General features: G+C 44.3%; 1 protein-coding gene across 1 annotated transcript; it reads right to left on the bottom strand.

Moving 5' to 3' along the window:
• Positions 1-53,904: 53,904 nt before the first annotated feature.
• On the bottom strand, positions 53,905-71,633 carry LOC126219119 (glucose dehydrogenase [FAD, quinone]-like). Its single transcript, XM_049942143.1, has 2 exons — positions 71,155-71,633; positions 53,905-54,133 (listed from the first exon to the last, which is right to left on the bottom strand). The coding sequence occupies exons 1-2, from the start codon at positions 71,631-71,633 to the stop codon at positions 53,905-53,907; spliced, it is 708 nt and encodes a 235-aa protein (XP_049798100.1).
• Positions 71,634-72,089: the final 456 nt, after the last annotated feature.

Genomic DNA, 72,089 nt, shown 5'->3' with positions numbered 1-72,089 from the left:
CTGCAATTTGGAGACGAAGTCTTATTTTTAAAGCTTAAATTTATTCGATATATCAGAGTAAACCAATATTTATTTAAAACCTTTCCACACGAAGTTCAATTACCAATAATCGTACTAGATATCTTGCGTTGGAAATGCGTGATGCTTTATAATAGCTACGTGCTTCCATCCGGGATGATAACTAATTTATGGAATTTAGACTTAGAAAGTTGTCACGGCACTTGATTGGATACTGCGATTTGATGCCGTAGATCATATAGTTCAGCGATTATTTCCAAATCAGTGTTACATAACCTGGCGGATATTTACATGATAACTGCAATGAACGAGTGTTTTGTTTATAAATAAAGTAAACTAGCAATAATAATTTCATTTTAAAAGATATGAGTCAGTAAGTAAAGGACATTTGTTACACTAACTACATTGTTGTCCACACGCTACGGCGTTCATGCTGTCTTCCATTGTCTTGGCCTGTGACAATGATATATGCTGGCATTTAGCAGATCCGTGATGCGACTGTCTGAAGAAGCCGACAATCTTAATAGTTTCACAGATCCTTCCTCTGGCTTAAACGCCGAGAAAGTTCTCCCCCAGCGATTATTTCTTAGATCCCCGTCACTGAGACATTAATCTCGCACAAGGACCTAACTTCACAGTACTCCCTCCTCGCCTTCAGAAAGCGGAGCCCAGCACCTGTTGCCTGCTAACCAACAAAGAGATGTACTCAGAAGAAGTAGCAGCAACAAAGTTCTCACGATATTAAAGTAATCTACAACTTGTATTCTATTACACTATCACGTCTCTATGTAATTAGCGCCTACTGAGAAGAACTCTCATTAATTTCAACTATATTCTTCCTCCACTCCCACAGCTGGTTCACAGATCTTCCTAATCGTTTATGCCAGTACAATGCTAACAGCGAGCATGAAGGGTTATTTGAAGTATATGAGCGCGATTTTATAAATTTGACAAAATTAACGATCTCCGACTATGAGGTACAGTCGTGGAGAAAACGAGCGAGACCCCTCGCCTTTTCATTATGCTGATCGTCGCCTTGCCTGTTATGCTGTGTAGCAGACTTTAAAGCTGTGCGGATCAGCATAACGAAAAGGCGAGGGGTCTCGCTCGTTTTGTCCACGACTGTACAGTGTGTAATACGGTTTCTGAAAGCCATTCTATCGAAATTTACAGACGGATAATCGAAATTTATGGAAATGTGATGAGCGGAGATTCAATTAAAAAATGGTGTATCATTTTTAATGGTGGATAACCGAATATTCACGACGAGGAACGATCCGGCCGACCTTCAGTTTGACAGATGAACGCATATCAAGAACTGAACAGGACAGAAGTTTCGCTCTTGATAAACTGAGCCTGCGCTTTCCTGGAATTTCAGAATCAGTTCTTTTTCGAACTGTTGGCCATTATTTGGACTATTGAAAAATGTGTGCCCGGCCAGTTTCTCGACTTTTGACAGACGAACACAATAAACTAAGAATGAGAACTACACTTGCTCTTTTCGCTCGGTACGAGGATGGCGAGGAACCTTTTCATCACATTGCTACTAATGACGACACTTGGGTTTTACTTCCCATGGGACATGTCTGTAAATTAACGCCAGAGAAGGGAAGATTATCGACTGTAATTACCACAGCTGAGGATGAATCGCAGAACAACTAAAATTCTGTAGCTAGACGTTTTATTCTGTGATTACTACAATTTTAAAAATATTGATAGACACATAGAAATTCATCATGGCCAAGTTAATCTCTTTTAACATGATTTCAGTGTATGTCCATATATAAAAGAGTTTTCATGTATTGGCATACAGCATTTGTGCTTCGGATGAGAAAAGACTGTGGAAGAACAAAGCATATTATTTGTTGTTGTGTTAAGTAGAATTAATAACGGTGGGATATATGTCACAATGCGGGATACATTTAAAAACATACATTTAAAAACATGTTGAAGATGAATATACAGGGTGAAGAAAAATTCGTGCAGCCGGACTTCGCAGGACGATTCCCCAAATACTAGAAACACAAAAATGTCTGTCTCAAAATTTCGTCCTGCGCGTACTTCCGGCATTAAGTGGACGTTAAAGAAACACAATCTCACAACACTGTAATCACATGTACAGTAACTACATCAGTCAGCATACAGGCGTATCGTTGCGCAGTTGACACAGTCGATAGCGTTTTGGGTTAGCACGCAGGAGGTCGAAGGTTCGATTGTGGGTCGGAGTGTACTTATATTTATTTGCTAATTGCAGTCTGCGTGACAGGGTATCTGGCGTCTTAACCGTCATTCATCGATTACAATGAGTCTTCTGCGAAACATCTGCACTTATGCACTACGAACACAGAAGTGGAAGTATAGTCGTTTTCATTGGTCAGCTTTTAAAGAAGCCTTTTGCACGTACGGACGCGTATTGTTACACACCACTGCATGTACTACATTCCAAACCTGTTTTCTGTGTACCCTCCCCGAATTGACCCACCGATTAGTACCAACTATTATTCTTGTCACGTTCAGGTCCATTACACTTCGTTAGGGCCATACGTCACCAATAGGGCTAGCAACTGCATTCCGAATAATTTCCAAACTCGGTTATCATTTGTATGTATTATCACCATGGAACCACAAATTTTACGTTTCAACATTAGGTCTGAAAAGCGCACGCTGTTTGATAGGTACCTTCATGTGTTACTATTATTCTTATTATTATTGTTATTATCATTACTATTATCGATGGAAATGTGGAAACTGCACGTCCATTACCATTTGGCAAACACTATAATTCGAAGACGAACATTTCGCAATTAGCAGTGACGGGATGAGTCATGCAGAACAAAAGCTGTAAGAGACTGATTTGCGTTAGTTGGAACAGCCCTGTGTGACTAATGTCATATTTATTCAATTATGCGCTGTTCGCCAGACAGGGACTAGTTACCAACGGAGTAACGCGCTCGTCACAGACTCCATGTACTCTCGTAGACACGTCGTATTCTTTTCTGGTGTTATTCTAAAACGGCGTGCAAGACGTGTGGCATACTCAAATGATAACATTTGGATATGTTTCTGGTCCTTGGTGCATCAGATAATCGGCGTGGTGTTGCCGCTCGTGAATATGCTGCTAGATATCCTGGTCGACGTCATACAGATAAAAGTTTTAGAGTGTAGTTTTTATGGACCAAAAATGTGGAAATTAGACAGTACAGAAAGGAAAAGAGGATAGATTGCCAGAAGCTATCCTGAGCCATAAAGGCCTACTTTAATATGGTAATGGTGGAAAAGACCTGGGAGGGATTTCAGAGGGAGATCAAAACTTGACTACAGAAAGCAAATTCAAATGAATGTGTTTGTGGTAGTTATGCAGAGATGAAGGGACTTGTTCAGTATAGACTGTATCTGCATGTACATCCACACACTGCAGGCTGTCACATGGTCCATGGCGGAGGGTACATTCGACCACTACTAGTCACTCCCTTTCCTGTTTCACTCGCAAATGGAGCGAGGGAGAAACGACTGGCTATAAGCTTCTGTACGAGCCCTAATTCTTTTATCTTACCTTCGCGATCCTTTCGCGAAATCTACGTTGGCACCAGAAGATTCTTCCTGCAGTCAGCCGCAAATGCCAGTTCTCTATATTTTTTCAATAGTGTTTCACGAAATGAACGCCGTCTTCTCTCTAGGGACTCCCATGTAAGTTCTCGGAACGTTTCGGTAACACTCGCGTGTTGAGTGAACCTAGCGATAACAAATCTAGCAGCACGCCTCTCATTTGCTTCGGTGTCTTCCTTTAATTCGACCTGCTGGGGATCCCAAACACTCGAGCAGTAGCCCTTCTCGAAAATTAGTGACATTATTGCGCTATAGGTGACCTTCTCTACAGATGAGCCTCACTCCCACTAAACTTCCTGGCAGATTAAAACTGTGTGCCCGACCGAGACTCGAACTCGGGACCTTTGCCTTTCGCGGGCAAGTGCTCTACCATATGAGCTACCGAAGCACGACTCACGCCCGGTACTCAGCTTTACTTCTGCCAGTATCTCGTCTCCTACCTTACAAACTTTACAGAAGCTCTCCTGCGAACCTTGCAGAACTGACAACACTGCAATAGCAAATATTCCAACAATGCAAATCAGTCACAGATTACACAAAGCACAGTCAGTGACTTTCATACAGATCGCTACGTGGTGTTCCCAACATAAAAACCTAAACAGTGTACTTACATAGCCCCCATGTTCCTTAACAGCCTACTTAGTTGTTACCACGGTTCCTCTTAGTCTGCAGAGGAACGTATTCTAGCATCCATGGAAGATGGTCTGTTAGAAACCTGCGATACTTGTGCGCGTTCAGTGTTCCGTAAATGAAGAAGGCCCTCTGAGCGGATGGTTCACTATCCCACATCACACGTTTACACTCTTTAGACGCTGACGTTCCACTTGACGAACCAACGGGGATTGTTAACAGACCAAAAGTGCATGTTTCGGCAGTTTACCTGGCCATTAGTCGTGAATGTGGCTTCATCACTAAACAAGATACTCGTACATGATACATCTGGCGTATCTTATATTAACGCCCATGTACAGAAGTTAATACGATTCTCATATCCGTCTCCTTGCATCTCTTGCTGCAGAGAGACGCGATACGGGTGGAATCTATGTCGATGGAGAATTCACAGGACATTTGACTGACTCATGCCACTTTATAGCGCAATGGTGCAGAAGCTAACGTGCGGATCAGCTGCAACGGTAGCAAGAACATTAATTTTCCCCTATTCTGTCGTCAGGTGTTTCACTCTGTTACGTAACTGACTGAAGAGGTTCATCAGTAACTGCCGAGACGGTTGGCATATATTGGGATATTTTGCCGCATACGCCGTACAAGAACTGCATTCTTCCTACACTCTCCGTACATGCGAGCATCTCGGATTTTTCTGCATTAGTGAATCCCATTGTTCACTCATGCCCTACTGCTTGTACTGTCAAACACTAAATGACTAGCAAGTCGCAGTGCCCTCAAGGAACACACAAGCACACTGTAAGCAAGTGTAACAACATTGTACCTCGCAACTACGCAGGTTGATTGGCAGAAACAAGTCTCAGTTTGGATACTTTTCAAAATATCTCGTAAACAACTTGCACTAGAGCACATCAACAAACACTACTATCATTCTGATTTACACTACTTTAGTTCTGAATGTCAATAGGTATTTTTCCATTAAAATAAAATGTATAAAAATAAATGTAACATATTGCGCATACAAAGGAAAAGAAATCCACTACTGTACAGCTACACTATTGATGACAAAGAGCTGGTGACAGCGTATTTCGTAAAATATCTAGGTGTAACTATCCAGAGCGACCTTAAGTCGCAGATAGTGGGAAAAGCAGACACCACAATCGGAAGAATCTTAAGGAAATGTAACTCATCCACGACAGAAGTGGCATATAAGGCGCTTCTTCACCTGAGTCTCGAGTATTGTTCATCGATCTGAGATCCCTATGTTAGAACTGAAAGAGGAGATAGAAAACTCCAACGAAGAGCGGTGCGTTTCGTCATGTGGTCGTTTAGCTGGCGAGAGAGCGTTACGGAGATGTTAAACAACGTCCACTGGCAGACATTGCAAGAGAGGCGTTGTACATCACGGAGAGATTTACTATTAAAATTTAGGGAGAGCAGTTTTCAGGAGGAGTCGGACAATATATTGCTTCCCCCCACATACATCTTGCGTATTGTCCACGAGGAGAATATTCGAGCCTGCCGGTGTGGCCGTGCGGTTCTAGGCGCTACAGTCTGGAACCACGTGACCGCTACGGTCGCAGGTTCGAATCCTGCCTCGGGCACGGATGTGTGTGATGTCCTTAGGTTAGTTAGGTTTAAGTAGTTCTAAGTTCTAGGGGGCTGATGACCACAGATGTTAAGTCCCATAGTGCTCAGAGCCATTTGAACCTTTTTTTTTAGAATATTCGAGAAATTAGAGCCAATACAGAAGCTTACCGGCAATCGTTCTTCCTACGCACTATTCGCGAGTGGAACAGGGTTGCAGGAATCAGGTAGTGGTACCGAAAGTACCCTCCGCCACACACCATTAGATGGCTTGCGGAGTATGATGTAGATGTAGATTTAAAAAAGCGTTTTTTGCACAAAAAATGCACTTGCTAAGTATTATCACAATCTGTCTGTTGGCTAACAGTACGAGGCCGTAACTATCAATCCATTCTATGAATACACAGATCAACAGCATTTTCCACTTCCGCAATATTTGCGGTGCAGGTTTTAAGTGATACACCCTCTAGGTCCCAACCTGTCGGAGCATAAAATATGACAAAATGATCCTAGCCGTCTGGAACCGCGCGACCGCTACAGTCGCAGGTTCGAATCCTGCGCCGGCCGAAGTGGCCGTGCGGTTAAAGGCGCTGCAGTCTGGAACCGCGAGACCGCTACGGTCGCAGGTTCGAATCCTGCCTCGGGCATGGATGTTTGTGATGTCCTTAGGTTAGTTAGGTTTAACTAGTTCTAAGTTCTAGGGGACTAATGACCTCAGCAGTTGAGTCCCATAGTGCTCAGAGCCATTTGAACCATTTTGAATTCGACTCCTGCCTCGGGCATGGATGTGTGTGATGTCCATAGGTTAGTTAGGTTTAAGTAGTTCTAAGTTCTAGAGGACAGATGACCTCAGAAGTTAAGTCCCATAGTGCTCAGAGCCATTTGAACCATTTTTTGACCCCAGCCTTTCCAAGGCAGACACAAAAAGCTAAACGTCTGAGAGTAGTGTAACTAAGGCGGGACATGGATACACCCAACACTCAGCAGTTGGGTGTGGGAAACCCCTAAGAACCAGACCGAGGCTGGCCGGGGGGATTTGATCCGGTGACGGCACATCGGGTTGGTATGTTTAGTACGTGTGAACGATATTAATTTAGGTGACTCATGTCCTATGTTTTCATCAGCGGCACTATTTATACACTGTCAATTTTTGGAGACCTCGTTGCAGCATTTTCTTTTAAGAGTTATTTCACGCATGGCCGAGTAGCAACAGCGTCCTTTTGTGTGAAACTGTGTCTGTTACGGGCAGTGGGCCGCCAAAAGGAAGCGATGTCTGGCCTAGTTGACTGACAGTGAGTGGTGGGCAGCGCCGCCTTGTACGGGCCCCCCAGGCGCCCGACACAGCAATTAAAACTTGCCGCTTTCTTGTTCGCGGAAACTCGCCAACTCGTTCTCCAAATGCTGTACCGAGCCGAAAATTAGAGGTACACACCCACAGTCACGCTCGTGCCTACGACCACACTCTATGCGCTAGATCCAACGTCACAAATTCCAATTTTTTTTTCAGCTGAATTACAAACTGTATACTGCATAGACTATAATTTAACATTTCAGAACAAAAGTATTTCAAGGTTTTTCCTTACTAACGCATCACATTTATTCTCAGATGATTTATTTCGAGACGATAGAGAAAATTAATTTGGTTAGCAGTATACTTATTAAATCAACACAACACATCCTGTATTCATCATATCTCTTAGTACCAATCCTTTTGAATAAAAGCTGATTGTAGTTCGGATCGAATAATTACCTTTCGGCAACTCGTCCCTATGGACACAAGAAAGATACGCTACATCCCGTCAGATCTGTGTAGAGTCCCAAATGCAAATCTATTTCGACATCGCGACGCTATATTTCGATGTAAGAATATCTCTTTGTTGCATTCTGACAAGGGAACCTCCCCATCGCACCCCCCTCAGATTTAGTTATAAGTTGCCACAGTGGATATGCCTTGAAAAACTGAACACAGATCAATCGAGAAAACAGGAAGAAGTTGTGTGGAACTATGAAAAAAATTAGCAAAATATACAAACTGAGTAGTTCATGCACAATATAGGCAGCATCAAGGACAATGTGGGCTCAGGAGCGCCGTGGTCCCGTGGTTAGCGTGAGCAGCTGCGGATCGAAAGGTCCTTGGTTCAATTCTTCCCTCGAGTGAAAAGTTTACTTTCTTTATTTTCGCTATGATCTGTCCGTTCGTTCATTGACGTCTCTGTTCACTGTAATAAGTTTAGTGTATGTGTTTTGCGACCGCACCGCAAAAACGTGCGATTAGTAGACGAAAGGACGTGCCTCTCCAATGGGAACCGAAAACATTTGATCGCAAGGTCATAGGTCAACCAATTCCTCCACAGGAAAACACGTCTGATATATTCTATACGGCATGTGCGTCACATGACAGGAATATGTTGTCGACCCACCTAACTTGTACACTTGGCGAATGGGTAAAAAGATTCTTCTACCTTGCCCGATTTAGGTTTTCTTGTGGATGTGATAATCACTCCCAAAAAAGTGATGAAAACACAAGACTTTGTCACATAATCTGCAACAAATGAATTGTCTGAAAATAAAAAAATTAAACTTTTCATCCGAAGGAAGACTTGAACCTAGGACCTTCCGATCCGCAGTTGCTCACGCTAACCACGGGGCCACAGCGCTCCTGAGCCCCCATTGTCCAAGATGCTGCCTATATAGCGCATGGACTACTCAGTTTGTATATTTTGCTTGTTTTTTTCATAGTTCCACACAACTTCTTCCTGTTTTCTCGATTGATCTGTGTTCAGTTTTTCAAGGCCTGTCCACTGTGCCAACTTATAACTAAATCTGAGGGGGGTGCGACGGGGAGGTTCCCTTGTGAGTAGCATCATTCTGCGGCCAGTACCTTTCCCATCGCCGTACTGTAACTAAAGGTTTCACTCTGATTGACATAGTATTATGTACTTTAACAACTGTCGATCAAATGTGTAACCCTTTTTTAGTGTATTTCATTTTCTGTTTTTATTGGCCCTCAGAACAGGTTTGACAGAGCCCACTTTCTGTTTTGTTTTTAAATAATTCATGAAAAGGTTTCTCAAATATTTATTCATTTCCTGTACAATACATCTTCAATCAATCAGTGGTTATTGTAGTCTATCAAAATAAAAATGTCTGTTGTCCAAACGACTTCTTAAGTCATTGAGGAAATTGTCTATCGCAGCTAGAATTCCTCATGACAAACGACATATGGACAGTTTAAAGGGTGCAATTGTTTTATGTTTATATTGTACACCTACTGTACACAGTATTTCTTCTCGCAGACAGTCAAAAGAGACAGAGCTAAGCAACTACTACTTGTCCATTGCAGAAGGGTATGACGTGCAGTAGAGGAAGGAAATGGCTCTATGCTAAAACAAGGGCAAAGAGACTACAGGGAAACCGGTAAGATCGTCAGCTTGTCTTCGGATCAGAAGTCGAGTCTGGAAGGCAGAGTGGATCTCTGGTACCTAATCTGTTGCGGGGGTGATAAAGTAAGAAATTCTCCTGCACGCTGTCGACGTGTTTCCATATCCACGACATTCCTTGCAGCTATTGCGCAAAAGACAATGGACGTAGAGTATTCTAGCCACTAACTGCTCTACTCATAAAATCCTCCACATATTTCTGCAATAACGACGAATTTCTGTGTTATCTTTTCTTCTCCTATTCTTTTTTTCCCATTTCCTCTTTCTTGCTTTTATGAATAAAGACTCTTATTATTATTTTCGTATTTTTTAAATATTAATTGGACGGCAGTCTTAATGGTTAAATTAGTAACAGTTTACTTATGACCACACAATTATTTGAGGAAACAAGTGCAGATGGACGCATACAGATGTATAATACAGTATATTGTATAATATACCTGTACCTACACTCATGTCTTGCTGCCGTTCAAAGACTCGATCATATCATAGATTTGCTGTGTGTCCTGTGGGAGATAATGTTCCGTCTTATTTCTCCCTGCTGCTGAAATTTATCAAGTGTAAATTCAGACAGGATAGACGCTTTCCTACCGTCTCTAATGATCTCGATGTCGGTGGGACGTTAGACGCTAATATTCCTTGCTACCATATACGTTCAGTATATCGAAAAAGGCTGGTGATCGTGCAAGCCAGAAAAGCTGACAAGCATTTGTGGAAGCATATTAGATAGTGCGAAAACACGCTATTGTCCTGAAGAAGGCAGAGCCGGTGGAACCAGGACGTGGGCTGCTTAAAAGGTGGTACCTTACGGTACTTACTGATTAAAGTAGTGATCCAGGAAGTTTGTAATAAATTTCTTTTTATTTCAGTCTAGGACCACATAACGTTTAGTTCTTAGGCTGTCGACTTTGTCCGCAGCTCGTGGTCGTGCGGTAGCGTTCTCGCTTCCCACGCCCGGGGTCCCGGGTTCGATTCCCAGCGGGGTCAGGGATTTTCTCTGCCTCGTGATGACTGGGTGTTGTGTGCTGTCCTTAGGTTAGTTAGGTTTAAGTAGTTCTAAGTTCTAGGGGACTGATGACCATAGATGTTAAGTCCCATAGTGCTCAGAGCCATTTGAACCATTTTTTTTGCTGTCGACTTCGATAAGCAATGTCCGCCTTCAGATCTGTTTTACAACATACGATAATATAATAAAGGCATTGTCGCATCGTAACAAAGTATGTACAGAATCAGTTAAGCTTGAAATAGATACTTAAAATATGGTGTAAACTAGGGCTCAATGCAGGCGGAGTCAATAGTACTAGTGTTCATAACGAACTATAAACAGTAGCGCTATTGACAGTATGACCCCACCGTCACTGTTAGCGAGTTTACACCAAATTTTAAATATGAGCCCGTCTGAAGATGGCCATTGCTGACCGGTAGTCTAAGGAATAAACGTTTTTTGATCATGGAGCCGGCCGTTGTGGCCGAGCGGTTCTAGGCGCTTCAGTCCGGAACCGCGCTGCTGCTACGGTCGCAGATTCGAATCCTGCCTCGGGCATGGATGTATGTGATGTCCTTAGGTTAGTTAGGTTTAAATAGTTTAGGGGACTGATGACCTCAGATGTAAAGTTCCATAGTGCTTAGAGCCATTTCAACCATTTGTGATCATTGACGGAAATAAAAGGAATTTATTCTACGTGGAGTGTTATCAACAGTTTTGAGTTTCGTAGACGAACTTCACCATTTTGGCGCAGGCGGCAGCTTTGCTGTGGCAATACTTATTTGGTGTGTTGTAACTTTCAGAGTCGAGTATACGGTGATTTAGAACAAGATGGTGTTATTACTCGGCGGCAGTTTTGTGTCAGCTCTAGGAGTTACTAGCAGGAGTGTTCGTATCATAAACGGGCTCCCTGAAGTAAATTAAAACGGGAATAAAACCTATTATACCCATAAAAAACTGGAGCGGTTGGCTTTCGTCCGACTTTAGGCCCTTCGTATTTTTAAATTTGCGTCCCTACACTTCTGTTCCCTGGAACTGCAGAGGGCACTGTGAGGAGTCCGTTATTACGTAACGGAGACAGCGTATCTAAGTCTGTAGTCATTGGTGGAACTTATCTGATATAAATGACATTCCTAGAAGACATAATCAGATACGTTGTTGTTATATTTTAACTTTGTTGCACGGATTAAAGAAAGGCTGGTCATCATTATCACAAACCGGTATCAGTTGCCATGAGGCTGGCAAAGGCAACAAAAGTGAACGGTTGTGTTGTAACACGAGGATTTTTTATTCGACTTATTTCATGGTACGACAGTTTCCATGATAGTTTAAGAAGTTGTGGAGGGATAATTTGAACACTGTGGGCCCGATGTTGACAGCCTTGAACCACGAAACGAGCTGATGCTGTTGCTATAAAACATGTTGAACTAAGTCTATGCTTTATCAAATGGTTCAAAAGGCTCTGAGCACTATGGGACTTAACTTCTGAGGTCATCAGTCCCCAGAACTTAGAACTACTTAAGCCTAACTAACCTAAGGACATCACACACATCCAAGCCCGAGGCAGGATTCGAACCTGCGACCGTAGCGGTCGCGCGGTTCCAGACTGTAGCGCCTAGAACGGCTATGCCACTGGCCGGTCTATGCTTTATCCATCGGGAGCTCTCCGTGTTCGCCATAAGCACAATTTTTTTTTACCTGTCATGAGAGAATGATCTAAAACCGTTCAAAAACGTTTGACACGATCCTCGTAAACTGCGGAGCCTTTTTAATGAGAAACTTCTTTGTCAATACTCTGTACAGTTTAGTCTGTCACTATACCTCTAAGAGAAATAGCAAGCTTTAGCCGTGTGCGCTTGTAAATTTACGAGAAAAAATGTTGCCCGCCGGACTGATGTACACTGAAGCGCCAAAGAAACTGGCTTAGGCACGCATATTCAATACAGAGATATATAAACAGGCAGAACAGGACGCTGCGGTCGGCAACACCTTTATAAGATTACAAGTGTCTGACGCAGCTGTTAGACCGATTATTGCTGCTACAATGGCAGGTTATCAAGATTAAAGTGAGCTGGAATTGGTGATAGTCGGCGCACGAGCGATGCGACACAGCATCTCCGATGTAGCGCTGAAGTGGGGATTTTCCCGTATGACCATTTCACGAATGTACCGTGAATATCAGGAAATTGGTAATACATCAAATCTCCGGCATCGCTGCCAGAAATGGATCAACGACGACTGAAGAGAATCGTTCAGCGTGAGAGAACTGCAACCCTTCCGCAGATTGCTGCAGATTTCAATTCTGGGCGTGTCTGCGTGCGAACCATTCAACGAAACATCATCGATGCAGGTTTTCGGAGGCCCACTCGTGTAGTCTTGATAACTGCACGACACAAAGCTTTACGCCTCGCATGCGCCCGCCAACACCGACATTGGTCTGTTGATGACTGGTAACATGTTGACTGGTCGGACGAGTGTCGTATCAAATTGTATCGAGCGGCTGGACGTGTACGAGTATGGAGACAACCTCATGTTTTCATGGATCCTGCATGTCAGCAGGGGAATGTTCAAGCTGGTGAAGGCTCTGTAATGGTGTGGGTCGTGTGCAGTTGGAGTGATGTGGGACCCCTGATATATCTAGATACGACTCAGACAGATGACACGTACGTGAGCATCCTGTCTTATCAGCTGCCTCCATTCGTGTCCACTGTGCATTCCGACGGACTTTGTCAATTCCAGCAGGACAATGCGATATCCCACTCGTTCAGAACTACTACAGGGTGGCTCCAGGAACACTCTTCTGAGTTTAAACAGTTCCGCTGACCATCAGTCTCCCCAGACATGAACATTACTGAGCATATCCGGGACGCCTTGCAACGTGCTGTTTAGAAGAGGTCGCCAACCCCTCGTACTCTTACGGATTTATTTTCTGACCTGCAGGATTGACAGTGTCAGTTTCCTCCAGCACTACTTCAGACATTAGCCGGCTCCATGCCACGTCGTGTTGCAGCACTTCCACGTGTTCGCGGGGGCTCTACACGATGTTAGGCAGGTGTACCAGTTTTTATGGCTCTTCAGGGTATAAGCTCAGCAACGTACGTCGCTCGACCATTCAGCCCCTATCTTGAGCCACAGAGGATTGAAGATTTAGCTCGCAGTGCTCGCCAGCCGCCTACATCGCCGGCTGATCACCTAAGACTACATTTTGTCGTTCGTACATACGCAACAGACGGTCAGTTTTGGCACTAGGTGTCCACAGCCCCAGCACCGTGGGCCACAAAGGTACTCAAGGGAAAACCTGGAATGGACCGTCGATCAATGGTTCAAATGGCTCTGAGCACTATGTGACTTAACATCTGAGGTCATCAGTCCCCTAGAACTTAGAACTACTTAAACCTAACTAACCTAAGGACATCACACACATCCATGCCAGAGGCAGGATTCGAACCTGCGACCGTGGCAGTCACGCGGCTCCGGACTGAAGCGCATAGAACCGCCTGGATCAATGGCTTCAGCTTCTTGTCACCGACTATTGCGGGAATTTTTCTGACGCCTAGTGATAGTTGTAAAAGGGCGTGAAGGTGGCCAGATGTAAGTGTACATGCATACAAAGCAACGGCTTCAGTAGAGAGCTGGGACAGTCAAGTTTTGGGTCAGTAAGAGGTATCGACGTCGCACGGCTCTCATGACTATCGAGGGTAGTACATAAGGGCTTTTCAGTACAGGGACAGGTTCTTAAAAGTATTATCCAGCTATACGGTCAACATTTCCCTGGCGGGTTCCTCTTTCAAGACTATAATGCAAGAACGCATGACCCCTACCGATTGTAAACGATAAAAGCATATACTCCATTGATCTAGGAGAAGTCCAGACGAAAAACTTTATGTGGGACACTTGCGGTCTATCAATCCGGGAGGCAACCTCAAATTAGCCTAAAAAGCCACCCAAGCTACACGCCACTCGTGATATTTTCTGGCCTCTTATGCTACCAGAATTTTCACTTTAGGAAGGTAACCTTTCCTATGAGGGTAACGGAAGGAAAGACTTTTTAACACGATGCAAAAACTTATTACGTTTACAATTCTGTCTAAACTTATCCGTACAAGCACACTAGTAGTAAGAAGGTAGAGAAACAAAAGGATTAAGTTGTTTTTGTAAACATCGTTCGAAGAACAGTGATATGAGTGCAAAGCTTAAAAGTTACGTATTAAAACAGTCTAAATCGCATAAAATTATTTATTACAATGCAATGCATGGCGTTGTGATAATTGTATTTTACAAACAGTAAAACCGATGTTTCTGTGAATTTAACGTCGGAGCTTTGTGAATTATTTCAGCGTGAAGTTAACAAGTGAATTTCGCTAATTAAAACGGTATTATCGCATCAAAACGTTAATTAGCATATAATAATTTTAATTTATTGTACGTGCACACCCAAGCCGGTGGCGTAAGAGGGCGAGAGGTTATTCCAATATTTCATATGTTTAAATAGTTTTATATGAGACACTTGCGGTCTAGCGAGCAGGGAATCTAACAAAAGATAAATAATAAGCTACAGCGAATACGCTCCGCGTGAGAATTTGGAGTATCCTCTAGCCCACATATGTCACCGGCTTGGTCGTGCACTTACAAATTGTAAAAAATTATGTCTAAACCATTGTGTACGTTGTAAACAGTTATCATTTGCACCCTGTGAAGCACTTTCCTGCAAAAAGACAGGAATCAACCGAAAGGAATGGCCTGCGGCATGTTCCCATGCGAGTGCCAATAAGCAGGCTTAGCACCAATTGGTAGTGCGTCGTCGGACAAAGTCTCATCACAGTCTAAGTGATCAGAGGAAGGCCGCTTTTTCAGGGAGGGACAGGCCAGAATTGCCACGTTTCGAAAGCCTTGTAAATAGCATTCTGAAGAAACTCAAAGCACAGGAGGAAGGAAGGAAGGAAGGAAGGAAGAGATATACGTCCCGTCGACAGCGCGGTTAGTAGAGATGTAGCAGAAATACGGATTACGGTAGGATGTGGAAGGAAATCACAGTGCCCGTTTCTCGGAATTTGCCTGGAGCGATTTAATAAAATCTTGATGGCCGGACGGGGATTTAAAACCCCCGAATGCGAACCCATTGTGCTAACCGCTGCACCACCCTGCTCGGCTACAACGTGGGGCTGGGGCAAAGTGGTATTGAATGTTAGCCACAGATGTGCAAATAAATTATGTATATACACTCCTGGAAATGGAAAAAAGAACACATTGACACCGGTGTGTCAGACCCACCATACTTGCTCCGGACACTGTGAGAGGGCTGTACAAGCAATGATCACACGCACGGCACAGCGGACACACCAGGAACCGCGGTGTTGGCCGTCGAATGGCGCTAGCTGCGCAGCATTTGTGCACCGCCGCCGTCAGTGTCAGCCAGTTTGCCGTAGCGTACGGAGCTCCATCGCAGTCTTTAACACTGGTAGCATGCCGCGACAGCGTGGACGTGAACCATATGTGCAGTTGACGGACTTTGAGCGAGGGCGTATAGTGGGCATGCGGGAGGCCGGGTGGACGTACCGCCGAATTGCTCAACACGTGGGGCGTGAGGTCTCCACAGTACATCGATGTTGTCGCCAGTGGTCGGCGGAAGGTGCACGTGCCCGTCGACCTGGGACCGGACCGCAGCGACGCACGGATGCACGCCAAGACCGTAGGATCCTACGCAGTGCCGTAGGGGACCGCACCGCCACTTCCCAGCAAATTAGGGACACTGTTGCTCCTGGGGTATCGGCGAGGACCATTCGCAAGCGTCTCCATGAAGCTGGGCTACGGTCCCGCACACCGTTAGGCCGTCTTCCGCTCACGCCCCAACATCGTGCAGCCCGCCTCCAGTGGTGTCGCGACAGGCGTGAATGGAGGGACGAATGGAGACGTGTCGTCTTCAGCGATGAGAGTCGCTTCTGCCTTGGTGCCAATGTTGGTCGTATGCGTGTTTGGCGCCGTGCAGGTGAGCGCCACAATCAGGACTGCATACGACCGAGGCACACAGGGCCAACACCCGGCATCATGGTGTGGGGAGCGATCTCCTACACTGGCCGTACACCACTGGTGATCGTCGAGGGGACACTGAATAGTGCACGGTACATCCAAACCGTCATCGAACCCATCGTTCTACCATTCCTAGACCGGCAAGGGAACTTGCTGTTCCAACAGGACAATGCACGTCTGCATGTATCCCGTGCCACCCAACGTGCTCTAGAAGGTGTAAGTCAACTACCCTGGCCAGCAAGATCTCCGGATCTGTCCCCCATTGAGCATGTTTGGGACTGGATGAAGCGTCGTCTCACGCGGTCTGCACGTCCAGCACGAACGTTGGTCCAACTGAGGCGCCAGGTGGAAATGGCATGGCAAGCCGTTCCACAGGACTACATCCAGCATCTCTACGATCGTCTCCATGGGAGAATAGCAGCCTGCATTGCTGCGAAAGGTGGATATACACTGTACTAGTGCCGACATTGTGCATGCTCTGTTGCCTGTGTCTATGTGCCTGTGGTTCTGTCAGTGTGATCATGTGATGTATCTGACCCCAGGAATGTGTCAATAAAGTTTCCCCTTCCTGGGACAATGAATTCACGGTGTTCTTATTTCAATTTCCAGGAGTGTATTAGGTGCATTATGCTCGTGATGAGGTGCACCTTGCGTCATACGTTTGTACGCGAGATTTCCACCCTCCTAAACATCCATAGGTCCCCTTTTTCCAGTGTGATAGTGAAATGGAAACGTGGAGGGACACATTCATCACAAAAGCGTACAGGCCGACCTCGTCTGTTGACTGATAGAGACCGCCGACAGTTGAAGAGGATCGTAATGTGTAATAGGCAGACATCCATCCAGACCATCACACAGGAATTCCAAACTGCCTCAGGATCCACTGCAAATACTATGACAGTTAGGCGGGAGGTGAGAAAACTTAGATTTCATGGTCTAGCGGCTGCTCATAAGCAACTCATCACGCCGGTAAATGCCAAACGACGCCTCGCTTGGTGTAAGGGGCGTAAACATTGAACCACTCAACAGTGGGAAAACGTTGTGTGGAGTGATGAATCACGGTACCCAATGTAACGATCCGATAGCAGGGTGTGGGTATGGCGAACGCCCGGTGAACGTCATCTGCCAGCGTGTGTAGTATCAACAGTACAATTCGGAGGCGGTGATATTAGGGTGTGGTCGTGTTTATCATGGAGGGGGCTCACCCCCCTTGTTGTTTTGCGTGGCACTATCACAGCACGGGCCGACAATGTTTTAAGCACCTTCATGCTTTCCACTGTTGAAGAGCAATTCGGCGATGGCGATTGCATCTTTCGACGTTATGGAGCACCTGTTCATAATGCACGGCCTGTGGCGGAGTGTTTACGCACCAGTAACGTCCCTGTAATGGACTGTCCTGCACAAAGTCCTGACCTGAATCCTGTAGAATATCTTTAGTATGTTTTGGAACGCCAACTTCGTGCCAGGCCTCGCCGAACGACATCGATAGCTTTCCTCAGTGCAGCACGCCGTGAAGAATGGGCTGTCATTCCCCGAGCAACCTTCCAGCACCTGACTGAAATTATGCCTGCGAGAGTTGAAGCTATCATCAAGGCTAAGGGTGGCGAACACCATACTGAACTCCAGCATTACCGATGGAGGGCCCCACGAATTTGTCGTGTTCAGCCAGGTCTCCGGATACTTTTGATCACATTGTGTATCACTCCTTTAGAACAGACTGCTGCAATCTTGGTTACATTTTGTGTTATGTTTCAGAGTAAAGTAGTTATTTTCTGTAGTTTCATATCACGCTTTCTTCATTTCATATTCGCCTTGAATATGGGATTACACATGTACGCAGATACGACTGAAAGGAGTATGTAAAAAAATGAAAAATGGACTACTCTTATAATCATTGGTAGCAATGCAAGACAAAAAGAAAGGTGTTTTAAAAGACTCTCAGCTCACAAAAAATATTTATCATTATTCGTTCTACTATCTGCCTCGCTCTGAACATGACACCTTCAATAACTACTAAGCTTGCATTCGTCATACATTATTAGCATATATGTAAGACTACAATAGACTTGCGGTACGTTTTGGAAGACGACAGGCGACTATGAGATTATGCCCTGGCGTCGGCCACGCAGCACATTTTGGGCCGTCCAGATAATGATCTCCATGATAAATGTGATGTTCGCTTTAGAACTATATGGACGTTCAAAAGACGTTGCCTAATGTGGCGGAGGGAAAAAGTAAGTCGGGAGCACAACGGCTCCTCCTCCCTGCGTGGGAAATTGCTAGTTAGGTAACGGCTGCTTTTCCTGAAAAGAGAAGATTATTGTTAACCTTGATTAGGATTGGCGGAGCAGTAGAGCGGATGTGTTAGAGGGGAGACATGGAGCTTCTGGAGTCTTGTCATTGGCACAAAGAGGTTTCTAGTCATGCTTTGCTTAAGAGTTGGTTGCACTTGGGACATTTATCCTGAGCGTGACTACGCACTAGCACTGGTCTTAACTGGCAAGTCTGTGGCGAGGATTTAGGTGATCGACAGGTTAAACCTCAGTCACCTTGGACAACTCACTGCGCCGAGGGCAATCTTATTCGTAACAGGTCAGCCGCCTTGACGTTTGATATGCTGGTGTACACTGCTGTGTAAGCGAGTTAGATTGGTGCACGGTATGTCCGGTGAACGAGAGTGTCACACATTGAAATCTGACAAGATTTCATGGCTCCAGTAGAGAGTGGTTGTGATCCTCTAAGAGATCGACAGCCGCGCCTTCGTGTGTTTCATGCCCGCGATAGTGAAAAACAGGCGCCGCACGTACCTGCTCTGCAATTTCCTGAACAACGACCGTCACCTGAGAAAGGCGTATTACATTGTTGCTCCGATTTGTTAGGGCAGACACAATCACAGTCTCGCCACTTGTTCTCAGCTGCACCAACAAATTTCTTTGTAGAACAAATCCATCAGAGTCTATTCAGCGTTACATAATTTCAGGTCAGGCCAGAATAGATAGTGTAATCAGACAAACCTTAGTCTTTGCCATCCAGCCACCACCCAGGGCTGTGTTAATGTTTCTGGCATATTTGTACTGCCATCAGTTCATGTTTATTTATCATCACATTTAACACGAAATTTTGTCCTATTTTTCTTGTCAATAAACTTCTGCCATAACTTTTATGAAAGATCAAACCCGTGTTGGTATATTAATCGCTCATAAACAGTTGGCTAAAATAATGACAGGGCCACGACTAAACTAAAAGAAGTGATTTTGTGTCCCAAAGCAGATCATTGCAGAGCGGACACAAACGATGTGTTCCTTCTAAAATTGTTTTGAAGGTGTGAGGCTTCCAAAAAATTCTGCAGACAAAGGGATGACGCACCACCTGACGGCTCCGTCAATAGCGTCCGGTCGACGGTGAATATGGAAACTCATGAATTTTTATGACTCCATCCCTCTTCACAAATGGCATTTATAATACTGTCACAACGCTTTGGCCGGTCGACGTGTATTTCTCTTGCACCCCAGCCCCTGCTGTGGCAAGGGGTGCCTAACAAGTAATTCCAGGTAGGCAGTTTCTCTGCCTCTTCGACTGAACGCTTGTCTGCAGACCGGTGCGAGAAATTCTTGCTCCCAGCAGTCTTCCCCTGGTAAGTGTTTCAGTATGTTCATAGCTGCATGTGAGTTACAAGCCCCAAACGTCCTCTGCAATATTTAGTGTTAAATGACGAAACTGCTTGCTTGTTCTCAACTATAAAAAATATTATTTGAAGGAGAGCGACCATAAAGATCCCGCATGCATTAACAATGTACACGCTACCATCAATGACTGCTCATGCTGATAACTTCCTGCCGTCTCACAAAAACGATGCCTTGCGTCCAAAATCAACATTAAATTATACCCTTGAATATGGAAAATAGTAAGAGAATGACTCGTCCCCTCTCAGTGCCCCTACCACTGTTGATTTCTTCATGTGTAATGCATCACTTCAAAATATCTTAGTGTGATATGCAGCAGAGGAAATGAAATAGTATTGAGATCTCACAATCATGAAATAGGCGCTAGAGGCGACTTTGCCAACCACACATAAAAAAAACATCCTAGCTTGACCTCATTCATCTCAGGGGTCACTCACTCACACAAATCTGCAGGCATACAGACGAACATTGCTGACTGTAGTATGATTCATGTGGACCCAAGGGTCGTTGCCACTCCGCAGCCTTCAGATAGACCATTACTAAGTGATTAAATGGCTGGCAGCTGTATCTTTTTGCTCACTCATACAATTTCTGAGGTCAGAGATGTACTAATGTTCTTATTCGTATTACTATTCCGTGGATTTTGCACCATTCTCTGCCTCAGTGATGTATACCTGCTGAACCACACACAAAGTTTCAGTCAGCCTTGAGATATAAAGGGACAATAATTATATCTTAAGAAACACAGTCATTGTCAAAATTTAAACAAATACCATCTGTCGTCCTTATTTCCTAGGGCAGTGTAATATTGTTTCTTCTACCCCGAAGATCTTTGAAAATCCCTCCCATTAAGTTAACTTAACATAAATGCTTGACAAATTATCTACACTAGATTAGCTGTAAACAATTAGTTTCACAGGGAAATATTCTGGATTACACCTATATCTGATACAAGAATCATTGTATCGTCCCCACCACAATTGTCCCTGGGGGACATGTTACATTTACAAAGATGTACCCATAGACTATGGTCTAAACATACACTAATATGGTCTCTGGGCTGGCTGAAGCATCGAGGTGCAGCATGGTCGCACCAGAGTGTCGACCGCTCTTCACTCACTTCTTGATGTAGGAAGAGCAGTGGATGGTTCTGGTACCCCATCTGGTCCATAGCAACACCAGTGAGCAGCCAGATTGTTGGAATCATCTCGACGTGGCAGCAATAGGCAATCTGGCACAGTGTCAGGCGCAACGGACATGACATCTGGTGGGAGGAAATGAGACACCAGTGTGGTTGCATGGCACTCAGCATCTCCAACTAAGGTAGTGGTGTTTCAGTCCCTGTCTCATCTCTAGATCCAGTAAATGAGAGAGTGCAGTCTCCCCATGGATTAGGTGGTGAGACAGTGTTGGACTTGGTTTGCAACCCATGTCCTAGTGAGGATTTCCTCTCTTCCACTGTGCCAGTTGGTAACTTGTGATGTCTCCAATGTCGCTGGAGCATGTCTGCATCCTCCTACACGACTGCAGGAGAAACTTGTGTGGATCGTGGCCACCTAGATATGCAAGTCATCTGTTGAGAGGGTGTGATTGCCTGGGGAATCCCTCTGGGCGTTGTTGTGGTGCTGGCTCATCTGCGGGTCCTTCGAAGGCATGGCGTCAAGTCGGGGATGATCTTCCAGTCTGTCAGCACCATTCACAGCCACTCAATGGATGGCTGCTGACGGCTGTCATTTACTCGGCACCCAGCCTGTCTGCCAGGAAGCGATGCGGCATCAATGGCTGGCCTTCCTGTCTGGAAGGCCGCCTCCTTTCAGACACACGGAGCAGGATGGTTTACGGCAGCCACGGTGTGTGGCACAGCTCCCCCTCCTTTTTCACTTTCGCTGGGCTATGAAGGCGGTAGGCAGACCACCAGCTGTCCCAGAATTTATTCAGCACCGAAGCCCGGCCCTCAACTCTGCAGGTCTCTGGGCACCGCTGCCGCATGCATTCTTCTTCAGGCTGCCATGTGGTCGTTGTCACCGACCATAGTGTATTGCCTCATGATGGCCCACTGATTGCATCGATAATGAGTTTGACAGCTCCCAAAAACTGTACATTCCTCGTAGCACATTTCAGTGCCAATGTTGTACAACGTTCTACCTACATAGTTTCATATGAATAAAATAATAACCCAAAAATAAACTCTTTGAGTAAATAGATTGAGAGAGCAAATATACACTCCTGGAAATGGAAAAAAGAACACATTGACACCGGTGTGTCAGACCCACCATACTTGCTCCGGACACTGCGAGAGGGCTGTACAAGCAATGATCACACGCACGGCACAGCGGACACACCAGGAACCGCGGTGTTGGCCGTCGAATGGCGCTAGCTGCGCAGCATTTGTGCACCGCCGCCGTCAGTGTCAGCCAGTTTGCCGTGGCATACGGAGCTCCATCGCAGTCTTTAACACTGGTAGCATGCCGCGACAGCGTGGACGTGAACCGGATGTGCAGTTGACGGACTTTGAGCGAGGGCGTATAGTGGGCATGCGGGAGGCCGGGTGGACGTACCGCCGAATTGCTCAACACGTGGGGCGTGAGGTCTCCACAGTACATCGATGTTGTCGCCAGTGGTCGGCGGAAGGTGCACGTGCCCGTCGACCTGGGACCGGACCGCAGCGACGCACGGATGCACGCCAAGACCGTAGGATCCTACGCAGTGCCGTAGGGGACCGCACCGCCACTTCCCAGCAAATTAGGGACACTGTTGCTCCTGGGGTATCGGCGAGGACCATTCGCAACCGTCTCCATGAAGCTGGGCTACGGTCCCGCACACCGTTAGGCCGTCTTCCGCTCACGCCCCAACATCGTGCAGCCCGCCTCCAGTGGTGTCGCGACAGGCGTGAATGGAGGGACGAATGGAGACGTGTCGTCTTCAGCGATGAGAGTCGCTTCTGCCTTGGTGCCAATGATGGTCGTATGCGTGTTTGGCGCCGTGCAGGTGAGCGCCGCAATCAGGACTGCATACGACCGAGGCACACAGGGCCAACACCCGGCATCATGGTGTGGGGAGCGATCTCCTACACTGGCCGTACACCACTGGTGATCGTCGAGGGGACACTGAATAGTGCACGGCGGTACATCCAAACCGTCATCGAACCCATCGTTCTACCATTCCTAGACCGGCAAGGGAACTTGCTGTTCCAACAGGACAATGCACGTCCGCATGTATCCCGTGCCACCCAACGTGCTCTAGAAGGTGTAAGTCAACTACCCTGGCCAGCAAGATCTCCGGATCTGTCCCCCATTGAGCATGTTTGGGACTGGATGAAGCGTCGTCTCACGCGGTCTGCACGTCCAGCACGAACGCTGGTCCAACTGAGGCGCCAGGTGGAAATGGCATGGCAAGCCGTTCCACAGGACTACATCCAGCATCTCTACGATCGTCTCCATGGGAGAATAGCAGCCTGCATTGCTGCGAAAGGTGGATATACACTGTACTAGTGCCGACATTGTGCATTCTCTGTTGCCTGTGTCTATGTGCCTGTGGTTCTGTCGGTGTGATCATGTGATGTATCTGACCCCAGGAATGTGTCAATAAAGTTTCCCCTTCCTGGGACAATGAATTCACGGTGTTCTTATTTCAATTTCCAGGAGTGTAATTACTCGAGTTATCAGAATAAAAAAGAAGTGTGTGTTATCATACAGACTAAACATGATATTCTTAACGTTTATATTTGTCTTAAATATGTGACGTCAAGTATCTGTGATCTGTGAGTGAAAGTTGTATTAGTACCATATATTACCCCTATGATAGACCAGCGTTGCATCCACCCTACATCCAACATGCTCTTTTCACACAAAACTTCGTAGGTATTAACTTAGTTTCTTTACCCAACACCTGTGAACTTTACCTGTAAGCCCTTTCTACACTTAGATTATAACTACACTATGTATACTCCTAATCTTGGTATTTCAGGCAGTGTTGCCATTCAATGCGATAGTGATCTGAAACCATGCTCCGATTTGTCTCCATAGATGCTCCGTCTCGTGACACCTGCTCCTGCATTCACACATGTGCATTAGTTCCCACTTACGTGGCCCTCTACGTGTTGAAAAAATGCCTGCAGTTTCGTCTTGTTGAATCGCCGCTGTAATATAATTCAAAGATATAAATTAGTTCGCCAAATCAGGTCGGCAATCATCCTCACCAACTGTCCCCTTCTTACTGTTGCCATACTTTTTCTGAACCTGAGATACGCCACACCGCTGTGAGTCGTACTGTACATGCTGACCCATCATAGTGTGCTTTACCTAGGGCTCTCTCTTTCTCGAGAAAGGCTTCATCGCACGACGGTCGATTGCCCAGAATCCTAGAGTATTGGCGTCTCCACTCACCTAACACACCCGAAAATCGAGACAAACATGCTTAGTGGCAAACAGGCGAAAAAAGCAGCCATTTGAGCTGTACATGAGGTACCGCGGAAAAAGGGACACAAATAATATCACTAACCATAGTCATATGATGGAAGACACTACTACGAGAATTATACAGCTGAATTTGATGTTCACAATGCTGTTGCTTCTTGGAGCTTGATAATGGACAACAGTGTGGACCGAAGACATAAACGGCCATTTGTCACAAAGGCAAATGCAGGTTGGACCCTGGGCTCAGTTCAGTCAATATGCAAAAGTTATCACGCCACAGAAAGGTGTCATTTAATACGAAGATCTGTCACTTATGACTAATTTCTATTCAATCCTACCTTTGATTTTCAAGTAGTCAATGAACGCAATGAGGTAATAACCATGCTATTCATTTCACCATATTCCTCATGGAGTCGTACCATAAGCTAGTAAGTGACAATTACAAATACATCAATTTCAGTAATTCAACAAACAGATAATGTAGACTGCTCTAGGAATAGCACCTAGAATTTGCTAATTGAGTGAAGATCTATGTAGAAATTGTTTCTAACGCAACTGAAATACTATAAACACCTAGTCTATAAATGCTTTCACATTACAATATGGTGAATACCAAGATATTTCCTTGATTTCAAGGTTTCAAGTTCCAGTGTGTTCATGTGAGTGATCTTGCGGATTCGGACAGGTCGACTGTAGACAGGGTAGAACTTGTGGACTGCTTTTTCTGCTTGTCAGACAGACGGAAACTTTTGACCAACACCTTTTGATCACTATGGAATTCTCTGACGCGTGCCTTTCTTCCCAGATGTCTTTCCACTTCACTGCTGCCTCACGCAGCCTCCTGAGTGCCAGGTCAACAATTTGCTTGTGTTGCCCTTGCGTTCACTGAGGAGGGGGGCGGGGGGCAAGTCTATGACTTCATGGATTAGATCTTGGGGTTTCCTATTCTTGAGAACAGTCGCTGGTGCTGTCTTAGTAGCTCCATGCGGCAACTCGTCCATCACGTCTCGGAAATCATATAGGAACACATCCCAGGTGGGATGCCATTTCGTGCAGTACATCCGGAAAATGGTTCCCAAGCATTTCACTGTCAGCTCCACTACTACCATGTAACTATATCCTCTAACCGTGTGCACAAGAGGGCCCATTAAACCGGTTTCAGCGTGGTGTTTTAGTTTGATTGGAATTATGGGATGCAGAAGTGCCTGCATTGTCACCGTATAATCCTTTGATTTCTGACTGGCTTTATATACCACTAAAACCTTCCAAATTCGTCTGTCCATATCTTTAAAGCGACAACGTGTGCATAATTTCAGGTAGATTTTCCTGGCTCCAGTATATGGATAGCTAAGGTGAGTGTGCTAGATAACTTTGTTTGCAAGCTCATCTAGAATGCAAACACGTCAGAGCGCTCCTTCTCCATCACTACGAAATAACAAGATTCCCTTCCACTAATAGCTATAACCGCCAGAGCTTCAGAGTAAGCAGAGCTGAGTCCTTGATTTTGTCCCTTAGGATCTTGGTGACATAATTCTCAAACGGCACCTTTTAATAAAATGCAAGCTGTAGTGATTTTCTTCTAGTGGGGTTTGCGCTACTTCTTTCCAATCCCTCACTGAACGTGACAGCGCATGCGCGATGATGTTTTCCTCCCCTGGTATGTGGGTAATAGTAACGTCGTACTCCCGTAGGAAGAGAATATATCTCGTGAGTCTCATGTTGCATAGTTTCGCTGTGAAGGATTTGTGATTGGTGCAGACTCTTGTTTTTCTCCCATGTAGGAAGAACCGAAATTTTTTGAAGCCAAAGACGACCGCCAAAGCTTCCAGCTCGATTTCTGAGTAGTTTCTCTCACATTTACTGAGGACTGAGGACACTTCTTCTTAAAGCAATGGTCCTATGCACCATGTTCCGCCCTTACTGATATCTCTGGAAGATGACTACGCCAAGACCAGAGTATGATGTCCTCTGCCATGGAAAATTCCTCCGCAGCGCGGTTTTGAGAGTCTGGAATTCATTTCCGCCACATCGGCCTCTGTCTCGCGGCGCCTTCTTCCCGATGAGCTGGCACGATAGCGGTGTAGCTAGCTTTTCACGCGAATGAATCTCTTATAGCCATTTACGACAGCGAGAAAGCCGCAGAGTTGTTTCTTAGCTGCTGCCGTAGCAAATTTTGCTATCGCCACGATCTTGTCCGGGTCTGGAGAGAGACCTTCCGCGGTGATGATATGGCCGAGGAATTTTACTCGTTAGGTCCCAGTACATGATTTCGTGGAGTTAGCAGTTACACCGCATTACTTGAAGGTCTGTAGTATTTCCCTTAAGATCACATTGTGTCCTTTCCACGTCAGTTCCGCAATTAAGGGATTTGTCTAGGTAAGTGGTGATTATTTGTTTCACGGGAAACGTTATGATACCGTCAAGTTCCCTAATGAAGGCAACCGCGAACACGTTTAAGCCGAAAGGCAGGCGTTTGAATTCGCAACATGTACCGAAGGCGAGGAATGGGTTTTATTTCCTGAAGTCTGGGTGGAAACTGGACCGCAAATCGAGGGACGAGAATACTGTCACGGAGTTTTGTAGGAGTTCCACCAGCTTCTAAGTCGATCTGTTTCTGGCTCTATTATGGTATTAATTTATCGTGAATCCAGCACCAAACGGATCGAGCCGTCGGACTCTTCTAGTGCCGTGATGTCATCGTCAAGCATCTTCTTGATGTCGAAGAAAACTTTGTGACTATAGGCTAGAGGGGTCCGGTAGGGTGGCACAGAATTTGTTGCGCTCGTGCACTCGGATTGCGTATTTTAAATTATGGATAGCTCCCGTTTTCGGCAGAAATACGTCCGCGTTTTAAAGCAAGATTTCTTCGAGGTCTTTCTTGTTATTCATTAGAATGTTTTCTACGTTCCCTGACGTGTTACCAATCGCTGTGCACACAAATACGTTGAGTTTGTTCATCTGCTTGAGCGGTGTGAGATCGCTCATCACACCACGATTGATTTATATTTTCCTTCTGTTTTGTGTTGTAATTTAGGTTGAGGAATTCGTCAGGAATTTTCTGGACACGGGTGATTTGCAATGCATCTCTTTTGCACAGATTCTGAGATCACCGTAACGTGATTTCCACTGGCCACAATTCCGGTCAGACTAATGTTGCCTACGGCGACGTGAATAATAGGATGTAGGTCCGGTCGTGTCATGATTTCATTTACCTGACGCAGAACCTCTCTTCTATCTTCATATTCTAACATGTTGATGTTGTTCCTCCTGCCTTGTTTTAAGTTGTGACCGCAGCAGCCGAGCATCAGTTTCTATTTAGATATTTGTTTCGTCTCCCCTGTGACGGATTGTGTGGCCTAATCTGGATATTATGAACTTGCTGGTTTTCTTGTTCCCATCGACTGTTGTTCTCCCAGTTGTTTCGTTGTTGCTGTGGTTCTCCAGTGTTCCGCTGAAACGGGTTTGAATTTCCTTGTTCTCTCCAATTTACTTTTTTCCTTTCGTTCGTTGTAATTATCATTATAATTGCATCGTCTAACCCTGTTCTCACACGGTGGCTGATTACTCGCTCTGCAGTTCGGGGTGTTGTTTTCCCGTGATCGATAATGTCTCCCCAATTCGTCCGTTGTCTTTCCTTTCTGACGAGCCTTACCAACTGTGGTCACTGTTTCTGTTCCTATATCTTCAGTTTTGTATCTCGCTGGCATAGTCTAATTCGTGTCGTGCGCTCTTGAAGGATTCAGTGGTATCATTGCGCTTTCGGATGAGGAGTTGTTAATAGTGCAGAGGTAATTTGATGTAATGGTGCCTTGTAATTTCGTTGAAATTGTACGGCTGGTCCAAAATCAGATTCTTCTTAATTGGGGTCTCAAAGAAGTTCACCGAGCTACTGAATCTTAACGCTTCTAGATCTCTGCCTAGCATGATCTCCTGATTGATTCTTTCCTGTGTGTCTCACGACCAGTGTGTGTTAAAGAACGCGTCCCTGATTCTTTATATGAGCGACAGCTCTCGACAACACTGCGCATATGTTCTGCAATCGATCCCTGTGAAAAATCTGCAGATAAATTTCAGCTCGTATTTCAGAGTCCATGACTCCGGTAGCATTTTATCGTACTGTGCCATTCAGTTTTTGGATTTAATATGTTGTTATTCTCTTTATACAGTTGGAAATTTTGAATGGATGAGAAATGTTTGTGGCCGAATAGTTCGATATTTCCTGCGAACTAATTTTCCCAAATTTCTGCAGCACGCGTCTCCATAAATAGGTATCCAAACGATCCTTGAGCACTCGTAAGGCCACTTCTTTTGTCATCAGAGTCACGGAATAATGTTTCCGTTCGCCGGAGACATACAAAATTGTGTCCTGGCACGCCAGAGCAGATTTCAGGGTAGAATTGTGTGGCACTGCGTTCGCCAGAACATATTTCAGGGTAGAATTGTGTGGTATTGCGACGAGACAAAATTGTCATCTCTCCTGGGAGTAGAACCTGAATGCGCTCATTCATGCGCCCTTTGACGGCTGGTGTGTTCTCCTGCGGCATTCGCTTCTGTGCCGGTGATGTAGCCTCATGTTGTACATCGAGATGTCGTAAGCCATGCTCTCCGTCCCTGATCGTGAGGGAGAGCTGCCGTACCTGACCGTGATTCTAATTGTGCAACCTGCTGATGTGATTGCTTGACGTCTTTTGCTAGCTCGTTTTGCTGTGGGGTGGTCCTAGTCTGCTCTTGTTTAACCTCTGATATTTCTGCCTGTTTGTGCTTCATCTGCTAGATGCGCTCCACGCCGTCGCTAATTTTTCTTTGCCTTTCCTCGGCGGTCCTTCTTCCGCGTTTTTTGTAGCGTGGCAAGAACCTTTTGGGTTTCTCAAATTTCGGTTTTGGCATGTTTTATTTGTTCTTTCACTAACAAACTCTCCTTGCATGCACCTTGGGCTACTGGCCGTGTCTTGCCGTCCTGGTGCCGCGTTTCGCCTCGTTTACGCTTCTTGCGTAACTATCAATGTTTTCTCGACGCTTTCTATCTCTTCTTTAACACCCTCGACTTACTTCTTAACCTGCTCTGCACTTTGAACAAGCTGTTCAGCTACCATCCGTATCTTCTTCGTCTCCTTAGCGAATAATTCCTTGGCCTCCTCCGTGGTTATCTCCTCTCCCTCCTTTCTCTTTTTCTCCACTTCCTGCATGAACTGCATGAGGGCCTCAAACTGAGAACTTCCGCCAATACTTCCAGGACTAGACGAATGCTATTCCATTGCTCTGTGTCGTGCCGCTCGTGAATCTGATCTGCCACTCTCACTACCGGTACCTCTTCCCATGCCTGCAGATCAGACCGATGCTACCGGTCTGACATTGACCCATTTGTGACGAAATTCGAGTATTCTCGTTACTTTGGAGCAAACGTACCTTGCTTATAGTGAGCAGGCATTCTGGCTTCTATTCCCGAGTGATGACAGTTTCTTCTCGTCGCAGTGAAACAAAATTCTACCCTGAAATGAGCCCTGGTGAGCCAATAATTCTAAATCGCTGATAAAGCATATCATATTTAAGAACAATCAACAAGTCATACAGAACTCCCAACGAAAAATGAACAAAAATACAAACAAACAACATACAGAAAATCTACAGATCATCAATGTATTTAAAGTCAGCAATTCCTATGGTTACGCTGAACTACTTTACCTCAGTGCACCAATCGAATTTCAACATGAGAAAGCAGAAACCTGGTAACAGAAATTGCATCTGTCGGTCGCAGAAGGTGTCATCAGTTCAGCATCCTGCAGCGGCCGTCAGATTGCAAGACTAGACTCGACTTGATGTGTGTTTCGGTAGGCGACAGGCGAGTATGAGTTTACGCCCTGACAAGAGTCACTTTAATTATTAATCCTTCCACTTGAATACCTGGCTCATGCGTCTGCTAATATTAATTTTTCCCTCTGACTGTGTTTCTTGTTGATAGCGTGCATTAGAGGTTATCACCTTTATCAGATTCTAAATGAACTTGAATGTTGAAATAATTTTAATGAAATGGTAGCCCTGACATCTCGGAAACGCGCTACACTAAACATTCAAGTAATTGTTATTAGCTGCCGAAAATTCTTGCGGGTTGTATGGCGGTGGTCCATGGAACTCTTCTACCCCTGACGTTTCGTCCAAAGCTACGTTGGACATCTTCGGAGGTGCTCCAGGTTGTGCTGAGTCTTGCCGACTGACGAGTCGGACGTCTAAGAACGGCCTAAATACCGTGGAAAGTGGGCGTGGTCTGGACTTCACGTGATAGCAGAGATAAACCTTGGATAAAATATAACTATCGATCATATTATGTCAAAGATAAAAACTTCTCATCGATTCTGTCGTGCCACTGTCCATATATCGCTGAGTCTCATGGCTTCTTCTTTTCTGCCATGAAGAAGAGTTCCATGGACACCGGCCATACAACCCGAAAGAATTCTCGGCAGCTGAAACATCCGGTCGTGAAAGCTTTCATTGTAGGGGAAGGCGGGCAAGATGGGGAAGCTAACTTTAAACCCTTACAAAAGGGTCAAAAATAAACAAATTCAAGTATGTTTGATTATCATTTGTTTACGTAACCATTGAATTACAGTAGCATGCAAAGAAACATGCAAACTTGTTACATTTAGTTAGAAATATCTCGATTTGAAACATGAACTACCAAATCTCCGTCTTGCCCCATATGCGGGGTAAGATGGGGAACTACCGTGAATTCATCTCTAAAGCTTAAATAAAGACTGGAATAACGATATCAGGTTTCCAAACATGGTTCTGCGAATTGTAGAATCAGGTATTACGTTTTATTTAGGCCTCTTACTTTCACATAGTACACAAGTGTGGACAGCCTCGTCATCATCACTTTCTATCCCTGCACAAGTGTCGTGGGCCCAGCGTCCGCAGCTAATACACCGTATCCAGGGAAGTCATAGCAGTATAAACATTCTTTACTCTCTTCCTCGTTGTCATTCGACCCCAGTTTATTATCCCCTGAGCATGAAGGGTTGGCTAAGACGTCACTAACGTTTCTCACTTTTTCGTTGTCATTATGTTCTTTTGGTGGTATCCCAGGTTTATTAAACGTCTTTGAGAAGAGTTTTCGTTTACGTGCAGCACGTTTGGGGACTCATTTTCGTTTAATTTCTTCTGATACTTTACTCCTACAAGGAGACTCGGTTAAAACAATGGGTTTTCCACGCCTGTTAGATGGTTTCCTTTTGGTTTTTTTATCCACCTTTGGAATAGCTAACACCATTTCAGGGCTGGTAACCTGAAAGTTAGACGGAACAGAGGCTTTATCGTCAGTTGTTCATTGTTCAGGTGTTTTACGTCTTGACAACATCTCTGGTACTTGGTCTTCCGTTTCTGTAACTTCAGATGTGTGAGACTGATGAATGTTTGTAGTTGAACAGGGAAGGTAATCACTTTCCTGAAACACATTTCTGTTTACAGACCAAATGCCGGTTTTCCGAAACCCGTTCACTGCTGTGGAAATTGTAGCTGAATGAATGAAGGCTTCAACGTATACTTTAAGTGTTCAAAACCCGCAGCGAGGTAAACACATGAGACGATAAGAAGGTAATGGTTGGACAAATAGTAGGGGCAAGACGGGGAAGCTCCCCATCATGCCCCACCCCGTCTTGCCCCCTACCATGCTGTCAGGTTATGTTACGCCTACATGAACACTATTTAGTGGACATAGACTAATGACACAGCAGTTTACTGTTAATAAGAAGTACTATTCAATGCTATATATACAGTCTGGACAAATGTTCACGAAACACATGTTTTAGGATCTCGAAAGGTGTAAAACATTGCAAATCAGTATAACAATTGTACGTACCTTGCAAAGCTCACAGAAACCGCCGCGAAACTAAGTTTCAGCAATGTCAAAACACTGAGACCTGTGTATTGATGATGTTGACGTAGCTATCCTCAGATGGCAGCACTCTAACTGTAGCTTATAGCTCTTCCCCATCTTACCCCACCTCCCCGTCTTGCCCCGCCTTCACCTATAATTGTTATTAACTGCCACCTCAGGAGGAGGTGGATCACGATGGCGCAGTTACTCTTTCGCAGTTCACTGCAAACCAACACTGTTGACAAAACTAATATACTGCATATCAGACTTATTTTACCTGCAGAAATTTTAAAATGAAAGCACTCACACAAACAGTCAGTCATGACATCGAACAACAGGAAGTGCGGAATACGTACACAAAATGTTAGCACAAATAACTGTTTAGAGCTCATCTTTCTTGCAGTGACTTTTCTGTCTCTACTGTGTAGAAGGTGGTTTTAAATCTCTCGTGTGCTCACGCTTGGAGCCCTCATTTTTATCAAACGGCTGTGATTGACCCGTTTGACGCTAGTGGTGCAAAACAGTGGTGGAACAGTTTATATGGGGCAGGTAACAGAGACAAGCACCGAGCAATTCTAGAGACTGCTTTCAAAGTTTTCTCTGGACATGCGGTCCACAGTTTCACAAGCGACGCCTTTAGAGCAGCCGCTGTGAACACAGGCGGAAAATCCTCTGTCACTGCAGTGTTGTGGCGGGGTAAACAGCAAGTTCCTCTGCCCCGAGCTACAGCAGCTCAGAGGCACCCTTGTGTTTATAGTCGCAGTGCAGAGTTGTAATGAACAGCTGGTGGCTGTTCCCCGCTCAAGGACCAGCAAAGGAAAGCGGGAACGGAGTATTACGCCTGAAAGAGATTACAGTCAGCAATTCACTTTTTTGCCGTTTAACGTTTCGTTAAGGATGAGGAAACAGCGGACAAAATAGTGAAGCTTTATTTCATTATCCATTTTCTGTTTTATCCATTAGTGTGGGTGATTCTACTCGTATTTTAAATAGGTAAAACTAGACCTTTAGCGGGAACTGCGACAACATAGGTTTTTGTTAAAAGTTTAGGCATTATTGGTGTTTTCCAGTAACTTAAAAGGTTCTGTCTTTGTGATATGCAGAGCATAGCAGAAGAGAAAGAAAATAAATAGCTTTTGTTAAAGAGGCTCTTGCGCTTTTAGTAACTGATGCACTGCTGTTGTTCGTGTCATTACACGAATTGTGGCAATTTGTGTCCATTCTTCACCCCGTGGGATAAACGCCAGTTGTCTACCAGCTGAGAGGTCACGCCGTTGTATCCTCAGTTTCAACCGAAAAAATGCCTTAACCTGGTGAACAAGGCACTTATTCATTATCGAGCAAACATACGGAAATTATCTATTAAAAAATAATCCTGAAGTGTTGCGTAATATAGAAAGTGACGTTGGTGAGTGCCTGAAAAGTTCATCCCGAATGCATGGTGTGTGACAGTGTGGATATTAAGGGCTCGCACATTTCTTTCTTTTGTGACATCTCGAAAACGCGCTGCACTAAACATTCAAGTAATTGTTATTAACTGGATCACGATGGCGCAGTTACTCTTTCACACGGCAGTGCGGACCAACACTGTTGACCTTTATGTGTCGTTAAACCCATAGTCTGGTAGCTTTCCTCGACTACTGATCGATTTCGCGAGACACTGATCGATTAACACACCGAGTTAATCACCCAAGGTATGATACCATCCTGTTGGGTCTCAAGGTATTTTTTTGGGGAGGGCGGGGGGAGCATTAATTCCTGCACTCCATTAAATAAATTCAGAGCTAATGTCCGGTCTAAGCTACACAAATACAACACAAAAACGTTGAAATATGAAAATAGTACAAACGTCGCAGGTTATCTTTCTCTCCCGTGTAAATTAAGGTGCTAAATACTGAATAAGACATTCTAGGTGAATTAAAATATTTATTATTTCGCAATTACGGAGATTGAATATATATCATAATTATATAGACCATTTAATAACATTTGTAAGTATTAACTGTTTCTTCTCTATAGACTTCTAGGTGTTGTAGAGGGTTCTATATAGATAAAGTTGGGACCAGGAAACCATGACCGTAAGTTTACGGTTTGGATCGGATCACTTCCAAATGTCCCGCGCCATGGAAAGCACACAGCGCAGACAATGAGCTCTGACTTCGGTGCTCACCTAGCGAGGTGGCGCAGTGGTTAGCACACTGAACTCGCATTCGGGAGGATGACAGTTCAATCCCGCGTCCTGTCATCCTTATTTAGGTTTTCCGTGATTTCCCTAAATCGCTTCAGGCAAATGGTCCCTTCGAAAGGGCACGGTCGACTTCCTTCCCCACCCTTCCCTAATCCGATGACCTCTCTGTTTGATCCCCACCCCAAATCAACCAACCAACCAAATGCTGTGTTCTAGAGGAGCCAAAAGCACTGCCAAAGTCCTAGTACTCGTTGTCAGGTTCTCTTCTATGTAATGAAGGAAGCCTTCGGCAGAGTCCAGAGAGTGGTACGCACGTGGATCACCGAAACCACCCCTCCTGTTGAGAAAGTACTAGTTTCACGCAGCCGTTGCTGAAGTCGGACGAAAACTGTGATATCGTAATTACAACAGGTACTGACAACGGACGCCCTCTTCTCAGTTTGTGTATTGTGAAGCGGGAGATCTGAGAGGAATCAGAGTTTGAGACGAATTTTGTACACAAACGGTACATTTACGGACATGGATTCCTTATCAAAATTTTACGTCATATGTCCCCTCCACAACACTATTATTTACATGAGATTATTACATTACTATTAATGCTCCATCCACTACTATTTCAAATTGACTTCTTTCACTATTACTTTTCTGTATTGTTCAGTCGTAAGAACATCGCTGTCTTACGGTTTAAGCAATTCAGATTTGTTTCTTTGGTAACACCCTTAAAATATCCCTGTCTGCTTTCTGCAGAAGACTTCTGAATACGCCTTAAATTAAAGGATTCGGTAGAAATACCAAACAAATTTTTGTTGACTTTTAATGAATTTTAAGAATTATTATTTGCATAGCCGACAGTTTTTGCCAACATGTGTGGAAAATCAAATGACGTATAGGTGATGCAGAAAGGAATCGAAAATTTCCGCAAAATATTTCACATAAACCAACATTTACGAAACTGTCGCTATATTTCGGTATCTTAAGAAAGATAAGTTGAAAGAAAATAAAACTAATTGTTCAGACTATTTACAAGAAAGCAGGCGGGTGACGTCTTCTAAAATACGTTAGGACATGCTGTTTATCGAAATGCAGCTCACACTGATCTGTATCTTGATAGTTGTCACCACCCGGCTCAGCGTGAAGTGGTGCTTCGTACCTTTGTCCACAGGGCCCACGTCATCTCAGACCCCAAAAATTTGTCAGCTTAGCTAGCCCACCCCTAAGTCATTTTCCGACCAAATAGTTACAGTGAAAGACAGATCAGAATCGCGTTGTGCTATCGACCAACCGTGAAACAGCTGAGTGATCAAAATAACGAGGTGGCACCATCGCCTGCAGTCTTTTTCCCTTCCACAAGTAGCATTTGGAACAGTATTGGTCGTATTGTGGGGAAACACGTTGTGAATCGTGTTTTTCGACGACCATCTAAGAATATGGGTCTTTACGGTCTATAAAGGATGCTCTTGATTTGTGTAAGGCGGTTGTCTATCGTATGCCATGCAACTATGGTATGTCATGCAATGGCCAGACCTTTAGGATCGTGAAGGACAGGTGAATAGAACATAATCTTCACAAACTACTATGACAGCCGGGCAAATCCGCTAGTGCAGAACACTGACTTGGTACTGGTCAACCTACGAAATAAAACAAGACAGAGAATATAGTGTGCACTTCGACCTGTTGCGTTAGCAAGGAAGCAGTTGAGATTAAATTAGCAACTGGCCTTTCACATAGAGACAACGGTTTTTACTTAAATTCCGATTGGTCAGAGAACAGATGGACTGAGGAAATTTATCAGCCGTTTGTAATTAATATTCACTAAACATGACTTCTGACATTGGTCATATTTGGTTGTGTAGGGGCGCTAGTTTTCTCGCTGTGTGTGGATATCTCGTATTATGGATTTTGGTAGGCGTAGCCGCACCTAACCAGGGTTCAGATATCCTTGTACACCGCTCTCTCGTGGCATTTGTGACTTGAAAATGATACCCTTTTTAGCCATCGAAATGTAGGCGATTGTTGAAGGCATCGCCAGGCTACAATTCCATAAATTGTTTGAGAAAATTCAAGTTCCATATAAAAGTAAATAATTCTACACAGAATGATCTCAATATAAATATTTCATCGTGCTGCTTCGTCTAAATGGAGTACGCTGGTCGCAAAATGCGCCAAAAGAGTAGTGAACCAAACAAAAATGGAGGTCTTAACTTGGTAACACTTTACTACCTGCAGGCATGGCAGGCAGAACTACTTGTCTAGCGTCTTCCGGCAAATGCCGCACACTGGCCTTTGCACTTGTCCTTTACATCTCGTCAACACGAACCAGCAAGTCTCTCGCGAGGCTTTCCGTACAGGCCACAGGTGATTTGTAAAGGGTCGTTCGAATAAAACTACGAGGGCGTGCTCAAAAGTAATGTCTCAGAATTTTTCATTCTGTTCTCAACATTGGTTGAGGTATTATATATCGTGCATATTACTCGGTCGACTTTCCCGCTTCACTGACGCACGTTGCATCTCTGCCACTAGAGGACCCCTAATTATAGCGTGTAACGTGTCGGTATATAACGTAACTATGTCGGTATACTGCGATATACTCATCATACACGAGCGGTGCATCTGCGACAATCCGTCGCCTACTGCTCCTGTCATCGATCAGCCTCCGTATGGTCCAGACTTGGCCCATCTACTTTTCGTCTGTTTCCAAAACTTAGCCGGCCGTTGTGGCCGCGCGGTTCTCGGCGCTTCAGTCTGGAACCGCGCGACGACTATGGTCGCAGGTTCGAATCCTGCCTCGGGAATGGATCTGTGTGATGTCCTAAGATTAGTTAGGTTTAAGTAGTTCTAAGTTCTAGGAGACTGATGACCTCAGATGTTAAGTCCCATAGTGATCAGAGCCATTTGAACCAGAACTTAAAGAACAGCTTCGAAGGGTTTAATAGTGATGTAACAGTGTATGTAGAGGTGAGATTTTGTCGCCGTCACCAGAGCCAAACATCCTACAGTGATGGTATCAACAAACTCGTCTCTCTTTGGGAGAGACGTGTTCGTCCCTAGGATGACTATGTTGAGATATAAATATCTAGACAGGAGGAACACAGATGTAGAATGTTAATAAAGTTTGTTTCATTTTCTTAAGAGTTGATACATAACATATTCCGGAACCCAGAACCCATTACCAGGAAATCAGAACCAAGAATCCAGAACTTGGTCGAAGTTGCACGTGGCCTATCTAATGGCTTCCAGAGGCAGCACAAATTTGATTTTCGATATTTCATATAATAATTAACAAAATGTAAAAATTTAAAATTCTGGCATAATCTACTCATCAAGAATTATACTGATGTTAAAAGTTTAACACCATAAAACAATTGTTGCAATTGGAAACTGTGTGTTTGTCTTTAGGCAGCGTAACTGGCGGGGCGAAGGTACCCAAAACTGATTTCTCCATTACTAGCGAACCCAGAAATGCTTCGCAATTGCTAAATGTGTATCCGAATTGAATATATGTCGTAATCTCTTTCTCCCTTTCTCTCTATCCCTCTTCTCCTCTCCCTTTGTCTCTCCATTTCCTCTTGCTGCCCCCTACCTCTGTCTATCACCTTTCCTGCGATCCTTGCACATCTCTCTTCCCATACTCTCTCTACCCATCTCCCCCTTCCTAATCTCTCTGTCCATATCCCCATTTCCCTTCTTTATATCCATTTCCTCCCTCCTTCTCTGTCCATCTACTCATGTATTCAAATGTATTCTTCTCCCCCTCTCTCGGTCTAATCTGTTATCACAAACGGAACCTTAATTTGGAATAGGATTGAAGAAGAATGCGCAAATCGGGTGTTATCATTGGTACACGGGATTTGAGAGAGACTTTTCCAGCTGCTGGATCTGTGAGAATAGTAGCTTTAACGACAGTATTTCGCACGGTTTTAATCTACGAACAGCTACGGTTATAAAGTTAGCCATAAACAAAACAGTTTTGTTTTGTGTTAAAAATGAAAGCGGAAAGGATAACAAAACCGCCCGTTTTCACAGCACAGCTTAGAATGTTCTTTCTCGTAGCTGGCCTAACAGAAAGTGTTTATTGTGTAGTATATCTGTCTTCAGTGGCTTAGGCTGTACGTTGTCTCTCAACAATCAGTCTTATTCGACCTGCCTCGAAACGCTGTTTACACTCTTCGTCATTCTCATTGACTCGATAATCATGTGATTGGCTTACGTTGCGCCTACGCCGACCAATATTTCGACGCCTCACTGGTGACATTTCTTCTAAAGAAATAAACTACGAACAGTAATTAATTGTATGTTTGCAACACACCAAATTACCGCGAACTGACGTCATTTTAAACTTTGCAACACACCAAAGGTATGATCACCACCGTCAAAACACTTTCAAATGTATTCTTTTTCACAAAATATCAATATTGAGTACGGAATTATTGTTGTTATGAGAAAGTGTGACAACAGAACTTTCACCGACCGTCAAATTTCTTTCATTGAGATTTTCATACAAAAGTACCATCCCAATTTGATACTTTTCCGGTGGATTTTCCAAAAATTTTCTTTCATACAAACTTTGACTAGTCGTGACAAATCATTCTAGCCGTTCTCAGGTGATGATATTTCATACATGCGGTAACTGATTTTTATCTATGAAGACCTGGGAATGAGGGCACTTAACTACCTCCAAAGAAGTTTCCAGATAATTTCAAATTTTTAAGGACTTTGTCTCGCTGATATCCCCCACGAAATGATGAAAGGAAAAAAGTTTGAAAGTTACCAGATTTCCGCTGTTCAAGCAGAAAACTTCAGCACGAGATATGACGTTTTAATCTGCCACTTCTTTACAGCTAATAATAATGGGAACTCACTTCGGAGACAGTATCAACATACGTCGTTGAAGGTACCGGCAAAATTATATCGCCGCGCGGGATTAGCCGAGCTGTCTGAGGCGCTGCACTCATGGGCTGTGCGGCTGGTCCCGGCGGAGGTTCGAGTCCTCCCTCGGGCATGGGTGTATGTGTGTGTTTGTCCTTAGCATAATTTAGGTTAAGTAGTGTGTAAGCTTAGGGACTGATGACCTTAGCAGTTAAGTCCCATAAGATTTCACAGAAAATTATATCATTGTACGACACATAGTCCTGGAGCTGTGACGTCATAGACACTGAGATACATGAAAAACTAGGTTTTGCTTAAAATGGAGCGCAAATTACCCTGACTGTATTCACCCAGTTTTTCGTAATGGGAACACTCAGCAACTTCCAACAAACATAAAGCATTACTTCAGACTTTTTTCTGAACTTTTGTTCGACTCTACGCTTAACGTATTTTTTTTTAAATATTAACTCATTCGTAATCAGATGTCTCGAGCTATTTTATAGTTCCATTCTTTGAACGATCGGGGATTTATTGGTTATTAAGTAATCCGCTTACCAAACAAAAAAGAAAATGGAAGGTGACGTTTCCGTAAGCGCTTAGAAGACACAGTGATGTATTAATGACACACAGAAGAAATTTGGCGAAGATCGTAAATTAACGATACCCGTGTGACAAGATGGTTGTCCGCGTTAGCTGTGACGAGCCCTATACCTCAGCCTGTCAGCAGAGGATTCCCAGGAAGCTTCTAGTAACGAGGTGACGAGGGCAGAACTGCAGTCGCCTCATCCGTCACTGACACGCTAACAGCGGCATCCATCCACCCGCGGTGGTGGGGGCGTCACAGCGACGGCACTTGTCCGCACACAGGCCGATACTCTCGAGTTACCTGCTAATGGAGCCCTGAATCCTCACCGCGCGGCCTTCTTTAGGCTCGTGAAACTGAACTAAAGCCGCTGTCCTACATTAATCGTGATACAGTACTACTCCAGTTTCTTTATCTGACAGGTATTATGAGCCTAACAGTAGAAGTACGTCAATAAAAGGGCATATAAACAGTTATCTGCGTCATTCACTCTTTTTATGCCAAGACGCGTTTCGAGCGTGAACACTCTCTTCTTCAGGTAGAACAGTGTTACATTCTTGGTAGCTGGTTGCAGACAGTTTTTTTTGTTGTGGTTTCATTTTGCTACAAAACCTGTAACAGGCACCTGTTAGCGTAATATGGCACTAAGATTATAAATTTTAAACGGCGATAGGGTTACTGCGTTTCACTGCACTGAACCCTGCGATTTGTCATAAATACACATTTTTCACTTAATTGAACTCACAGAACAATAATCAATATCGCAAAAAACCAAAGATTATAACGATGTAAAGATACAGTGCTTTGTCTCCGAGACCATTCATTACTAACTTGCATCGTGGACCATAGACACACATACCAATTATAAACTTATTTCATTCAATACGACAACCTGTTAAAAGTATTACTGTTCTAAATACATAACAATAAACACACAACTGAATATAAAAAATTAAAAATGTGAAACTTGCCGATATAGTATCAACATAATCTAATTATTACTGTTTGTGTACCGTACTTTGGAAATAATCATTTATTAAAGTCGCTCAGTAAGTAGAAAATGGGAAGAGTTATGTTGCATCATCTGGTAAACAAGCACATTGCCACTGTCTCGTCTTTTTCACTTAACGTTGTTCTCGTTATGGTTTCTATTGTGAATGAAAATTCCATTTACTCATAAGGACTGAGTTTGTGGCCTTTGTTTTGTGAAGTATTATTAGATTGTCCTCTATGTTATAAAGGCATGTCCTGTGACTCGCATGTCCGTGCCTATGGCAGATTTATTGGGTGTGCAGCGTTTAAATACTGTAGATTAATGTTTTTTTTAGTATAGTTCGAAAGCTGCATCCGATCTGACCAACACATTGTATGCGACACTGATTACATTTTATCTCGTACACACCTCAGTTACAGAATTTATTTTGATTGGTTTCGTATTGTGTGGCTGTCTATTACATAATTTATTTTCGTGGAGAAAGCAACGCTTGCATTGTATGGACTCAACATATTAGCATTTATTTTTCTTTGTGAAATGGTACCAAACTAGGGAAGGCATTACTCCTTCGGTGACTCTTTGCTTGTTCTTGTATACGTTTCTATCTATTCCTTTCCTAACTTTCTTGAACTTTTCTTTCAATGAGTGTAAGTAGAAAATCATATGCAGTGCTATCTGATGACCTCGAGTCCATTTTGGAGCATTTAATTGCTTAATAACATTTTGTGTGCTGTGTTCTGTGCAACATGGACCTAATTTGTGTGTTTTCCGGCGGCATGAAGAAGCATGGGTATTTACATCTTGGGTGTGGATTTTCTGCAAATACTAAGCACATGTTAACTGTTTTTTTTTTGTTGATGGTGAGGTCCAGAAAGTTTATTGACTTCCGACCTTCATCTTCACACATGAACTGAATGTTCTTGTGCATACTGTCGAATGTTTGAATTATTGCCTCAGCGCCTTGTTTGTTTTTTCACTTTGTTAACAGTAATTTGTCATTCACATGTTGTTTGTAAAACTTAATGTCATGTATACACGGGTTGTTGCCATTGAATAAATTTTGCTTAAGGTTGTTAATGAATATGTTAGCTATCGTCCCTGATATGTTGGCGGACATTGCTAGACCATTTGTTTGTGTACATTATTACTGAAAGTGAAATAGTTTTAATTGAGTACTGGTTCAACCAAATTAATGAATTCAACTACTTTAGCTACTGGTAGCTTTTTGTGTTTTGTGAGATTGTGTTTAATAACGTCCACTGCTTCATCTATGGGAATATTTGTGTATAAATGGGTGGCAGTTACCTGCAACATCTGGCAATTGTCAGGACAGGGATGATTGGTAGCTCATATGCTAAAGTATAAATGTTTTCAACTGAATAGTTTCCTTCAAATGTGTAGCTGCTCATCCGAGCCTCATTTAATTTTACGTAACAACTTATAGCCTGGTAGGTCTTACAAGACAGTCTCCCGTGTGAATCTTTAATTGTTACATCAATTGCTGTGCTTTGGATTCATGGGTATGCATCTGTGTTTCCCCTTCTCAGTAAGTAAGAAATCAGTTTTCTTAAAGAGTAGTTTAAGCTCAGCTTGAAATCTGTGCATTGGTCTTTCATTATTCAACAATGCTTTTGTTAAAGAACTCTAATGGTTTCTCAACGTAAGTTAATTCATGTGCAGTCACCAATTTTTTGCCCTTGTCTGCTTTTGTAGCTATTGATTTATGTTCTATTAGTTTACTGTTTATAGCGTTCAGTATGTTGGATTTAAAAGTACTGCATTTTGTGCCACAGAGTTCTCTTTCCTATAACCTGTTTTTCTTTTGTGCTATTGCATTTGTTATGTTACTGTCAACCTTGGCAGTAACTGCTGCATTCTTTGTGGCCACTTTATATGCTCGATTTGTGCGTAGCTAATTGGCTTTTCTAAGTTGTACTTCAAACCTTTCCGCAGTAAATTTAATTCTTTTTCATCAAATACAATTCCACTTATGTTTGTTACTCTGGAATAAAACTTGTGTGCATATCTGTTATTTTGTTATTGTAAGGGAGACAGTTGAAGTTGTTTCAGTTTACAAAGCTAGGATTTGTGTCTTTTACTGATCTCTGTGTGCTCTCTGGAAATACACCGAAGTATCAAAGAAACTGACATGCCTGTTCAAATATACAGATATGTAAACAGGCAGAACACGGCGTAGCGGTCGGCAACGCCTATATAAACAACAAGTGTCTGGCGCAGTTGTCAGATCGGTTACTGCTGCTAGAATCGCAGGTTATCAATATTTAAGTGAGTTTGATTGTGGTATTATAGACGGCGCACGAGGGATGGGTCACAGCATCTCCGAGGTAGCGATGAAGTGGGGGTGTTCCCGTACGACCGTTTCACAAGTGTACCGTGAATATCAAGAATCCGGTAAAACAGCAAATCTGAGACAATGCTGCGGTCGGAAAAAGATTTTGCAAGAACGGACCCAACTACTACTGAAGAGAACCGTTAAACGTGACAGAAGAGAAACCCTTCCGCAAATTGCTGCAGATTTCAGTCTTTATATGACTATTTTAACAAATTTCTTTGTGCATCCAGTGGCTAGAAGACGACAACAAACACGTATTGTACAGCCATGTGATCTTTAGGATATCCACCGCGCTGCGTAGCCGCACGGTCTGAGGTGCCCTGCCAGCCGTTGTGACCGAGCGGTTCTAGGCGCTTCAGTCCGGAACCTCGCTGCTGTTACGGTCGCAGGTTCGAATCCTGCCTCGAGCATGGATGTGTGTGATGTCCTTAGCTTGGTTAGGTTTAAGTAGTTCTAAGTGTAGGGGACTGATGACCTCAGAAGTTAAGTCCCATAGTGCTCAGAGACATTTGAACCATTTGAATTGAGGCACCTTGTCATGGTCCGCGCGGCTCCCCCCGTCGGATGTTCGAGCCCTACCAAGGGCATGGGGGTGTGCGTGTTGTCCTTAGCGTATGTTAGTTTAAGTTAGATTAAGTAGTGCGTAAGCTTAGGTGCCGATAACAACAGCACTTTGGTCCTATAAGACATTACCACCAATTTTTGGGTGTCCCATTTGTGAGGCTACGGAGGCTCGCTGTTCGTATCGCTGGAATATAAACGGCGGTCGCCCTATATCAATACACAGCTGGTGGTAGAGTAGTGACGGGGTTTCCTATAGGAGAGTCGGCCTGCCAGTGCTACCGCAACACACAGACCACTCCAGGACACCTCGATAAAAGTATCATAATGTCCCCCGTGTGTCAGCTCAAACGAGAAATCAGTGTGCACCATCTGTATCAATCGTGTAAACTTTGTTCTGTAGGTCATCGTATTTTAATTGTTTGTGTACCGTATTCTCTGAGGCAGACGTGAGGACCAGCAAAGCATTTCCCGAGACTAACGTGGAAAACAGTCTGTAACCAATTAGGATAGACGGTTTATTAGTCCATTGTTAAGCCGCCCCGTGGATTCGGCTTGGATCTAGCTCACTTCCCTGCCCCACGAATTAGCACATCAATAGTGTGTTTCTGGAGGAACAGTAAATGTTTTAGCAGTCCACATAATATTTGCCCAATTTTTATTGGTTACAAAGACACAGCTTTTAGAGTGAAACCAAAACAAATACTCACGAAAGGTGTGAAGCAAAGGCAACTGATTACGTTTAAAGTTGTTTTTCGTAAATTCCAACAATGACTTCAACGCACTTTTGAGTTCTATTGACAGCTCCATGTGCAGCTCTTCAGAGGTTGTCTTGACGTTCTTTTTATGGAGGCAGCACTATTCAGAATCCGAATACGTCTCTTGTGTTTGCGTTTTCTTTGTAAGCTTTCAGCCATCCACACAGTGTAAAATCGAAAGAGGTAAGGTCCGGGGAATTGGTGGTCCAAGAAACATGACCGCTGCTGCCAGTGCGTCTTGTAGAGAATTTTGGATTTAGATGATGCGTCGTCTGATGACTAGAATGTGCAGGGCGTCGTCACACTGGAATAGCATGTCCATCCTTGTAGCCAAATGAACCTCTCCCAATAATGCTGGAAGTTCGTTTCAAGAAAGTTTAGATAACGGGGTGCGTTAACACAATAATCCCAATGAACAGACTTTCACATTATCTGTCCACGAAAGCGCTTTCAGCTTCTTAGGTCATTTTCAGGTTTAACTTTGCATCACACTACACCACATGTTAAGAGAGATACTGCCTATACAAAGAAAGGCATGTTGGTTTTCGTCGCACCACCACTGATATGAGTTAAAGTGTAATTGATATAGTAATCAGTGAAAGAGGCTTCATCACTAAACTGTATTAAAGGAATTACTCAGCGATTTGAAATTAACTAACGACAAATTGCCAATCGTATACCTTCATCTAATTCTCGACGATATTGAACCCATGGTAAATGATAAGAATAGAGGCCGTGCAACCTCAATATCCACCATATTCTGGTGCATGAAACACCAACACATGCAAAAATTTGGGGTGCGCTTGTTGGAGAATTGCGCTCTACCAGTTGACCAATGCCTTCTACTACATCCACACTCTGTTCATTTGCACGTTCCAATTAAGTACGACTGCTGGAAACTGCCACAGTCTCATGACGTTTAGTGAAAACACGAGTAAATATTCTCGAATCGGATGTCTGAGGCTAGGAAATCGTTTAACAGGCCCCATACAGAAATACAATACCGGCATACTCATCATTAGTAAATATGTACGATGTGCTTGAATGATAGGACAGAATCGGCCAACAAATCGCAGCCACAGTTGAAAGTTGAATTACATAAACTCAGGCATCTTGAAACACATGTCCAAAGATGGTATGATCGTCTATAAAGATTTGACCTCCGTTAAAACATCCACAATACTGAATCGTTCGAAAAACACCATATCTTGGAACTATACCAATTAATGCTCCTATTACCGGTGTGAACACAGTCCAGTATCTAGGTTCTCGTCTTCAGAGTGATGGCTATGGGAATGAGAATGTACGAATAATAACCAAAGCGACGTGCATGCGATTCAGAAACTTCACTGGTATTCTTTGTGATAAGAAGATGCCTATCAAAACAAAGATATACCCACAATGGTGAAGCCAGTTATATGGTACCGAGTGTTGGCCCACATCTAGAAATGCTGAGAACTCAGTACGTGACATGGAAACGCAGATACTGAGAAGCTCAGTAGGCGTTTCCCTGCTCGACTACATCAACAATACAACGATCTGACTACTAGCAGGAGTCCAGTCAAACGATTTGGTAACTAACTGGAGTCCAGCAAATGAAAAGATGCAAGAATGAATACTTAGGGGGTAAGGACACATCATATGGGCACCAGATACTTCAGTCATCAGCTGAAGCCTATCATCTCTCTATCGAAAGCCAGAGACAATATGATAGGTCTAAATTATGGTGGCTAGACGCTATGAACGCAGATCTAAGATCAAGGAGCCTAAATCCACAGGAACCCTTAGACCGTAAGCAGTGGCGTCCGCTGATCCAAAAACTGGACTCTGTTCTAATGGAAAGGGGCCAAAAAGAAAAAGCGGCGCGCTAATTATACATCAAATAAAAATTACAATTGATAATTAAACTCATAGCAACTAGAGTAGAAACCAAATGTAAATATGTACATATCGTTTGGCCTTGTTGACTGTGATATTCCACAGGATGGGCTCAGCTGCCTGTTGGAAACACCGTTCATTCCTCAGCGCAATTTGGCCTCTTTCCTTGTGGATATATGAGATTGGTGCCGCGTGTGTATTAGTGGAGCTCTCTTCGTCTACCAAACCTGCATTATATACTCAGTAGTGAGGTGCTGAAATACCAGTTGCTATTTAACCAGTCACAGATATTTTCGTCACATACATCCCCACAACAAGAAACTTATATGTAAACGAAAATATTTGTTCTAATTATAAAAGAAGGTCTCAGATTTTTTTTTCGAATATCGCCGAATTATGGATGAACAATCCGAAGCCTTATAATCGGCTCCTAGTCATCAGGAGCTTGTCTTGTATTTGTGGAATTCTATTTGCAAGCGTGGTTTGAACTCGAGATTTGTATTTATTTCATTGTATACTATGTAATAGGGTAGATCATAGTAGTACTTAGAAGTGAAAAACAGAGCATCAAGACACGGGCAAAGGCTGCCACTGGTCATCGACCTTCATGTTAAAAACTTCAGCAGAAGTTTCTGCTTCTGTGTCTTCGAACTTCCGCCTTTCAATGTACTCTGAGTGAAACAGGTTACGGGAAGCCTCTGTATTTTGTTCGCATGCTGCTTAATAACAGCCGGACATGGCTCATCGGCCTTGGCCGCTTCTGCAGAGTCAGCCTGCATTTCGCTCCCCCACTCCCCCTTCCCCAACCAGCACATAATGGTGAGCAGCTGGGCAGCAATATGACAGCCATCCTGTGCTTGTCAGCACTGTGCCAATATTGCTGCCACAACCATCGGTGTGCCTGAAACCTCTGTCCACCACTTGAGCATCCAGGCTTTCGGACAGCACAGTATGGTGCCTTCTTCATGGAACTACGATGCTGGGGTACAGCCATCCCCTCATATTCCGAGATCCAAACGAGCAACTCCTTCAGCCCGTGATGCTGGGGTGAGACGGTATCTACCACATTCACGGCCACAGCATCCAATGCTATGTCTGGAACCTGGAGACTGTTGCATCGGAGAAGCTTTGATGGTGTATTTGCCTCACTGGCCACCGACAGTGCCAGCATCATAGTGTCATGAATGTAAACGAATAGCAATGAAGAGGTTCTCATATCTACGAACTACGTTCTTCTCTGCACCTGCATCCATCTTTGGCAGAGAATCGCCGCCCACACTCATCCACCATAAAACTTTCTTGTGATTAGCATCACAAGTGTGTGTTCTGGAACAGATAAACGCTAGAAAAATGCCTTGTGCAGGTGTACGTGACTGGTAAATGTTTATAGATGGTACTTATGACGGGTGATCAACAAAGCCTGAGGCAGGTTCTTTTTTCCCACATGTTAATTACTCCATTTCAGTGTTTACATAATATTTTTCAAAGTAATCGTGAGAGGTGGCACACTACTGTCTCACTTTAACAACACAGTCAGCTTAATATTCCTATTTTAGATCATAATCTAGGTGTTCCTCAACACCACATTTTTTAGATAAGGAAATTGTGGGTAGAATGTTCACATAACTGCATGTGTAGCCTGTAGAGAACTTGTACCCGAGGAGCTATAGTGGAGGCGACAGAGAACAGGCGGAAAGATGGATTGCAAGTCATAAATTTTGAGTCCAGCGACTTGGTTGTGTGAGTGATTCTGGGAAGCAGCGCTCTGTGGATTCTACCTGCAGAGGGATTTCGGGCCACGGTACTCCCAGCATTCTACTTAGAACGTCAGTTAGCAATGGGTGGAGAAAGCCATTTAAGAGAGACTGATGTGATCTGAGCTTTTGTGCAAATGGTGGGTACGTCATAAGACTGAGCATTCTCATGTTAGAAGCTGGGACAATACCGACAGGGCGGCTATTGCATGTGTGTAGTGGAGGCAAAACTGTAACCTCACTGACGCTAGGAAGTCACCAGGTTCTTTTAGTGAGTGGCAAAAACATAAATTTCATGGCCATGGCTGTCTGGGAAGCTTAACAGCCTTCTTTCAGAAAATGGAAATGGTCGGCCAGGAAAGATTAGATCTTTCCATAAATGAGGGACTGTGGTCCCATATAGGGAGGCACTTCGTGCCGGAATATGGCCATGCTTACCATGACAGCGACGCCTCCCTAGTGTAAAATCTTCTTTTTTCATACAAGGGAGATCTTGAGTGGCTGATTAGCTCCTTTGAGGATATGCAAAGCAGAAGCTAGCTGCCCCAGTCTTGGAACCCTGGTTCAGTGTCTGGATTGGATACCAGATCAACAGAACAGTCAAGAGGGGAGAGTCAACGAGTACAGGATAGTTCGATTGGTTTGCACAATATGGAGGCGGTTTCGTTTTCGCTACTTCTGGTCATCGCCTGGTGGAGAACTTCAGGTCTTTCCCTAGTGGGTGAGACTGGTGGTCTGTAACTTATAGTGGCAGTTTCGAAATGTAGTAATTAAATGTAGTAATGTAGTAATTAAATAGAGTAAGTAACATACGTGAAAACAAAACCAGTCTCAGGCCATTGCAAGTACCCTCTATAAACATTTACCAGTCACGTACACCTGCACAAGGCATTTTTCTAGAGTTTAGTTTTACCAGAAGACACACTTCTGACGCTAAGTACAAGGGAGATTTATGGTGGATGAGCGTGGGCGGCGACTCTCTGCCAAAGATGGATGGAGGTGCAGAGAAGAATGCAGTTCGCAGATAATGCGTATCACCTCGGAGATACCGTGTGTCACGAGCGTGAACTTATTCGTCCTGAGTCAGCTGTCTGACGTTTGACAGTTCCAGCATGCACCGTCACGCTTGTGAGTCAAGTTGGTTGGGCCAGACCAGCGAACAGGTACACCTCACACTGAAACCTGCCGGGATTCCACGACTCTGATAGAGAAGTTTCCCACATTTAAATAATCAGAACGCTAGTCCACGTAGTTTGCAAGTTTTCATGGACGCGTCAGAACATTATAGGTGCCACAGTGCGTCGTTCCTCGTCCACAGCGCGCCGTATTCTGCTGCCACCTGAATCACGGTGGAAGGGTAAATTACTGCTGCACCAGCGTTGGGTTGTTAAGTGATATTCACAGCTTCCTGTTCTCCGGTGAAGCGTAGTTTGTGGTGTACTAGGTTGCAGTTGATTATATTTGAATACAATTGAACCTCACACTGGATGCATGTAAACAAATCCAGATAGCGTTGTAAAAGGAATTAATTTAAGGGAGAATCTGTGTAACTTCGACCCCAATTAATGATTTGCCAATCAAGCATCATTTGTTTTCTAATTTGTGTTTGTCATTTTTTGTATGATTTATTGGCTCGTTGTAGTTACAAAAAACTTAATAAAAATTGTCGTTATTTTTATAAAATTAAATACGCCACTCTTCTCATTCACATTCCCTCGACTATTGACTGTTGTTATTTTCTTGTAGTGATACATGGGTGCACCAGCAATTGAAGGTTAAATCTTATTAAGTTAGTTAATCTGATTATTTATTTGAGTTTTGAAAGTGACCGTAGACATAGGGAACAAAAGTGCCATGAGTAAATTCACTAATTTTGTACATATGAATTAAGGGTGAAGCTCACGATTTGAAGGTTATTGAGAAGATAATACTTTTCTTCATGTGCAGATAGTAACATTTAGCAACACTCGGACTTATATTTATGCCAGCCGCTGTGGACGAGCGGTTCTAGGAGCTTCAGTCCGGGACCGCGCTGCTGCTACGGTCGCAAGTTCGAATCTTGCCCCGGGCATGGATGTGTATGATGTCCTTAGGTTAGTTAGGTTTAAATAGTTCTAAGTCTAGGGAATTGATGACCTCAGATGTTAAGTTCCACAGTGCTTAGATCGATTTGAACCATATATTTATGATTAAAGCAAGCGACAGCCCTGCTGGTGGAATGCACTTTTTTTAGCGTCTCTGCCATTCCTCGAATACATGCTGCAAGCCATTGTCAGGTGCTTGAGAATCGCCTCACATTTCTTGAGCAGTGCTGCAGAGTTCTCAAGTCGCATGCACCGATGTTTTGTTTTAGTGATAGGAATAAAAGTATCAGAGGGTTGTGACAGAGGCGGATGCGGTACAAAGCTAATACTGAATCGAGCCAGAAAGGCCACGCCTTGATTTACGACATGAAGTCGCGCATTGGTCATGATGTAATCGTCAGGCAGTCCGAGAAAGTACTGATCGTTTGCTTGCAATGTGCTTACCCAGTTTAGCCAATACTGACGTGTAGTATGCTGTTGTGACACTAGTTTGAGGGGGAAACTGTATGCTGGTAAATGATTTGAGGAGAGTCAAAAAACATAATCACTTTCCCTGGAGATGGAACAACTAGTGCCTTTTTCGGTGTTGGAGAACATGGCGATTTCCACACCTAGCTGGCTCGTTTTCCTTCAGGATCATAAAGGTGTAGCCAAGACTTGTGAGTGTGTGAGTTTTATTTTGTCAAGTTGCGCAATGGATTGATCCAACATGTACCCTTTGGATCCTGCAAGAAATAATTTCCACCTCACACTGCTACAGAAGTCAGACAGACGCTCGTAATGTACCAACAAGAACTGCTTGAAAAACATTCAGCAACAAATATCTTCTGGAGTCGTCCACTGTAAGGAAAAGACTAGTGGATTACTTGGGTACGGGATTATTGCCAGTTAGTGTAAGAAAAACATTAAACGAACGAAAAATATTAATTATTACAAAAAATTCTGAGAAATAAAGTGAAACTTTTCTCATAAATTAATAAATTTCTGGGTTCTTTTCGGAACAGTAGATTGCCTCTTATGGATAGGAATGCTATTAATTTAAAAAGTATGGAAAGGTTCTTTTCTCCCTTTTCTTTAAGAATGTTACTTACTCAGAAGAATGGCTGAGAGCCACGTGTACACAACTTTAATAACTTTTCTGGGTACAGTCAAGGCTGTCACGTGAGAAATGTAACGGAGTGTACTGTCATGGAGGACAGATGGGGCTCGCATACACTGTACCGGACAATACCGTGAGCTGTGACGTCTGGTGCCTGCGTCACTCGCTGCTGACAAATAACACAACTATCTCTTTCTATCTGGATTGAACTTCGCCAATCAAACTCTCCCTATGCCTTGATGAAGTCAAGGACTATTGGCCCCTAGGCTAACTATTGGCGTGGTACACCGGTCACATAACCTGTCCACTGTGATGCCACTCAATATTCGCTCGCAGGCATTTAACTAGTGCTCTGTCCATGTTCACACCGCACAATAAGTGTGGCGACCAACACAGTGAACAATGCTTAATCGCGAGCGACTCAGTATAGAGTATCACTCCGATTCGCTAACGACAGAGGTGCTCTCCCAGTGAAGTACTGAGGAGAGACTTTGTTCCTCGCTCTTTGCATACACGTACGAGCTCACTCGCTGTTGTTACATGTTCCCACTTCAAGAGCGACAACGGAATGGCCCCTTTTTCTGGAAAGGTTGCAAGGGTATATCATTTGCTGTCTTCCCTCACTCCTCTGGCTCTTTGTGTTAGAAATATTCCACCAATCAGCGTTGCTCTTTTAAACGGGAGAATGACGTTTCGTTTAAGTCGACCAATGCGGGAAGATGTAGCATCTCCGTTAGGTGTATACTGTCCTCCTGTGAGAACTCCGTAGCTACACAGTCGGTCCGTCAAAAAATGCGTCTTCCGGGTGCTCCCACAGAATGTAGTGGAATTTGCTTTTAAGTCGAACACAGGGGTTGTTATCCTTTCGCTCTGGCAAAAGCTGTCCTCTCTCTGGGCGGTCGTTCCGGACGAAGTAAGTGTGTGCCGACCCACCCCTCTGAAGGGACAGGCCTCCCAACAGGTCGGCCACCTCCCTAGAACGAAAATTCCTGTGGCCGTCAAGTTGTGTATGCCAGCCTCGACTTTTTCAACCTCAGTGTGCACTTGCGATTTACTTATTAGATTTGCATATCACTTACATGAACTGATACAAAATTGACTCTACCTTATCGAGTTTGGGTTCGAATGAAGCGTCTTGATGTGCAGAATACGATTGTGAGGACGGAATATGTAAGAAATGAAGGTCAGGAGACCACGCCACCTTACAGACTCATCACGGGTGATAATCAATTCCAAAATCGCATCCCCACCTTCAGCAAAGAGCAGCAAAGAGACACAGGCTTTTGTTCGGTATTCAACAGATGTGGCACCCAATGGGCACATACACTGGCCATATAGAGACGACCGTGCATAACCGTGAAGACATTGCAACACTAAAATTTTCAACGCTCCTCTGAAATTACGTAATGTAAATCCACTTATTCTTACGGACAGTCACAGTAGCTGTGTTGATGCTGACTTCATTCGCAGCAGAAACCTCAACACCAGGCCCACCTTGCTTAACACAGGCAATTCGTCCTACTTCACGAACCTGCCAAAGACTATTGCACGAGATAGTGCATCGTCATTGTGCTCTTGGTGTAGTTTTTCGTAAGTTTCAGTGACTGTATGGTTTAAATGAACATGCGAAAAGCAAACAGCGTCAACTAAACAGGGCATTACTGGGAACATACCGATACTAGAGTTTTGCTGTCTGTGGACATTATGTCTAAAAATACGCTCTTTTCAAATACCGGGTGATCAAAAAGTCGGTATAAATTTGAAAACTTAATAAACCACAGAATAATGTAGATAGAGAGGTAAAAATTTACACACATGCTTGGAAAGACATGGGGTTTTATTAGAACCACCCCATATTGCTAGACGCGTGAAAGATCTGTTGCGCGCGTCGTTTGGTGATGATCGTGTGCTCAGCCGCCAGTTTCGTCAAGCTTGGCCTCCCAGGTCCCCAGACCTCAGTCCGTGCGATTATTGGCTTTGGGGTTACCTGAAGTCGCAAGTGTATCGTGATCGACCGACATCTCTAGGGATGCTGAAAGACAACATCCGACGCCAATGCCTGACCATAACTCTGGACATGCTTTACAGTTCTGTTCACAACATTATTCCTCGACTACAGCTATTCTTGAGGAATGATGGTGGACATATTGAGCATTTCCTGTAAAGAACATCATCTTTGCTTTGTCTTACTTTGTTATGCTAATTATTGCTATTCTGATCAGATGAAGCGCCATCTGTCGGACATTTTTTGAACTTTTGTATTTTTTTGGTTCTAATAAAACCCCATGTCATTCCAAGCACGTGTGTCAATTTGTACCTCTCTATCTGCATTATTCCGTGATTTATTCAGTTTTCAAATTTATACTGACTTTTTTATCACCCGGTATTTATAGTACAGATGGAAACCTATGACGGAAGCTACAGGAATAAGTGAGTCTCAGTCTTTGACGATGAGCCCTCACAGAATCATTTCCGTCAGTGGCTTCATTTATAATCGCGGCAACTAGACTCGCACAGCCCTAAGGGCTTCACTTTGTGAACTTAGACTGCGCCGCGCTGCTGACCTGTACGAAGCTGACGCCGACCTGGTGCGGCCCGTTGGGGTCGTTCCGGGGCAGGCCGGCCTGCTGCGCGGCGGCGACGAACATCGGCGCCAGCGGAGAGCGCCAGGCGGCGGGCCGCACCGGCACCGGCCCGGCCAAGCCGCGGAACTCCGCCGAGGCGCCGAAGTCCGCCGGCAGCCGCGCGTCCTCGCTCCTGTGCACAACAGACACATAGTTCGGGGTATCTGTGGGTCACTTTTACTAGGCTAGTGCCCGCCACATGACATTACAGTTTCACTACAAACGGAAACAGAATTTATATACAGCATAGGCATTTCGTGACTTAAACGAGTCTAGTTACACGATGAAGTGGCAGGTAGCCGTCCATGGCCTTATCCCACGATCCAGTCCAGCACCTGCGTGAAGTAATTTGGAGAAACCAAAGAAAACCCAAGGCCGGATGCAACATCTCTCTAACGACGTATGTGTCGACGAGTTGCTTAACCCTAATGTTCCTACCTTGTTTGCCGGCCGGTGTGGCCGCGCGGTTAAAGGCGCTACAGTCTGGAACCGCGCGACTGCTACGGTCGCAGGTTCGCATCCTGCCTCGGGCATGGATGTGTGTGATGTCCTTAGGTTAGTTAGGTTTAAGTAGTTCTAAGTTCTAGGGGACTTATGACCACAGCAGTTGTCCCATAGTGCTCAGAGCCATTTGAACCATTTTGAACCTACCTTGTTTATGTCACGATAAAGAGTGGACACTGGAGCCTCCAGCCTCTCGAGTACAAGGTCAGTCTCTATAAAGCATTCAGTTTATCCTGTCTTGTTTACACATTCTTTCAACGACTTTGTTTAATAATGGAACAGTGTCATGATCAGAAAAACCACTACACGTTGAATGGCTGCAAATAGGACGTTCTTATTCACAGGAATTGTACGTTAGTGTCTGCTGTAGAAGTGAGTAGCATATGAACCATGTCGGCCTGCGCGTTCAGTGTGAAAATGGATATCAGGTGCAACACTACCTACCGATAAAGTACGCCTGCAGCTCTTTTTGTCGGTGTAAAGCGAGGGTAATTGATTAGTGTGACTTGAGCAGACGTGCAGGAGGCTAGACTTAGGACGACGCCTTCCCCGCTGTCCACATCGACTGCAAACTGCTACGGCCCCCTTGGAGACGAGGAGATGTCCACCTCCACAGAAGGGAGCAACAGAAGAAGACGCGTTCGCACCGGAAAACGTGCTCGAGAGGGCACACCAGAAGACTTACGCCCTCCCCCCCCCCCCCCCACCCCGGGGGGAAAACGCGTAAAGACGATGCCGCTTTGTCGGGAGGCGGCAGAAGTGGAAACACCCCAGCCGCTGCCCGCAACCCAGCTACACCCAGTCAAAGCACAGCAACCGCTGCGCAAGAACAACTGTCTGCATTCGTCTCCACACTCTCTGCAGAAATCGAAAAGGTCTCGCACCTTCAGAGAGTAGCCGAGGCAGTGCTGATGCCAAGCCGGCGGCCGCCCATCAGCCGTCACAGTTAAAGCGCTCCCTACCCTGTCCGCGCTGGGAGCAGCGAGGATGGCCTGTCATGGACCGCCACAGCTCACTGCAACGCAGGCAGCAAAGAAGAAACGCAATCCTGAGAAGGGAAGAGAGAAGACATCAAAACAAAGAGAAGCAAACAACTCACTCAACACCAGAGAAGACATGGAGGCAAAGTAGGACTCCACCTACTCAGGGGTCGGGAACCCCGGATGAAACCCGGCCGTCGTCGTCGTCGTCGTCGTCGTCGTCGTCAGGGGTGGCAGCCCGTCACGTTTTCTAATGGCATGGGTTACGTACTCATCGTCTACTTCTCCGCCTACTTTTGACAAATGTGCAGAAAGATCCTAGAAGGCAATGGTGCATAGAAGAGCGTCCCTGGGGACAGGAATGGCATCAGATAGTGTTTTCAGGCAAATAGAGGTTCTGTTTGTTTGAAAATGAGTGCTGCATTTTGGTTCGCCACAGGCAGGGGGAGCGGCATCACAGTGCATTCGCACAAAACATACAGCGCCAATTCAAGGCCTTGTGGTGTGGGGCGCTATTGGCTACAGCCACAAAACACAGTTGGTGTGTCTCCAGGGCACTGTGCCCAATGTAACCTACCTGAATGACATCCTGAGACATATAGCAATACCCATTCTACACCACACCCCAGAAGCCAGTTTTCAGCAAGAGAATGCAAGACCACATGTTGCTATACGAACACATGCCTTCTTGCTGGATCTGGATATCAGCCTTTTGCCCTGGCCAGTCATTCGAAAATGTGTGAGATATGATGAAACGATGGGTGCAGCATTGTGACCCAGTGCCAACCATCACAGATGAACTTTGGAACTAGGTGACTGCAACATGGATGGCTATGCCACAGGACGCCATTCGCGTTTTATGTACGTCGATGCCATCACGCATGGAGTAGATTATCAGGGCCCATGGCGGACCCTGTGCTTGCTAGGCAACAGGACACGTGCTCAACCGAGATGACTGAAATTCTAATCATTCATACTGAACATACTAATGTACATGTCCTGTAAATGTTAACGTCATATCTGTAGTCATTCAAGGTACGTTGTTCTTCTGAATCTTAGTTACTACTGTCGGATTAAACAGACGACTCTTCACGAGTTGCGGTAATGAAATAGACAATTCACACAAGGAAGAGCAGCTTCAAAAGATATGTGGACAAAACTATTTGAAGAAATTTTACACAAAGAAGATTAATCACAAATGTATCACCAGCTGGCTAAAAAGATGGTCGTAAGGAACACAGAATATATGATCCTCGAGTGGAACAAAGCGAGCGGTCGACCTAAACTTCAGTAGTGTACCCTGAGGTCACAGAAGTCATGGGACAGATATGCAAACATGCAGATGGCGGTAGTATCGCGTACTAAAGGTATAAAAGAGCAGTTCACTGGCGGAGCTGTCATTTGTACTCAGTTGATTCATGTGAAAAGGTTTCCGACGTGCTTTTGGCCGCAGGACGGGGATTAACAGACATTGAATGCGGAATTGTTACTGAACTTAGATGCATGGGATAGCCCACATCGAAAATCGTAAGGTAATTCAATATTCCGAGATCCACAGTGTCGAGAGTGTGCCGAGAATACCAAAACGGAAAACGCGATGGCCGACGGCTCTCAGTTACCGACCGCTAGCTGCGGCATTTGCATAAATTTGTCAGTGCTAACAGTTAAGCAATAATGCGTGAAGAAACCGCAGAAATCAATGTGAGACGTAGGATAGTGCGGCGAAATTTGACGTTAATGGGTAACGGCAGCAGACTACCGAATTGAATGCCTTTGCTAAGAGCACGATATTGTCAGCAGAACCTCTCCTGGGCTAGTGACGATTTCGATTGAACCTTAGACGACTGGAAGAAAGTGGCCTGGCCAGATGAGTTTCGGTTTCAGAAGGTAAGAACTTATGGTAGGGTTTGAGTTCGCGCAGACCCTACGAAACCATGGATCCAAGACGGCAACGAGACGCTCTGAAAACTGGTGGTGGCTACGTAATGGTGTGGGCTGTGTTTACACGGAAGGAACCGAATCCTCTGGTCCAACTGAACAGATCTTTGACGAGAGCTGGTTATGTTAGGCTTCTTGGAAAACATTTGCAGCCCCACGTGGACGTCATGTTCCCAAAAAATAATGCAATTTTTATGGATGACAATGTGCCATGTCACTGATCCATTGATGTTCGCGAGTGATTTGAAGAATGTTCTGACAATTCGAGGGAAGGGTTTCGCCACGCATCGAGCATTTATGGGGCATAATCGAGAGATCATTTCGTGCACAGAATGTTGCATCGGCAACACTTCTGCAACTATGGACGGCTGTAGAAGCAACATGGTTCAATATTCCTGCAGCGGGCTTACAATGACTTGTTAAGTCAATGTCACGTCGAGGTCCACTACGCCGGGCAGGAGGAGGCCTGACACGATAGTATAAGTTATCCCGTGACTATTGTTGTTGTGACTTGGCAAGACAGCCAAGTCACTGGGAGGTAGCCGAAAGGCACGCGTTTAAGCTCACGCAGGCTGGCGTGAGGTCTGGAACAGGTAAAGTAATTATACTATCAAGAAAAGTGCGTAGCTGCTGGAATACTTAACTTTAATCCATAATTGGTGAACATCGGTCTGACGGTACATGCATCACAAGATTAATAGCAAATGATAATGGCGCCTTGCTAGGTCGTAGCAAATGACGTAGCTGAAGGCTATGCTAACTATCGTCTCGGCAAATGAGAGCGTAATTTGTCAGTGAACCATCGCCAGCAAAGTCGGCTGTACAACTGGGCCGAGTGCTAGGACGTCTCTCTAGACCTGCCGTGTGGCGGCGCTCGGTCTGCAATCACTGATAGTGGCGACACGCGGGTCCGACGTATACTAGCGGACCGCGGCCGATTTAAAGGCTACCACCTAGCAAGTGTGGTGTCTGGCGGTGACACCACAATTGTCATATCATTATAAATGACTGTTTAATCAAATGATGATCTAATATTGTTATGTTATCAGTAAATTTAAGTGTGAAGGGTAAAACTGAATAATTGCACGTTACGGATTCTGAGCGAAAAGAATAAAATTAAATTGACTGTCCAATTTTAAGTTAGTCAAACTGTGCCCATGAACTCGCCCTGTGACTTCACTTATATGCAAAAAAAAATATGATCAAATATTTCCTAGCATTAAATATAGATGTCATAAGTACTATGTAATTATGTCAGGAGAAACAAAACTGGCGTTCTAAGAATCGCAACGTGGAATGTCAGATCCCTTAATCGGGCAGGAAGGTTAGAAAACTTGAAAAGGGAAATGAGTATGTTAATGTTAGATATAGTGGGAATCAGTGAAGTTCGGTGGCAGGAGGTATAGACTTCTGGTCAGATGAATACAGGGTTATAAACAAAAAATTTAAAAACAGGTTCAAATGGCTCTGAGCACTATGGGACTTAAAATCTGAGGTCATCAGTCCCCTAGAACTTAGAACTACTTTAACGTAACTAACCTAAGGACATCACACACATCCATGCCCGAGGCAGGATTCGAACCTGCGACCGTAGCGGTCACGCAGTTCCAGACTGAAACGCCTAGAACCGCTCGGCCACACCAGCCGGCAAATACAAAATCAAATAGTGGGAATTCAGGGGTGGGTTTAATAACGAAAAAAAGAAAAAAACGCGAATAAGCTAGTATGAACAGCATAGTGAACGGAATGGACTCAAGACGTCAACGAGATGCTCTGAAAACTGATGGTGGTTACATAATGGTGTGGGCTTCGTTTACACGAAATGGATCCTCTGAAAACTGGTTGGTGGTGGTTACATAATGGTGTGGGCTGCGTTTACACAAAATGGACCCTCTGAAACTGTTGGTGGTTACATAATAGTGTGGGCTGCGTTTACACGAAATGGACCGAATCCTCAGGTCCAACTGAACAGATCGTTGGCAGATGGACACGAAACCCATGCCTTCCACAGTAGTATACGTTTATATGTCAACTAGTTCCGCAGATGATGAAGAGGTTGAAGAAATCTATGATGCGATAAAAGAGATTGTTCAGATAATTAAGCGAGAAGAAAATTTAATAGTCATTGGGGACCGGAAGAGGAAAAGGAAGAGAAGGAGAAGTACGTGAATTTGGACTGGGGGTAAGGAATGAAAGAGGAAGCCGCCTGGTAGAACTTTCCAAATAACACAACTTAATCATAGCTAACACTAGGGGGGAGAATCGTGAAAGACGTTGTATACGTGGACGAGTCTTGAAGACACTGGAAGGTTTCAGATAGTTTATGTAATTGTAAGGTAGAGATTTAGGAACCAGGTTTTAAATTGTAAAACATTTCCAAGGACAGATGTGGACTCTGACCACAATTTATTGGTTATGAACTGTATATCAAAACTGAAGAAAGAGCAACAAGATAGGAATTTCAGAAGATGAAACCTGGATAATCTAAAAGAACCAGAGGTTGTAGAGGTTTTCGGAGAGAACGTTAGGGAACGATTAATAAGAACAGGGAAAGAAATACAGTTCAAGAAGATTGGGTAGCTTTGAGAGATGAAATAGTGAAGGCATCAGAACATGAAGTAGGTAAAAAGACGAGGGCTAGTAGAAATCCTTGGGTAAGAGAGGAGATATTCAATTTAACTGATGAAAATAGCAAATATAAGAATGCAGTAAATGAAGCAGGCGAAAAGGAACAAAAACATCTCAAAAATGAGAGACAGGAAGTACAAAATGGCTTAGCAGAGATGACTAGAGGAAAAATGAAACGATGTAGAAGCATGTACTGTACCACTAGTGGTAAGATAGACAACACCTACAGGAAAATTAAAGAGAATTACAAAGACAGTACGAAGCAAGTACAAAATGTCTTAGCAGACATGAATAGAGGAAATATGAAACGATGAAGCATGTACTGTACCACTAGGGGTAAGATAACACCTACAGGAAAATTGAAGAGACCCTTGGAGAAAACAGAACCACATGTATGAATATCAAGAGCTCAGGTGGAAAACCAGTCCTAAGAAATGAAGCGAAAGCAGAAAGGTGGAAGAAGTATGTAGAGGGTATATAAAATGGCGATGTACTTTAGAGAATATTAAGGAAATGGAAGATGACGTAGATTAAGATGAAATTGGAAATATCTACATCTACATTTATACTTCGCAAGCCAACCAACGGTGTGTGGCGGAGGGCACTTGACGTGCCACTGTCATTACCTCCCTTTCCTGTTCCAGTCGCGTATGGTTCGCGGGAAGAACGACTGCCGGAAAGCCTCCGTGCGCGCTCGAATCTATCTAATTTTACATTCGTGATCTCCTCGGGAGGTATAAGTAGGGGGGAGCAATATATTCGATACCTCATCCAGAAACGCACCCTCTCGAAACCTGGACAGCAAGCTACACCGCGATGCAGAGCGCCTCTCTTGCAGAGTCTGCCACTTGCGTTTGCTAAACATTTCCGTAACGCTATCACGCTTACCAAATAACCCTGTGACGAAACGCGCCGCTCTTCTTTGGATCTTCTCTATCTCCCCCGTCAACCCGACCTGGTACGGATCCCACACTGATGAGCAATATTCAAGTATTTTCTAATGCTGCAACTTCTCTGCATACTACAGCATCATCCGCGAAAAGCCACACGGAACTTCCGACACTATCTACTAGGTCATTTACATATATTGTGAAAAGAAATGGTCCCACAACACTCCCCTGTGGCACGCCAGAGGTTACTTTAACGTCTGTAGACGTCTCTCCGCTGAGAACAACATGCTGTGTTCTGTTTGCTTAAAAGTTCTTCTATCCAGCCACACAGCTGGTCTGATATTCCGTAGGCTCTTACTTTGTTTATCAGGCGACAGTGTGGAACTGTATCTAACGCCTTCCGGAAGTCAAGGAAAATGGCATCTACCTGGGAGATTGTATTTAATATTTTCTGGGTCTCATGAACAAATAAAGCGAGTTGGGCCTCACACGATCGCTGTTCCCGAAATCCATGTTGATTCCTACAAAGCAGATTCTGGGTTTCCAGAAACGACATGATACGCGAGCAAAAAACATGTTCTAAAATTCCACAATAGATCGACGTCAGAGATATAGGTCTATAGTTTTGCGCATCTGCCCGACGACCCTTCTTGAAGACTGGGACTACCTGTGCTCTTTTCCAATCATTTGGAACCTTCCGTTCCTCTAGAGACTTGCGGTACACGGCTGTTAGAAGGGGGGCAAGTTCTTTCGCGTACTCTGTGTACAATCGAATTGGTATCCCGTCAGGTCCAGTGGACTTTCGTCTGTTGAGTGACTTCAGTTGCTTTTCTATTCGTTGGACACTTATTTCGATGTTAACCATTTTTTCGTTTGTGCGAGGATTTAGAGAAGGAACTGCAGTGCTGTCTTCCTCTGTGAAACAGCATTGTAAAAGGTGTTTAGTATTTCAGCTTTACGCGTGTCATCCTCTGTTTCAACGCCATCATCATCCCGGAGGGTCTGGATATGCTGTTTCGATCCACTTACTGATTTAACGTAAGACTAGAACTTCCTAGGATTTTCTGTCAAGTCAGTACATAGAATTTTACTTTCGAATTCACTGAACGCTTCACGCATAGCCCTCCTTACGCTAACTTTGACATCGTTTAGCTTCTGTTTGTCTGAGAGGTTTTGGCTGCGTTTAAACTTGCAGTGAAGCTCTCTTTGCTTTCGCAGTAGTTTCCTAACTTTGTTGTTGAACCACGGTGGGTTTTTACCGTCCCTCATAGTTTTATTCGGCACGTAATTGTCTAAAACGCATTTTACGATTGCCATGAACTTTTTCCATAAACACTCAACATTGTCAGTGTCGGAACAGAATATGACACTACGAGAAGAATTTGACATAGCACTGATAGAGCTAAGTCGAAACAAGGCCACGGGAGTAGACAGCATTCCATTAGAACTACTGATCGTCTTGGGTGAGCCAGCCATATCAGCACTCTTACATTTGGTTAGCAAGATGTATGAGATAGGCGAAATAACCTCAGGCTTCAAGAAGAATATAATAATTTCAATCTCAAAGAAAGCAGGTGTTGACAGGTGTGAAAATTACTGAACTATCAGTTTAATAAGCCACGGCTGCAAAATACTAACACGAATTTCTTACAGAAGAATGTAAAAACTCGTAGAAGCCTATATCGCGGAAGATCAGTTTGGGTTCCGTAGAAATGTTGGAACACCCGGGGCAATACTGACTCTACGACTTCTCATAGAAGATAGGATAAGAAAAGGCAAACCTACGTTTGCAGCATTTGTAGACTTATAGTAAGATTTTGACAATGTTGACTGGAATATTCTCTTTCAAATTCTGACGTGGTAAGGGTAAAATACAGGGAGCGAAGGCTATTTACAATTTGTGTAGAAACCAAATGGCAGTTATAAGAGTGGAGGGGCACGGAAGGGAAGCAGCAATTGAGAGAAAAGGGTGAGTCAGGGTTGTAGCCTTTCCCCGATGTTATTCAATCTGTATACTAAGCAAGAAATAAAGGAAACAAAAGAAAATTTGGAATAGCAATTAAAATCCATGGAGAAGAAATAACTTTGAGGTTTTCCGACGGCATTTTAATTATGTCAGAGACAGCAAAGGACCTGGAAAAAGCCGGTGAACATAAAAAAAAGCAAAACGAGGATAATGGAATGTAGTCGAATTAAATCAGGTGATACTGAGGGAATTAGATTACGAAATGAGACACTTGAAGTAGTAGATGAGTTTTGCTATCTGGGAAACAAAGTAACTGATGATGTTCGAAGCAGAGATGATATGAAATGTAGATTGGCTTTGGCAAGGAAATTGTTTCTGAAGAAGAGAAATTTGTTAACATCGAGTATAGATTTAAGCGTCAAGAAGCCTTTTCTGAAAGCATACTCATCAAAAAAGTTTTTTATCACCCCAGTTCCCAGAACTCTTGAAGATAAACGTTGAGTTCCCAGAACTCTTGAAGATAAACGTTGACTGTGGATACTGTATCACAGACACAACCCCTCTGACTGTTCAGAGCCGTCACTAAGCCCGCCCAAAGATGTAAACAACCATGCATGAGCAGCGCCTATTAGACGGAGGGGGTCCGACAGCCGATCAGTTCCAGTCATTGCACCAGGAAGGAGGTACTCGCCTCGTGTTGTCTGTAATTCAACCATTCCTAGACGGTCAGTACCGCGGTTCGATCGGGTACGTGTTGTTACTTTGTGCCAGGAAGGGTTCTCAAAAAGGGAAGTATGGATCCGTCTCGGAGTGAACCAAAGTGATGTTGTTCGGACATGGAGGAGATACAGAGAAACAGGAACTGTCGATGACATGCCTCGCTCAGGCCGCCCAAGGGCTACTACTGCAGTACGTAATCGCCGATCAATCACAAGCCAACCAATCAGAAGCCGTCCACTGGCTATAAAAATGGCTACCACAGCAGCAGTGAAGACAGTCAGTTGCTCCTGATGATGGCGATTGGGGATACCATCGAAAGTTTGACATTTTATCCCGAATTGACGCGGCAAGAAAACCGCGATGTTTTACATACAAATTTTAGCTGTTAAACTTGTGGTTCAATTTATAGCCATTGTACTGGTGGCGGCGGCAGTAATGTAGAATTCTTTGAGCAGTTCTTTTTCACTTTGTTTGGTAATTAGACTTCAACACTCCTTTCTTTCGATGTAACAGTGTGCCATTGCCACAATTGCAACGTACATAGTATTCTGCCACTTTTATTCATATACCAGAAATTTGAAGAATGTGTATGCTTATTTCATGCTTTTCCTTTTTAACAACGTGGTAGTTGTTATTCCGCATCATTGGATGTCGAATGTTTACGTGGAAAGTACGAAGGGCATTAGTATAGTGAGCTAAAATTATAATTTGCCAGATAAGAGAGAACTGTCTAAAGCTTTTATTCACATATTTGGCTTAGAAAGTTTTTGTGGCCTATGACGTAATAATCGGAAAGGAATTTGTGAATGAGCCGGATCATTGGTGAGAAATATATGGTTGCGTTATCGAAGAGACTGTACGGAACGAAGATCGTGAAAGGATGTTCTCCTCTCCTGATTACACTTTGCACAGTTCAGTACGTCATTTGCATCTCCGGGTACAAAATATCAGCAAGTATTTCGCAGACAAATCAGGAAAAGGAGATGTAATGATATGGAAGAATGTTTAATCCCTTAAGGTGCCAAGAATGGCACTAAGGCTGCGCTTGTTTTCATGCACCCTGGTAAATGTTCCAAATGAAGTACGCAGTAGGTCCGGAAACCACAGAGCACATATGTGTGATCCTGAACTGTTCTAAAACCCTTTGTGATGATAAGGCATAAAATGCAAAAGCTGCAGTTCTCAAAAGATCGTTGCAGAAAGATGAGACATTATTGGACAACAATCCGATGGCACGATAATATTCTTTGGAAGTGTGCGATGTGAAGAAATGACTACAGTGATAATAAAATGACAAATGCACTTCACCCAGTGAAACAAGGAAGTTGATAGCGTTTGATATAGAAATGTTTGGCAAACCTGTTGGAAACATACAATTAATTAAGTCTGTTCCGTTAACAAACAACATTCTGGTGTGAACCGTGGCTGTATTGTAAGACAGGAATTCGTAAGACTGATATCAACCAGTTAACAGATGCAGTCGGTCGACAACCCATCACTATCACTGGTTCGAAACTGACCCATCGTTTTCAAATACCTGCAGTAAACCTACGAACATGGGATGACGTATTTATGCCATAAATTTGTTATCTTTTAAAAATTACGATTCTTAAACAGGGTTAATCATCTGCATCGTCACTATTATTATTAAAGATGCGGAAATAAATAATATCCACGGTCCAGTCTGATTAATGTGATCACCGGCTATGTTCGACGTTAGCACACAGGCTGCAGGTGGCAGCACTAGCAGTGGAGGATATATAAAGCGTGTCTGGCGGACGCGGTTAACAATGAAGTCGTTGTCATAATGTGGTGACGGAGTGATTTATCTGACCTCCAAAAGGGTGTGATCATTGGCTTCCATGACAAGGGAGGAGCATTTCCGAAACGGCTAAGTTTGTGAAGTGTTCGTGTGCCGCCGTAGTTACAATATACCGTGCATGGCAAAATGGCGCTACTCAAGACCGGCACCGAGGCAACTGTGATACACCACAGGCCACAGATGACAAGGGTGAATGACGGCTGCGGAGATGTGTACGGGCGAGTAGACGTGCAACTGTTGAGCAGCTGACCGCCAGACGAACTATAGGGCTGACAACAGCGACTTCTCAAGACAGTTCAGCGAACGTTGCTGCGTTTGGGCCTCCACAGTAGGCGCCTGATTCATGCACCCCTGTTGACTACTGTTCATAGGCGACGGAGACTGGAATTTTCACACAGATACCGAAATTGGACGTCTACTGACTGGCGACAGATGGCCTTTTCACTAGAATCACGTTTTATGCCACCTAGGATAGATGGCTGATGGCGTGTAAGGCGTGAAATTGTGAAAGCAAACTCTCTGCAACAGTCGTCATCCAGGCCGGAAGGCATTCGGTGGATGACCTTGTCGTTCTGGCAAGCACAATGGATCAACACAAGTATGCATCTATCCCCGGCAGGATGGCATGTACCATCACGACAATGCAACGTGTCACACAGCTCGTAGTGTATGTGTTTGGATCGAAAAGCACCGGGCTGAATTAGCCGTGTATCCCTGGCCACGAATCTCCACGGATTTAAAACCACCTCGATCGTGGTGTTCGCACCATGGATCCTCAGCTGAGAAACCTAGCACAGCTGGCCACGACTATGGGGTTGGCAATGGGGTCCACATCTCTGTCAGTACCTTCCAGAGTCTCATTGACTTCCTTCCCGCGCATCTCGCAGCAGTCCGAGTTGCTAAAAAGGTAATTATCCATGCTTTTAACAGGTGGTCACATTAATGTGACTATACAGTGTAGAAGTCGATGTGGAAGACATAGGGGATCCAGTATTAGGGTCAGAAATTCACAGAGCTTTGGAGGATTTGAGATCAAATAAGGCCCAAGGAACTGTTAACATTCCACTGGAATTTGTAAAATCATGGGGGAAATTAGCAACCAAATGACTATACAGTTAGGTGTGTAGACGTTTGGAAAGATACCATTCACGCAATCCTCAAGATGGCAAGGGCAGATAATGTGAAACTTGTCTCAAAGTCAACTTAATAGCTTTAGCGTCGAAGTTTCTGTCAGAAGTAATATACAGAAGAATGGAAAAGAAAATTGAGGATTTGTTAGGTGACCATTGGTTTGGGATGCGTTATTTTCTCCCTGCTGTTCAATCTTTATATCGAAGAAGCAATGAAGGAAATAAATGAAAGGCTTCAGAATGGAATTGAAATGCAGGATGAAAGGATATTAATGATAAGGTTCCCTGTTGACACTGTTATGCGTAGCGAAGTTCAAGAGTAATCACAGGACCTATAGAATGTAATGTACTGTCTAATGAGTACAGAATATGGATGGAAAGTAAATCGAATAAATACGAAAGTAATGACGAGTAGCGTAAATGAGAATAAAAATAAACGTGAAATTAAAATTGATGAGTACGAAGTAGGCGAAGTTAAGTAATTCTGCTACCTAGAAGCAAAATAACACTTGACGAAGCGAGGATGACATTAAAGCAGACTAGCGCAGACAAAGAGGGCATTCCTGGCCAAAAGAAGTGCACTAGTATCACGTATAGGCTTAATTTAAGGAAGAAATTTCTGAGAAAGTACTTTTTTTAACACAGCACTGTATAACAGAGGGTGATGGGCTGTGGGAACATCGGAATAGAAGAGAATCAAAGTGAATGAGCAAGGGTTCTGAATTTTGGGTGAAGTGATAAGATAAGAGTGAAGAGATTCTCCGCAGATTCGGTGAGGAGAGGAACATGTGAGAAACATTGACAAAAAAGGGAGTCAAATAATAGCAGACTTCGATAATGGTTGAGCACGAAATGTGCTACTCTGAGGTAAAGAGGTTGGTGCAAGAGACGAGTAAGTAGCGAAAGGAAAAGTCATTAGAAACAACACGGTAAAATTTCCATAGAGGGAAATGTAATTTACTAACTTGAAATGAGCCTCACCAAGTCTGTCACGTTCATTGAACACTACGCTCAGCTAGCAGTTGGCACAGCTGTTTGATGCAAGGCCTTTTTCTTCCGTTCAAATGGTTCAAATGGCTCTGAGCACTATGGGACTCAACTGCTGAGGTCATTAGTCCCCTAGAACTTAGAATTAGTTAAACCTAACTAACCTAAGGACATCACAAACATCCATGCCCGAGGCAGGATTCGAACCTGCGACCGTAGCAGTCTTGCGGTTCCAGACTGCAGCGCCTTTAACCGCACGGCCACTTCGGCCGGCTTTCTTCCGTTCGCGTCCACATTCGCTTAAGAAGTCGATAAATGTTGACATGCAGTCCTACACACTCGCGCAGGAAAGCAATTGTGAATTCTTGTAAGCTTCCTGCATCAGAAAAGTAAGCTCGCTGGTCAAGGAGGATTACTAACTTCCTGAATGTTTACCGCAGAGGGCTTTTAGAGCTTTCAGCCAGTTAGCCTCAGAAACAAAAATGGCTCTGAGAACTATGCGACTTAACTTCTGAGGGCATCAGTCGCCTAGAACTTACAACTAATTAAACCTAACTAACCAAAGGACATCACACACATACATGCCAGAGGCAGGATTCGAACCTGCGACCGTAGCAGCTGCCTGATTCCGGAGTGAAGCGCCTAGAACAGCTCGTCCACAGCGGCCGGCTGAAGTTTCGAGAAAGAAAAGGGGTGGGTGTCGCTTGAGAATGAATTGCTAATAACTATCAGGTTTAAATTAAATGATGGGTGTATATTTTATATGTTTCTTAAAGTGGTAGATACACTTGTTAATGACAAAAAATCAATCCTTATAAATTTTCTGCATTATGGTGAAACTAGTGTGTTTAGAGTATAGTTGTTTATAACTCAGTGTGATTTGTGAAAGCCTAGTAAGACAGTTTACAGCATACAAAGTTTTCATTTTATAGACTTTAATTTTTATCGAATTGAAAACAGAATTTACTTCTGCAGACAATATTTCCAGATTTAGTATTTTTGCTAAGAAGTCGGTAATATGACAGAACACGGTGCAACTGCACAGCAATGTTTCATATTTGTTTGGACTACTGATGTGAAATAAATATTTTTATAAGTTCCTCTCGACATTCATATCTAAATCAAATTTTCATTTCTTGTTTCTTCCATTAAATACACTTTTCAGAATGACATTTTCACTCTGCAGCGGAGTGTGCGCTGATATGAAACTTCCTGGCAGATTCAAACTGTGTGCCGGGCCGAGACTCGAGCTCGGGACCTTTGCCTTTCGCGGGTAAGTGCTCTACCAACTGCGATACCCAAGCAGGACTGACAACCCGCCCCCACAGCTTCAATTCTGCCAGGTAAAGGTCCCGAGGTCGAGTCTGGTCCGGCACACAGTTTTAATCTGCCAGGAAGTTTCAAATACACTTTTAATTATCATCATCGAAGTTAGAACAAGATTAAACAAAATTGTGTATATGGATTTGCACTTCTTCCGGAAACTTCAAATACCTTGGTGAAACACTAGAAATGATTGGACATAACAGAGACTCAAACGAAGAAAGTAAAACTAAACTGACCAAGGCATACAAAGTAGTGTGGAATCATTACAACAAGAAGTATATCTCACAAAAAGCCAAATTACGCCACTACGACACGGTGGTGCTCCCTGGGGCACTATATGCAGCAGAGACCACACGAATCCTAGGGCATACACGTATCAGACAACTAGAAAAAGTAGAACGGAAAATACTTAGGAAAATATTTGGCGCAACTAACAACAATGGAATATGGATCAAGAAACCTACAGAGAAACTATACAAACATACGGAGACAATCACAGAAAAGATTAGAAAACGCAGACTACAGTTCTATGGACACCTATACAGAATGCCATCACACAGACTGACCAAACAGATCTTTGACTGGGTAACCACCGGCCGTTGTGGCCGAGCGGTTCTAGGCGCTTCAGTCCGGAACCGCGCTGCTACTACGGTCGCAGGTTCGAAACCTGCCTCGGGTATGGGTGTGTGCGATGTCCTTAGGTTAGTTAGGTTTAAGTAGTTCTAAGTTCTAGGGGGCTGATGACCTCAGATGTTGAGTCACATAGTGCTCAGAGCCATTTGACTGGGTTACCACTAGAAACAACAAATGGGTGGCAGAGGTAAAAAACGACCTGAACCAACTCAACATAACAAAGACACAATAACCGACAGAATACAATTCAGAAACATCATTAAGAAAAGTAAACTACGTGAGATACAATGTGACAAACGAACAGGCGTAAAATGGACCGAAGAACGCAAGCAACATCACAGCCGGAAGTTGAAATAAATATGGGCAACCAAAAAGGCAATCAAGATGAAGCCGAAGGCACAAAGCCGACAAGAAGCATGGACAGAGGACCGAAAACAGAAACACAGCGAGCGAACTATATACAGGGTGTTACAAAAAGCTACGGCCAACCTTTCAGGAAACATTATTCACGTACAAATAAAGAAAAGATGTTATGTGGACATGTGTCCGGAAACGCTTAATTTACTTGTTAGAGCTCATTTTAGTTTCGTCAGTATGTACTGTACTTCCTCGATTCACCGCCAGTTGGCCCAATTGACGAGAATCCGCACGCAATTGGGCAATTACGTCATCGACACAGATTTTCTGTGAACGTTTGGGCAGGCATTGTTGGTGATGTCTTGATTGGGCCCCATGTTCTTCCACCTACGCTCAATGGAGCACGTTATCATGATTTCATACGGGATACTCTACCTGTGCTGCTAGAACATGTGCCTTTACAAGTACGACACAACATGTGGTTCATGCACGATGGAGCTCCTGCACATTTCAGTCGAAGTGTTCGTACGCTTCTCAACAACAGATTCGGTGACCGATGGATTGGTAGAGGCGGACCAATTCCATGGCCTCCACGCTCTCCTGACCTCAACCCTCTTGACTTTCATTTATGGGGGTATTTGAAAGCTCTTGTCTACGCAACCCTGTTACCAAATGTAGAGACTCTTCGTGCTCGTATTGCGGACGGCGTGATAAAATACGCCATTCTCCAGGGCTGCATCAGCGCATCAAGGATTCCATGCGACGGAGGGTGGACGCATGTATCCTCGCTAACGGAGGACATTTTGAACATTTCCTGTAGCAAAGTGTTTGAAGTCACGCTGGTACGTTCTGTTGTTGTGTGTTTCCATTCCATGATTAACGTGATTTGAGGAGAAGTAATAAAATGAGCTCTAACATGGAAAGTAAGCGTTGCCGGACACATGTCCACATAACATATTTTCTTTTGAGGAATGTTTCCTGAAAGTTTGGCTGTACCTTTTTGTAACACCGTATATATATATATATATATATATATATATATATATATATATAGGTGTGTGGGTGTGGGAGTGGGTGTGGGTGTGTTATTTTTTAAATTGACCCTTCTGTAAAATTTTCAACAGCAAAAATGTGCTGGTAATAAAACTGAACATGTAAGATATAACATGTAAAATCAGACAATGTACGACCTGCTATGTAACAACAGGAAGAAGGTCTTTACTTGAGAAATAAATAAAATAAAAACTTACTTCGAGGACGGGGTGAGACTCACTTGCGGAAGTAGGGCAGGACGTCGCGGTAGGCCCAGCCGCGGTTGCCCAGCCTGGCCCAGTGGTCGTAGTCGTGCGGGCTGCCCCTGGAGTGGATCATGAAGTTGATGGCGGAGCTGCCGCCCAGCGCCCTGCCGCGGGGCCAGCGGCAGCGGCCGCCCTCCATGGCGCGGCAGAAGCGCGCATCGCGCTCCGCCCGGTAGCCCCAGTCGAGGGGCGAGCCCGGGCCCGCAGCGATGCTGGCCGCCAGCGGCACATCTGCGGCCTGCGGCGGCGCGCCGCCAGCCTCCAGCAGAAGCACCCGCCAGCCGCGCACCTCGGACAGCCGCGCCGCCAGCGCGCAGCCCGCCGTGCCGCCGCCCACCACCACGAAGTCGTACCGCGCCGGCGTCTCCAGCTGCTGCTGCTGATGCTGCTGATGCTGCAGCTTCAGCGAGGCAGCGCACCGGACCCACAGTAGTACCGCCGTCACCCACATCATCACGATTACGCCCTGGAACAAACAGCCACGGTGCGTGACGCCTTGATGCTGAGTAGACTGCGTACAGAGTAACGTGGCCGATAGATGCACAGTCGGCAGGCCAAGCTTGGGAAGAATGGTAGTGCTCAGGACTATGGGCAGGTGGTCGACTCGCTGCAGGATAAATGCTGAGCGTTGGAGGGCAGTGCCGTTCTAAACTGAATCTACACTTATATTTTTTGTAAATATTAAGTGGACTCCCACACTTGTATGGTGACCGTCCAACAAGACCTACTGTCACCTCTGCTTTGGTTAGTATTTAAAAACAATTCTGCTGAAAATGCTAGAACAGCCGCGATTTATTTTCACTTGCCTTCTTAACCATATGCAACTGTGGTGTGCGTACTGTAAGACCTTCGGTACACACACCACCAGATTATTTGACTTGTCGCTTAACGAAGTAGGCGAGTGTCAGCA

The sequence above is a fragment of the Schistocerca nitens genome, chromosome 1 (assembly GCF_023898315.1).
Source record: "Schistocerca nitens isolate TAMUIC-IGC-003100 chromosome 1, iqSchNite1.1, whole genome shotgun sequence".
Classification (NCBI taxonomy): domain Eukaryota; kingdom Metazoa; phylum Arthropoda; class Insecta; order Orthoptera; family Acrididae; genus Schistocerca; species Schistocerca nitens.
The sequence above is the reverse complement of the archived record's forward strand: the minus strand, read 5'-3'. Positions and strand labels throughout refer to the sequence as shown.

Excerpts from the sequence above, each read along its gene's own strand:
- LOC126219119 (XM_049942143.1), bottom strand. The coding sequence starts at position 71,633 with ATGATGTGGGTGACGGCGGTACTACTGTGGGTCCGGTGCGCTGCCTCG. Across the intron at positions 54,134-71,154 it reads GTCCTGCCCTACTTCCGCAA|GAGCGAGGACGCGCGGCTGC; the intron begins GTGAGTCTCACC and ends TGTTGTGCACAG.